The sequence below is a fragment of the Pipistrellus hanaki genome (assembly GCF_964339955.1).
Source record: "Pipistrellus hanaki genome assembly, chromosome: 7".
NCBI lineage: Eukaryota > Metazoa > Chordata > Mammalia > Chiroptera > Vespertilionidae > Pipistrellus > Pipistrellus hanaki.
Window position 1 is genome coordinate 41185610 of NC_140509.1, and position 72089 is coordinate 41257698.

The following is a 72089-nucleotide window of genomic DNA, read 5'->3' on the forward strand; positions in this document are numbered from 1 at the left end:
TCTGAAAATCTCTTCATTCCATCCCTTCCTTTGGTTGGTTGGCATTTTGGCTGAGTATAGAATTCTAGGTTGAAAATAATTTGTTCCCTGACTTTGAAAGTATTGCTTTAGTATTTTTTAGAATTGCTGTGGAATAATATGCAGCTATGCTAATTTCTGATCCTTCGCAATCCTCCATTGGCTGAAAGCAAGAACAAATAAATGAAGTTGTATTCACAGCCATGCTCACTCTTCCTCTTTTCCTCCCATCACAAGGCAAGATACTCATGTTTGCTCTTATGATGGACATGGCTGATGATCTGTGAGGTTTCTCCTGAACGTAGGGTTCAATTATAAAGATATAGACGAGAACATCCTAAAACCCCTGTGGGTATGAGAAGTGGTTCTTATCACCACTGGTTAATGATCATGGAAATCATGCTTTTACCCTGCCTTTCTCCAAAGCTCTTCTTGACTCTATCATCTGACTTGGGAAAAACTCATTAATTTGGGCTAATTGACCTGTCAGGATTAATGAAAAGTCTGTCTAAATTACAGAACATATTAAAAGTGTTACAAGCATCTGTGTTCCAGTGAAGTGAGCTTTGGGTAATGCATCATAAGTCTTGCATTTAATTAAGTCCCAGCTTTGCCAATTACTAGTCATGTGTCCTTGAGCTAATCTATTAACTCCTTTGAGCTACTGTTTTTTAATCTGTAAAATGGGTATAATACTTAGCTCACAGAATTGCTGTGTTAATTAAATGTATTGTTTAGTAAGTCATACAACGCTATACACATATAAGGCATTCTTAAAGTAATTTAAATTAGATAAATTATGTTGCCTAGTGGAGTTCTTTGGGAAACTGTTTTAATATATGAAAGGACTGTATTATTTGCATGTTAATTTGTGTTAATGCTTTTCCAGGTTGCTTAGTAACTGCTTTCCATAATTAAAAAATTTGCCATAGTACATGGCTTAACAAATCCTTTCTTCCAAGGTATGATAAAAATAAACTTTATCCCAGTTCCTTGTCCAAATTATTAGAAATTACAAATAGAAAAGTTTTATTGCAGTTTTACTTTTTTATTTAGAAAAACATAAAATTGTCACTCTGAAGCAGTAAGGCCTTTCTGAGAATAACATTGCTGAAATAACATTGGGGTTTGGGTGATTTGAAATAAATGGAATCCTGTTATTATTATTATTTGAAGGAGAATTGGATTTTTTCATAGAAAATAAAGTGGGACAGAAATGACTTTAAAGCATAAGTGGCAATTTTATTTTATTATTTTTAGATAGAATTGTACAGACATTTCTTACAAAAAGCCCTAACTGGGAAACAATGACTAAAGATCGGATTGAGACAGGTTTCACACACCAGCTACCTCTGACATTGTACCTCGAGGACTCTTGCCCTTTCTATGTCCTGCTGTTTAGGTAAAAGAAGCAAACAAGTAGCAGTGAGAGCTCTGTCATTCAGGAAGAAATACTGCTAAACACACAAAGAGGGCTTCCTCCAAAAGTAAAACTACATGAGAAGGGTATAGGAGTTTTCGTTATCCTATCATACATTTCTTCTGCGAAATGTCCTCATTTCTAATACTACCATACACTTTTTAAAGGAATTTGGCATACTTCAGTCTTTGATCAAATAATGGCATTCATTCATTCATTCCACAAATGTTTGCTGAGCACCTTCTATGTACCAAGTATAGCTCTAGATGCTGTGGATGCAGCCGTGAATGAAATAGACATTTCCTGCCCTCAAAGGTGAGTCAGGCGAAGAAAGCATGGGTGGTGGGCACTGCAAAACGTGAGAGGCAATGATCCTGCATTTCTTGAAAGTGCGGTCTTTTTCTTGGTGTGTGAGGGAACGGAAAGCCTTGGGAATCCTTCGGCTCCAGGTTCCAAAACGTATCCTGCATACATCAAAAGGCAAGGAAGAGACTCAAAGTCTGGCTGTCTAAAAAACTGAGTCAATACTTAAAGAAGTCAGGTCGTTTAATGTAAGAGCCATGGTCCTCTCACCAGACAAAGAATGGCAAGCTGCCAGATTGCTCTGGTGTACCAGGGGTATTCGGGGACAGCCATAACTTCTAATATTCCGTCCTACTCTCCCCATGAATACATTCATACTTGTCTCATCATATTTTCCTAAATGTTAGTTGAAAAAAAAATGTGGCTTCTGTCATCATAAAGCAAATGCTGGAGTAGCCACTGAGATACTGTAATTCTGCTCTGCCAACGCCATGCAGCAAGGGCAACGAGGGGAGGCTGACTGATTAACAGAGGCAGTAAAAGCCTGAGATCATGAGGAAAATATCTATAACTCTTAATATGTCAGGAAGCACAGTGGCATCTGGGGAGAAAGAATGACTCTGCTTTTGAAGGGAGAAGGATTTCAAAACATCCAAAGCCATTTAGAGAGTCATTAGAAACACAGGAGCACTACCTAAAAGGTAACCTTTTCTTCCTGCTTCCCGTAGTTTCCCAGATTGGATGAGAGAGAACTCTGACCTTCACACAGGGACTCTCCGGTGGAATGTCTGGCCCCATCCAGCCCTTTCTGCCCTGCTGTTTTCCTATTGCAAACTCACCACACGTGTTCTCCACCGGAGACCAAGGCCACGGAGGCAGGACCACCATCCACATCCATCCAGCCCAAGTCCCTGACATAAAGCAAAAGCTCGTAGCGTTGTCTCATTTGACTAACGGTTCCATTTTCCTTTAATAACAACAACAAATAACAAGTTATATGTAGATACATTTGTATATTTTGAAGTTTACTTTTGGTTTTGCAAAAATTGAGGTAGTTTTTTTTTTTTTTTTTTTTCCTTCTCCTTCCTATTCACACCTGGAGAGGTAAAGTCTCACTTGTTTAAGTCACCTGCTTCCATGAAACACAATGTCACAGGAGATTTAAGCAAATCAGACTGGACGGGTCAGCTAGCCCAAATCCTCATTTTACAGATAAAGAAACCGAGACCCAGGGAGGTTAAGTAACTCCCGCTGGTCACAAAGCACAATCAATAGCCACACCAGGGATCACTGGCAAGCCCCTGGCTATTCCACTAAATACAGGAGTGCCCTCCACATCTCCAGACTTCTTGCTCCCTGACATTGTATACTGCTTTGGAGGAAAAGTGGAATCTCTCTATGGAACACAGGGAGGCAGGAAAGGTACTCGGGCACACAAAAGAGCAAGGTTACCTGAGGGTCCCCCACTCCTCCCCATGGCACTGGAGGTGCTTCTGGCCACACCCAGACTGTTTCTCCAGCCTGCAGATGGCAGTCAGGCACACAGTGATGTAAGGTGACTGTGTCTGTCACCCTCTGTGTTTGAGGACTGTGGTTCATGGAAGATGCAATATTGATTACTCAAACCATAAAAATCGCCATGAAACTTGACCCAATATAGCTCCAGCCAATAGCAAGGGTATGCTATCGCATGTGGCTTAGGAAGCTTAATTTGACAAGTGCGAACAGATATCCCTTTTCATCACAGTGGATTTCTAAAACTGATTTTGTGTAAAGATGACTGCAGTAAAATGGGCTGTCGTTTCCATAGGAACACGATCCCTGGTGTTCGGTTGCAGTGTTATAAGTGTGTGTGCGTGGATGGGTGTGTGTGTGTGTGTGTTGGGGGTGGGGTTTATTCTTGACCAAAAAGGAGCCCCAGTAGATGGGCAGCATTTAAAATGGTCAAAACCGACTTGCTTGCACAACAGTCTTAGATCATCCATATGCCTTAGAGATAATTTATGAACTCCAATATGAATTAATTAAATACTTAATTTGCCATCATTTGATTTGCCTCCTTAAAATTTTAGGAGGATTTTGAGATGTTAATTTGAATAGTCCAGTTGTCTTTAATTAGGTACCCGCTAACTTTAAATCACTACCTTGTTTCCCCTTAGAAAATGTCTCCATAGCAAACAATTATTAAAAGTAATTCTGTTGCCCAGAGTTTCTTTTAAAGTGGTGGTTACTCCATAAATTTTTGCTGGCGATACTAGCTGAAAAGATTTCGGAAAAAAAAATTAAATAAAAAAATTACTTAATCCTGTGATTCTCCCCCATCTTCTCTTGCCTCCTCAATTTATTTAAAACTATGAGTAACTGTTTCCCCATCAGTCAAAAAGCACCGTGACCTGGGGACAGTGAAAACAGCTGCACATCCTTCATTGTCAGAGGACTAACCTGACACTTTGTGGTTGAACTTTTTGAGCACTTCACACTCCACTAAAAAGCCTCCAGCCGACTGTTAGAATAGATATTTTTTTTAAAGAGTTCACAGAATTATTAAGCAGGCATAAGTAACAGCCTGGCTGCAGTAGTACTTTCTTTCTTCTAAGAGTGGGTACATTGTCACCAGAAATGCTGAATAAAGGGAGCAAACACGAAAAATTTAATTATGGGTGTTGATTAGGCAGCTGGATAATTGCTACTGACTACAGGGTCTGTATAGTACAACAAGATAGAAATGAGCCTGGTTCTGTAAAATTGGTAACATTTGCTGGGATTTTATGTCTGCGAAGATCTAAATTTTGACTGAAATAGTCAAATGTGCCCCATTATTGTGTATTTTATCTGTAACGTATTTGGAAGGATTCTTTATTCAAGGACATAGGGATATCTCAAAATATAAATAGGTAGTAAACTTGAAAAGGGGTTACGGTGGCACTTAATAAAGAATACAGGCAAAAAAAAAATGATAATGCTCTAGATTTTTATCTATTATCCATCCTACTGTTGCCAAGGATGAGGTTAGCAGGCATGTTTATATGCTGAAAGTACAGTGTAAAAAATACTCCTTCACTGCAAAGGAGGAAGAAATGTATTACTTTTTAGCCAGTACTCACCCAAGTAAGAAACTTAATTATTAGTACTCAGTAATCTATATATCCATTATCCTGGGTTAAGAATTACCCTCCCCTCACTAGAGACTCAGAAGAACATACTATTCTAAAGCAAAGATTTTCCAGGTAAGTTCAACCTGTTGTTTGAACTAGCCATTGAGTCAAAAAGCATTCTTAGCTCTAATGAGTCCCGGGTGGCCCCTATGGACACTCACAGTGCATTTTTGACAGATTAAAACTCTTAAAACAGAACAAAACAAAAACACATGCCTAACATTATTAAACGTTTTCCAAAATTTACTTGGTCATGGAGTCCATTTGTCAGATTACAGCTATCAACTTCCTCAGGAACTTCATACAACCCTGTCTTAGAGCAGACAGTCGTGGAATCTTGTCATGGAGAACTTAGTCATCTGGTCAACACTGTCTCCAAGCTCAGAGAGCTTTGCTATTTTATCCTCAAGATGTAGTCACACAAGTCTAGTAAGTCTGATCTCTATTTCACATGGAAGCCATTACATTGCTACTAGAAACTTCTTCCTTACCTTTAGCCTAAACTTGTGTCCCAAGATTTTTTACCCAGTGCTACTAATTCTAGTCCCTGGAGCAACAGGAGGTGAAATTTTCTTCCATTAGGCAGCTTTACAAAAATCCAAAGATAATGATCATGTTTCTTTAAGTTAGTACTACTGGCTAATTAGCTCTATTTCTTAACAATGTGTCCTATGCCATGATTTTGGGTTCTTCTATATCCTATTTGTCCTCTTTGGTCATGCTTCACTTTGTCAATGTCCTTCTTGAAATGGAACCTCAAAACTGAACATAACACTGTGGGTCTGACATATTTTGAATAAAGTATAGAAGACAGTGGGATTCTTAACTCTCTTGATTTCAACATTTAATTCACAGTTTGAGTTTACAGGAAAGAGGCTCTTTGAGGAAAATTAATGAGTGGGAGGTTTATTAAAGAGTGCTCTTAGGGTCAGCACTCATTAAAGGATGCATAATAAGGCAGAAGTGGAGCTGCGAGACAGTATCAATAGAGATATATGCTTTGTCTGTGGTTCCTTTAGCGTTAGCCAAGTTGGAGTGGACCAGGTTGGGGTGAGAAGGTTGGGATTTTATATTATCCTCTCCCATTATCCATCAGTTATTGGATGAAGGCTGCTCCAGAAAGGGGGACTATCTCCTTGGAAAAGGTGTCTCCTTTCAGTTGAGGTAATCCCCAAAGGGAGTTGACAGCTGAAGGTTGGCAGCTGACCACACTGCCAGCCTGAGGGGGAAAAGCCCTTCATTCCTAAAGGGTATTCTGGACAGCACCCGATAGCATCTACTACAGTTCCTTCATGACTTCACAGACTTTGATTAGAATTTTATGTTAAATGCTACTGAAAACCATTGAAGAGTTTAAAATAGGAAAGTGACATGATTGGTTTTGCATTTTTAGCAGCTCACACTAGCTGGTATATAAAAAAAATGAAATGGAGCAAGGGGAGGACAGGCGAGGCAGTTAGGAGGCTACTGCAGAAGCCCAGATGAGAGATGGTTATGGCTTGGATGAGAATGATGACAATGACTATGAAGAGAAGTAAACACATTTGAGATCTACTTCAGAGACAGAAGCGTTAGGGCCTGGAAATAAATTGAAATTAATTGAGAGGAGAGGGATGGAGTTAGACATGACTTCACGGTTTCTACAATAGAAATCAAGATTCCAGCAGGGCCATGCTCCCTCTGGAGGTTCTCAGGGAGAATCCATTCCTTTCCTCTTCCAGCTTCTGCTGGCTGCCAACATTCCAAGTTTGTGTCTGCATCACGCCGCTGTCTGTCTCTGTGGTCACATTACCTCCTCATCTTCTGTGGGTGAGTCAAATCTCCCCAAACCACTCTTTTATTAGAACACTTAGGATGGCATTTAGGTCCTGCCTTGTTTTGAAATCTCCTTAGCTAAATAGTCAAGTTCATTATTTACAGGATCTGCTTTTTATACAACTGTAGGACACAATTTAGCCAAGTTTCTGCCTCTGCATAACAAAATTGTCTTTCTTCCAGTTTCCAATAAAATGTTGAGCCCTCACCAATGTTGAGGGCTCAACATTTTAATATTAATGTTAATATTAATATTTTATCAATATTTTGTTCAGGGCAATCTAGGTGTTTTGCTACCACGCACTTTAAAATTCTCCCAGCCTCTGCCTAATATTCAGTTCCAAAGCCAATTACAACATTTTTAATATTTGATTCTGCAGCATCTACTTCCTAGTGCCAAAATGTCTACTCTTTTCCAGTCTCAGGACCAGTTTGAGGTGAAGGCATATGACTCAGGATAGACTCACTAGAAGTCTTCTCTGAGATATTAAAAACTTTACCTCCAGAGAAAAAATCCTTATTACTTCTCTAGTTTAAGTCTATTAGACTATGTGTCTAGGGTTGTAAGTACCCAGGCTTCCTGTAATGTAGAGACTCCATCCTCACTAGAAAAGGATAAAGCCAACACACTAAAAACACAGATAAAGAACAGACATGGCGAGTGAAGGTCCATTCTGAACTCTAGTTTCTGCATCTTTTTGCTCTTAAGGGCAGGTCTAAGCCTGAGGAGCTCATTTTGAGTAGGATAAAGGATGGGAGGAGGGGGGCAACTTAGGGAATTGAAAATGAGTGGCTGTAAGGGCAGAAAGACACCTGGAGTGTGTGATCTTCCAGAAGCCGAGAGAGAAAGTGGCTCAAGAAGAAGGAGATGGTGGGTGAGTCGGGTATTGCAGAGAGATCTCTAGATGGGAGGATTGAAAAGCCTCCTCTAGGTTCAGCAATGAAAAGTAATCAGTTAGTGCTCAGGCAGTCCATTCTAGGGAACAATGGGGGTTGAAACAGGACTAGAAGTGGCTGAAGAGTGAGTGAGAGGTGACAAAGCACAGGAGGAATTGAGAGCAAGTGTGGAGAGATAAACTTTTGGTAAGAGAATGAAGAGCATGGAGCAGAGGTAAGATTGGCGATTCTTTAGTAGGATGATAAGGACTTCTATTTTCTCTCTAATGTATGATGCCAAGTAGACTGTGGGTAGAAAAGAGGAACACAGTAGTGTTTGATGGACAGGAAATGTTGGTGATACAGTGAGAAGTTCCTGGGGGTGGGGATTTTGAAGACAGTGGAGATGTTAAAGTTTTTGAGGATGATGGAAAGTATCTTATAATGATCCCAAGAAGTGGCATCATCAGCATAAAGGGCTTTGACATATCCCAAAGAAGACTTTTTAACTAGAGTTCAACTGGATAACTTGGAAGAGTAAAACAAAGAAGAAGGGCAATCAATCTAGGATATAGTATTGAGCTTTAATTTGTGAGTATTTTTATACTTTCTATTAAGCATAAGCATATATTAATTTCATAACTGAAATGTGATTTTTTGGCCTCATATACATAACCTCACTGAGGATTGTTCAGAAATCATATTGAGCATGTCTCAGGATTGTCACCCCAGAAATGGGAGAAGGGAATGTTTACCCATGAGGCCTACCCAATGGTCCAGGTATTGCCCTTAAGTGTTAACCTTCTTGAGAATGTACTGAATGACTGAATTGGGTTCCTGCTGGCTCTGGAGTGATGTGGCAGAAAAGCCCCAGAGCACAAAGTCGAAGGTATGCAGTGCAGATGAGGCAAGCAGCTGGCCAAAGAGGTGGGCCGAGAAGACGTGAAACACAGCACAGCCACCCTGCATTCACAGCAAGGAGCACACTGGAGTTTGTAAATCGAGTGCAGAATGTTTTCCAGAGCCCAGAATCAGAAAATAAAATAACAGCTCCTTAATAAATTTAGCTGAGAGTTAGTGAACATTGCCCTGGACTTGGTCAAGAGACTTCGTTTCTAGCACAACACATGCCTTCTTACCAGTTTGTGGTGTGTCCCAAGTGTCAGATTCCTTACTGAAAATGGAGAACAATGCTTGCTTCACCAGGCAGTATAAAAATTAAATTAGGTGATAGAGGCTTTTACATACATATATGCATACATACTCTGAGACATATAAAGAGAGGAAATGTTAATACGTAGAATTTTATAAACCATGACTCCTTATGTGCAACGCTCCTTTTCCTCCCCATTGCAGTGCTGAGCAGAGCTCAGGCAGGGTAAGATCCTGGGTGAGGCTTGGACAGGCTTGGACCTCTCACATCCAGCTTTCCACTTGCTGAAGAGCAGCAGAGTTGGAATTCGGGGCATTAGCTCTTCCCACTCCCTTGGTTCTCTTTCCTTCTTCCCAGCATGTACCCTTTCTGTTCCTGATTAGTCAATGTGTCCACCAGAGGACCCCAGAGTGGCCACTAAGATGCATCTTTCAACAAATGCAGTTTGGATTCTGCCTAGGATCTACTGACCTACACTTATTTTATCAGAGAGAATCAGTGACAATGCCCAGCCTCTTTAAGGTACAGGATTTTCTCTCTGTTCAATGAAATCCATAATCCACACCAACTGAGAATGCCAATTGTTAATAGTCCCTTAAAAATTTTACTTCTTTCCTTTAATGATCTCATTGCACTTGAGAAGAGCCAAAAGATTATAATCTCTGTTGTAAGTCTATTTTCTTAATTTGATTTTTATATATTTCAAGCTTATATATTGTGTTTGAAAGGAAAAGGGTTATAAAAGTATGTTTATACTTTTTTTAAAAAAGAACTGAGAAAAGCATCAAAAGGCAATGACCACTAATCTGTTCATATATTTTTTTCCAATTTGGTCATTTTTTTAATCTTTAGGATTTTCTTTTTTAAAAGGACAGTTTTGTACCCTATTTTTCTATATAACTTATAGTGATGTCATTTCCATATGTTAGAGCTGAAAATCAGAAGTTAGAGACAGGGAAACTTGGTCTGTTGAACTCAGCACCTTTGTCAGTACGTATAAGATGAATCCTGTAAGGCATGGCTACAGAATAGGGATTGTTTTGACTAAAGATGGGACACAGTAAATAAGAACTATAAGCTTCTAAAGTGGGCAGAAGGGATGCAAATACTTCCCCAGTTATCAATCGCACACAGCTCATTCCTAGCCAACCTCAGAGCAAAATCTCACATGCCCACTTGGGTAGTCTGCTGCTGTTTTTAAATAAAGCTGCTGTCCAACCTTTTTCACTTGGCTATCCAGATGAGGTTTTATTGTTTATTGCTATACAACCCTTCAGAAGTCAGATTTATGCTTTTGGCTTCACATAGTCCCTTATGGTGAAACTCAAAAAGAAAATGAAATGCTAGAGGTCGAACAGGGAAAGTGATAAGCTTGGAGATTTTCTATTCAAGGAACAATACCCTCATTTTCATTGACTTCAAGGTCATATTCACTTTTACAGATCAGGATGCTAGTCTTCACACTGGAATTTCAAGGAAGGCTGCACTTATAAATTAGTAAAATGTATGAGTCATTGCAAAGTTGTGTTTGATCCAAGATTCAGCTACCAGCCTAGCATAATACTGGCATCTGTCCTAAATTCAGTGGGCCCTTTCATTAAAGCCCCACTCCTGGAATCCAATCATTCTTGGGGTTACACTACAGATTTTTTTTATTGCTGTCCACATTAGCATTCAATTACTTAAAATCCAAGGCATTTGTTAGAGGTCAATTGCTATTTGAGAATGTGTGTTTATGTGAATGCATGGTTGGGTTCTAAGGCAGAGCTTCCTGAAGGGCCAGAGCAAGTGTAATTTTTAAAAATGAACTTTGGATAATAACCTTGACCCCCTGTGTCCCAAGGACGTTAGCAAGATGTGAACCACACCAATGTGTGGTTATGGCTTTTGAAACAGAGTCCATCTATTTGGGAAATATAAGGCTCGTGAGGGAAAATCAAGAAGAACCCGATGGTTCAGTGAAAAGCATTCAAAGATAGGCCCCATTAAACCAGTAGAATTTCTTTTGGTGACAAGTACCCTCAAAGATCATAGAAGTTATTAAGTTGACTTATTTCTTCAAAGGATAAAACTCTCAAAGAAAAAGAAAAAGATCATTAAATGGCACCGCCTTGCACAGATTTTAGGCAATGAACCAAGTTCCCAAATAATTTTAGTTATTAATGGTCTAAACTGTATTACATTATCAAATCAAGTAGAAGGCAGCACATTCCATGTCTGGGGCCCAGAAATATATGTGCATTATTGCATTCATGCGTGTCTCTGCTGGGTTAAAAAGTGCATGTTTCACAGGTAGAATAATTTTCCAGTTTTTAGTCTCAAACTGACACAATGCTGACACCAAGAAAATTGGTAGGCTATCACTGAAGCTTAGATCTTGTCATTGGGAATCCAAACAGTGTGTCCCTTTTACATCCTGTGCAAAACGAAGAGCTTCCCCTCAGAGAGTAGGGTCTGCAGCAGGGAAGAGCGACATTCGAGACTGGCAGTTTTGTGCTTTTGTGCAGTCAATATTGCTTATGGATTGCTCTGACATGGCTGCATCTATTTGGAGGAGGGGGGAAAAAAAGAAACTACAAAATACATACACTTGAGAATTTCAGGAAATTACCCACATGCTCCAATCCTTCTCAGGGGGCAATAGTTTTCAATAGGAGTTTACATGATAAATCCATGCGGTGAATACATTTAAAAAATAATAATCTGGCAGCCGCCTGGAACAATAGCGCACCCATATCGGCTGCCTGTTTGAAAAGAGGCCTCGGTCAGAAGGCGCGGGGAAATTAGACCATCAGAGGAGAAAGAAGACAAAGGAGGCCCAGAGTGACTGAAACAGGCGAGGCAGCTTATCCACTCGTCGCTGACAATGCCACGCACGCCGCGGAAACCACTCAGCGAGGCCTCACAGAGAGGTGCACAAAGCCGGCGTGGAAGTGGGTGATAAGCAGAAACCTGCAGCCATCAAGAGCAGGGGGAGAGGAGGCAGCTGCAAAGACTGGGGGCGGGAAGCCATAATCAGGTTGTAAATAAAGCACCTACATGGTAATGACCCTGTGAGGGCTTTGCTGGCCGGGCCTCCCTGCCATCGCTCTGCTTTTTGCCATCTCAACCCATTGACGAACAAGGTCAACTCCCCCATGGCCGCAGGTATGTTAGAGTTCGGATAAGGAAGAGAAGAGATACTGCAGATGCCAAGTGCGGTTTTTAAATTACCATGTCTAAAACTAGAGTAAACAGCACAGGCTAAATTTTCCCAAAAAAAAGAAAGAAAAAAACGAGGGCCAGCATTTGTGAGAAAGCCCATTCGCGCCCACCCTCTGGCTGGCGCAGGAGACGTGGGCACACCGTTCAGGGAAGTGGCTTCCCAAGTGCCAGCCCACTGACAGCCCTCATCACTCTCCCAGCATCATCCCGAGGCTCTGGCTTGGTCTCCCTGTGAGGGCAAGATCGCCACGTCTTTGAGGACATTTTCAACCCCTGAGTCACTTCTTTATCACACGTGTTCCTACAAGACAAGTGACATTTGAGGTACAAACCAAGAAGAGCTGTTAAAAAAAGAAAAATTAGGAATGTGCAGAAATCCCATGTCCAAAATATCCTCTCTGTATTGAAACTCCATTTTCTAAGAGTGGCTTGAATGCTCCCTTTAAAGAAATTTGCCAGCTAATCAGGTTTGGGGTTTTCTCCCTGATGAGGATGAACCAAAAAAAAAAAAAAGCAGGTATAAACCATCACCAAAGAATCCAAGGCACAAAGTCAGGACTTGTACAAACGAAATCATTCCTCTAGATTCTCAAATGGACATGCGAATTTCAAAAGTTGCTTTGTGTTTTTCGGCAGTGGAGGAATAACTTAACAAAATCACCGTGAGTAGCCCAGTTCATCAGCTGGTGAAAACGTCACGGCCAAGGTGGGAAGAACTTGCCCTTCAGAAAAGAGAAGTCGCCCTGATTCCAGCTTTATAAATCACTCCTCAGTCCCAGCACAATGGAGTGATGGGGGGGGGGGGAGAACCGGCAAAGAATAACATTGTTTGCTGCCCATTGTGTCTCACTCCTGGCTCCCTATTTCCTTGGGGGAAATTCCGTGTGTGGGTAGCTCTACTCCAGGTTAACGTCTGCAGAATCATGACTGTGCGACTGTGCTGAGCTTTCCCAGCTCAGAGGGTGCCCTGGGCATTTAGAAGGAGGCCAGCGTGCTAATTCAGCAAGGTGGCAGGGGTGTCTGGGGTGGGGTAGGGGGCTGGCGATCGTTGCTGCACCTGCACTGCCCTCTGAGGCTCAGACCTCCTTTCCAAGTGGAAGGCCGTCTCTGAGAAAAGCATTTGGGTAGGAGCCTCCTAATAACAGTAGGAAATTATTTCCACAGCATCAGGGGTTCTGCTCATTCCTGTGACCTCCCCTCCCAGTTCAGCAGCTCCATCCCTTGTTTGGATGACAAAAAAGGTGATTGCGGGTCCAGGCCTCATTATAACAGGACTCCAGGGGGTGGGCAGGAGCGCCTCTTCAGTCCACACTAATTGTGCCGGCAGTGAAAAAACGGCACCGACCCCCTTCTGCCCAAGCTCATATTGTGATGAAGAGGCACCTTTCTTTCCTCATTGTGGGTTTATTCCTGGTGCCGGAAGCAAAGGTTTCCTGGTGCTGTTACCTGGAGGGGTCCGCTGCTACTAATGACGAGGCAGTCCAGCCTGGATGCTAAGTGCTGATGGCCCGGTGAGGGCCTGGGCGGGGGGGAGTCGTTCGGGGTGGGGAAGCGGCTGGCAGAGGTCCATCTTGCCACAGTGACTCATGCCTGAATCACAGCCAGGCTGCCAGGATGTTGTTTTGGGGAAGTTCGCAGGCCTGTCAAAAACCTGCTGTTGCCATTGGCTGATATTATGCAAGATTCCAAATGATATTTATTTATATTCTCCTTTTGGGTTGGCGGTGGGGTGGTTTTTTTTCTCTTCCCTCCCCCAACCGCATAAGCAGTAGAGCTTCAAGTGACCACGTAAGAACATGTAAGGTAGTGCCCATTAAAAAGAAAGGGCACTTTGCCCCCGAGCTCCCATCGGCTCTCAGGTCAGAGCGATGCCAAGCAATTTGCTTAATTCGTTAAACCCCTCTCTGCACTCCCCGGATGGATGCAGTTGGGAAAAAGGCCTGGGGAACGAAGCAGGACCCCATTTAGAATTCCAGGGATGACAAAGGGCAGCGTGCGGTTAGGTCCAAGCATATTCCTTCCCACACTTGTAGCATCTCTTCCCCACTTGCTGGCCTGACAGTTTCTCGCATTAAACATGAAGCTTCCCTAATGAATTTGGCCTAGGACTAGAAGGATTTCCTTTGTTTCGTGTCTGACTAATGATGGGGGTAGGGGTGGGGGGACTGCGTAGCTCTTGGAAGATTCAAGGAGACGTAAGCTGTTCCATCTGAGCTTCTCCCACCCCCGGAGTCTGTAGGAGTTGGACTGTAGAGCTGAGGAAATTCTCCCAACTGTATCATGGAGCACTGATCAGTTCCTCTGCAGAAACTCGGTAGGCAGAGTGAGTGTGAGAGCATTCATTTGCGTGCCTAATTTAAGACACAATTGAGAGGCACACTGTTCTAATAGATGGAGTTCTGCCTGAGAAGTTAAGCAGCCTGAGTTCCCTTCTCAGCTCAGATGACGGCTCAGTGCAGTGAAATGATGATTGACACTTTTCAGAAGAATCAGAACTCTAGAGATAGTCAATTCGGGACAAAATTATATATAAATACTGCCATGATCCCCATAATCTTGAGCTTTTATTGTTCTGACAAAACCCAAATTTTGCTCTCTCTAAATTCTTTAAAAAAAAAAAGTAGTCCTAATAAAAAATGTTCTTTGAATTGAACCTCAAGGGGAAAGAGAATTGTTTATTATTCACTGTGCTAGGGGAGCTTTCTTTGGAACATTGTTCAAAGCAGACCTGTGGTGCTCCCTCTACCCTCCCGCCCCACCCCCACCCCCCACACACAGTGGCAATGGAGAGACAAAGTTCTTTCAAGTCCTGCCTAGGGCACTGGACACAGCTGCATCGCTGCCTTGCTGGAAAATGACCTTGGCCATTAGCTTGAGTGCTTGGTGGCTGTCTCCATCTGAATAGCACACTCTGGGAAGATTTTAGGTTTAGAAGACAAAACAATCAATGCCAATAGTTTCACTAATCTTACATCCTCTGCAATCTACTCACCAGCTCAAGTTTACTTTTTTCAGACCACCATAATTACATAAAAATAGATCTTAAGTACGGGCTTAACCAAATTACGTTTCCAACTCCCACACCCCCCATGATCATTTAATGAATTAACATAGGGCCCTGCTAGATATACTACAATAAAATGTGCCACTCAAAGTACCAGTAGTTATTGCCCCTTGACCCCTGGCAATAAGAACATTCTTTTACTTCTTTTTCTCAATGCATTTTAATTTGTCAACTATCAATAAATCTACATTTGTATGTTTGACTTTGTTAATGATAAACATTTTGTTTTTATTATATTTTATTAACTAAAACATTCAATACATATGTAATGGTACCAACCATGAGACATACACCTTTGTAGGTATTTGGGATACACAGATAAATGTCTGTCTGATCTTACAGAGCTGACAGTTTAGAGGGGAAGACAGAGCAGCCAGGACAGGCCTGGTGACAGGTGCAGGTTCCGTGGGGATGCAAAGGCAGGATGGGAAAGGGGTTAGCAAAGGGGAGTTAATAAATAGGTTTATTGTAGGTTGAGAAATGGGGTGTGTTTTCTGAGCAAATTTAAAGCACATAAAACTGTAAGGTGTTTAGAGAATCTCAGTGACAGGAGCCAAGACAGATTGGGGAGCCAGGTGAGGGGAGAAGCAGAAGATGAGAAGTAGGCAGAGGTCAGAATTTACAGCGCCACTCATGTTATTCTAATCTGTATCATGTAGGCAATGGGAAATGGTGGCAAGATTTTATCTGAGGAAGGATGTGATTCAATAGGCAGAAAAGGATCCCTCTGGTACCTGAGTAGAGCTTGGGTTAGAGAGAGTTTTAATGGATATTTACTACCAAGAACACCTTCTTTCTTTTGTTCTAGAAAACACTGCTCCGTGTGCCCATTTGATAGGGCTTGTGTAGGATGAGTTGACTCCCTTCCAAGCTCAGTTGAGCATATGACATGGGGAAGGCCAAGAGGAACTGAGTCTGGAGCGATGCTGCAGTCACTAAGAAAGAGGCTGTCTCTTTCAACTGAAATTGTTGGAAGAACAGACCTGAAACGAGTTTTCAGCATGATCCACATTGGAAGAGCCTACCTAGGATGAAACCACACAGAGAAAAGTAGAGTATAAGGATTGAGTATAAGGAGAGCATGGATTGAGCTGTTCCTGGACCTTCTGACTTCTAAGTTATAAGTGCATATTTAGTTGAGTTCTCTGTCACTTGCAACCAAAAGATTCAGTGAGACAAAAAGAACAGTTGGAAGATTAATCCAGTAGTCCTGGTGAAAGATGCAAAGAGGTTGAACTAAGGCAGTAGCAGCAGGAATAAAAAATTGGAAAAAGTTGGATTTAGTGAGGGGACACCGGGGACTTAGGGATGGTGAGGAGAGTAAGGCATAGAGGATGATCTCCAGGTCTTTAACTTGACCACCAGGGCCACACCATTCACCAATGCAGGGGATGTTTGAAATGAAAAGAAGTTTTGAGGGAGAAAAGGAAGAGTTTGGTTTGGATGTGATGCATTAGATCCTCTGGGATATCCAGATGGAGATGTATAATAATACACAGTTGGATAATGATTCTGGAAGTCAGAAGAGAAGTTTGAATGAGCTTGAGATCTTAAACATGAAATGTGGCATATAGATTCCTACAATTCATGACAACTATTAGAAACCCAAAGATCATGACATGGAAACAATCAATGCATCTGAACAACAACAAAAACAAACCCACTCAACTTTTCCTCAAAGACAAGATGAAACAATTTACAGTAGTCTTCCCTTCTCTGTGGGGGTTATGTTCCAAGACCCCCAATGGATGCCCAAACCATGAATAATACCAAACTCTATGCATACTATGTTTTTCCCTATACACACATACACTTTATGGCTTCTCTTTGGCGCATCCAAATTGCCAGCATCACTGCCCTTGTGCTTGGGGCCATTATTAAGAAAACAAACGTTACTTGGACACAAGTACTGTGATACTTTGGCAGTCGATCTGATAACTAAGTGACTAGTGGCAGGAAGCGTATACAATGTGGATCTGCTGGACAAATAAATGATTCACTTCCTGGGAGGACAGAGCAGGACCGTGTGAGATTTCATCATGCTACTCAGAGCAGCGTGCAATTTAAAACTTATGAATTGTTTATTTCTGGGATTTTTCATTTAACATTTTTGGACTGTGGTTAGCTGTGAGTAACTGAAACTTGGGAAAACAAAACTTCGGATAAGGGGGGGACTGCTGTTCATTTTTGGCATGACAATTTTTGTTTGTGCAGAACTGTTCGAGAAGTTGCTGAATTTTTAATGTCTCCTGAAGGCACACACTAGATGTGAGAGCAGCTCTCATCCTTCTGTCAGTGCACCCACTGGAGATGTCCCTGTGTAGTTCCAAACAACCCCCTGAAGAGGCAGTGTCATCCTCCAGACCCCAGGTGAGCCCCTCTGACTAGTGTGTGTGCCTGAATGCTAGCATGTGGGTAGTCCTCTACTGCTGAAGCCATTCACACAAATAAAAATGAAACAGTAAGGACAGTGGAAAAGCCATCAATGAATCTAATCCCAAAGAAAGTGGACGGCTTCCCCATCCTACCTGTCTGTTTTGCTCTTCCCAGGGCTTTAATCTTCTCAGACAACTTAGGAATTCTATCTCTAGCCACTCTCATTCCATATGCCACCTGGACTGCATCATTTTTAAATGTAAAAAATGACATGCATATAAATGTGCATGACACTATTACAGCATGCATCTGACTGTTTGCAGGTGAGCATCCATATATGACCAACTTGACACCATTTCTAAGTTTGGGGAAATGTTTAATATCATTCAAAGCAACCAATGTGCCAGCATGCTTTAAAAGTGAAATTCTAGTGGCCCTGGCTGGGTAGCTCAGTTGGACTCAGTTGGTTAGAGTGCTGCCCTAATGCGCCAAGGTTACGAGTTCTATCCCTGGTCAGGACACGTACAAGAAGCAATCAATAAATGCATAAATAAGTAGAACAACAAATTGATCTCTCTCTCTCATTAACCAACCAATAAAAATGAAATTCTAGTAATATAAGTCACTTTTGAACATTTATTTATCTGCAAATGAGCACATCCATGTATGAGTGGCAATGTACTCATGTGTAGAGAATGACTTGTAATGTGGAGTTTGTAAAAAACTTCGATGATGAAGAATATGTGAAAGTCTTTAATGAATGCTATTATTGGCTCCTTGATTCAAAGAATAATAGGTATCTCTCAGACAACTATAAAAGCCTTCATTTTTTTAACCAGCACTTTGTCTGAATAATGTCATGAACTAACTTGTATGCAAACATAGCAATTTGAGGAATTAAATGCATTGAATGCATGCCACTATATACACTTGCTCTTGGAGTAAAATTCTCAAGGAATCTTAAATCATCATCATTGTTGTCTTTTAAAGCAAAAGCTGCAAGAGGCTCGATTTTCCTCCAATTTCTATTGGGATAAGAAAGAGCCGAAGTCTGAGGTGGGCGTGGGGGGTGGGGGGAGATAGGAGAGGAAAAGAAAGAGAACAAGGAGCAGGGTGATAGAATCCTGCTAGTGTAGACTGCAGCTCTGGGCTGAGAGTCAGGGAAGTGTCATTTCTGTCAGGGCCCTGTCTACACAGGCTAAAGGACAGTTTTCAGGCCCAGAGCCTGAGCAAAACAAAGAATGTGAAGTAACAAGCCCTGACCCAATATGCTTGAAAACAACCTAACACCTGGCCAGTTCATAGCATCTTCACATAATCATCAAACTGAGTCACCGGTGTAAATGATTTCCCAAATTATAGCCACTAAAACAAAGACAATGGGAGGAAACAGAATGAACTAGAAAATGTTTCCCTCCCCCGTATTTGGTAGGGTGTGTTCAGACGATGTGCCGGAGAGGCTGGGACAAACACATTTCAAGGCAGAAAAAGGAATCAAGAAAGTCAGGGCATTTCTTCTGGTCAGAGATCGCACTGCACTTCGAGAACTGCTGGGCTGTTTTCTGTGTATAATTTTGTCATCCTTTGGTTCTTTGAAAGTGGGGTGCTCTTGTATCCAGAAAACAAAAGTACTGATTATACCTCGCATTACTTTCTCCAATGGAATGGAAGGAAATGGCCTTAATTTCATTTTTTAAAATCTGTAGTAAACATCACATATTGTAATGAAATACTCACAGCTTTCTTCTAAGTTCTGACATGAGTTAAGGATGCCTGTTATCATTACTTCTATTCAGTACTGTAATAGGAATCCTATCCAAGTGCAAAAAATCAAGGGAAAAGTGAGAATTGAATATGAAGAAATAAAATTTTTTAAATATTTAAAAAATTTGATTAAGAATATGTAGAAATTCTAAAGTAGTCTCTAGACCAACTATTAGAATTCATAAATAACTTTATTAACATTGTCAGATACAAGATCAATGTACATAAATCAATTCTATATTGAAGCATATTAAAATGTATAAAATGAAAATTAAGTAATAATACCATTTATCATTGTTTTAAAAAACAATGAATTCTTACAAATAAATTGACCAAAAGATGTGCAAAAATAATTGTGAAGTTTCTATAAAGAAGATCACAGACCATTATTAAGAGACATTAAAGAAAACCAAATTAAACTTGTTTTGTAATCTATAATAATAAAAGCATAATATGCTAATTAGACCAGATGACCTTCCAGACGAAGCCAAGGCTTGAGGGAAGTAGTGTTGGCAGCTGGGGGAAGGAAGGCCCACTATTGCATGAATTTCATGAATCAGGCCTCTAGTGTTAATATCATCTTGATACCAAAACCTAAGTTTATGAAAAAAATTGACCAAGTTTTACTAGGTTCTGGTATCAAGATGATATTAATACTAGAGGCCCATTGCACGAAGAGATTCATGCAATAGGCCTTCATTCCCTTGGCTTCCAGCACCAGTTTACTCTGGCACCTGGGACTCAGGCCTTCACTCCAGCCAGAGTCTGCCTTCTTCATCTTTGCTGCAGTCTCCAGAGTCTGCAGTCTTGTCTTTGCTGCAGCACTCCACTCTTATAGATCCCTTTGCAGAGGCCCCTCGCCCCCACATCTTCCCTCTCTCTCATAACAGGCATCTTGCCCTGCCTGGCCACTCAGCACCTGGAGCAACTGGGCAGCCACAATCTTTGGCCTTCTAATTTACATACTCACTCTGATTGGCTGTGGGTGTAGCAGAGGTACTGTCAATTTACATGTTTGTCTATTATTAGGTAAGATTTTAAAATACAGTAAGTATGAAATGTTTTCTCTTTCTGTTTTTTGAAAGAGTTATGTAAGATTAAAGTTGTTTCTTCCTTAAACATTTGGAAGAATCCACAAATGAAACATTTGTGGACTGAAGTTTTCTTTGTTAGTAAGTTGTTTTTTTGTTGTTGTTGTTGTTGTTTTGTTTTGTTTTTTTGTTAGTAAGTTTTTAAGTCCAGATTAACTAATATAATAAGCATAGGACTATTCAGATGTTTTGGTAAGATGTATGATTTTAGGAATTTGGCAATTTCATATGAATTTTCTAATTTTGTTTACATGAAGTTGCCTACAACATATTTTTATTCATGTAATATATGCAAGATTTATAATAGTATCTCATTTTTATTTTCATATTTGTTGGTTGTCCCTATTCTCTTTTTTATTGGAAGTTATCAATTATATCTGTCTTTTCAATGCTTCAACTTTTACCTTTCTCCAAAAAAATTGCTTTTATAAACTACCAGAAGCCCAGAGTGCGAAATTGCAGGGCCCCACCCACCCGCTCAGCTTCGCAGTGCTCGAAGCCCTGCCCACCCACATACTCCCTGCCCGCCCGTGCACTAAGCCTGGTGACCTGTCTTTGGTCATTCTGCCATAACATCGGGCGTCACGACCAGGGGATTTTATAATGGAGATTATATTATTAAATTAAAAATTCTGTAATCACGCCGAAACCAGTTTGGCTCAGTGGATAGAATGTCGGCCTGTGGATTGAAAGGTCCCAGGTTAGATTCTAGTCAAGGGCATGTACCTTGGTTGCGGGCACATCCCCAGTAGGGGGGTGCAAGAGGCAGCTGGTCGATGTTTCTCTCTCATCGACGTTTCTAACTCTCTACCCCTCTCAATTCCTTTCTGTGTAAAATCAATAATATATATATATATATATATATATTTTTTTAAATACTGTAATCACAGAGAAAAATGCAGAACAAGAGAACCCTCAAACTACAGGATTAAACAGCAAAGTTTACAGGACACCATGAAGTGTGTTACAGACAAGGTTCTAAAACATCATTACATTCCCGTTTAAGTAACTTTACTGTAAAATGGTGGTAATTCATTTATTTAAAATATCCAAGATTCACATTTATCATCACATTCAATTAGGCTTTCTGTTCATACTGATGTTAAATATCTCATAGATGCCAAATTTTAGTAATAGTTTTATGTCAATTCATCCAGAAAAAAAGAATTCTATGCAAGAGTTAGATGACTGTTATGCATTTGTTTTCCACTTCAGTAATTTCCAATCTTTCCTTTGGCACTTACTTCCTTTTATTTTCTTTGGGTTTAATTTGCAATTACTTTTCTAATTTTCTGAATTAGATACTTAATATTATTGATTTTAAGAAATACCTTTTTTTTTTTAAATTTGTATATGGGGCCATAAGTTTATCTTCAAAGCTTTAGCTTTAGACTGCAAGTTTTGATATGTGATATTTTACTATCATTAACTTCCAAATATTTTTCATCTCCATCTAATTTATTTTATTGATATATGGATTGTGTAGAAGTATACTGCTTAATTTCAAAACTTTGGGGGATTTTCTATTTGTTTTATTTTGTTATTGGTATTTATTTCTAGCTTAATTCCATGGTGGTCAGTGAGCATTTTTCAATCTTTTAAAATTATTACATCTTTCTTTATGCCATAGAGAATAACCAATTTTTGTTAAAAAAAAAAAAAAAAGAGTACTTTAAAAGAATGCAGATTCTGTTATACGACTGTATTTCATATATTTCATTTACATCAAGTTTGTAATCACATACTTCAGGTGTTTATATTCTTGCAATTTCTTTCTGTATTTTTTCATTAGTTATAAAGAAATTGTGCTAGTATGCTCTTTTCAGCATTTTCCATCCTTTTTTCCTCCCTCTGCTTTAATCTATGTGTTTTTTACTGTCCTCTCTTCCAATTTATTTATCCTCTCAACTGTATCCACCTGAAACTGATTGCTACATTATATCGTAGTTATTATACTTTTCCTTTCTTAAAATTCTACTTTATCCTCCTTTTTAAATAGATTCCAAATATCTATTGATAGTAAAATTTTCCATCGTATAACCTGTTTTATTTGACATATCAAATAATCTGTTTTATTTGACAATAAAGCAATCTGTTTTTAAATAATCTGTTTTATTTGACAATAATTAAGAGAAAAATGTAAGGCTGATCGATTGAATAGCTTGGATGCCTATAAGTGTATATCCATTGTTTATTTCTCTCGGTGTCCTGTTTCTTTATATGAGTGGTATTTCTTATTGAATGGAATTAAAGTATTGTCACGGTGCAATGTTATCTTGCTCCACAGTGCATTTCTACTACCCTTTGCCAGGGAGTGAGCACATCGCTTTTGCACTCTTTGGAGACTTAATCTACCTTAGCCCTATGGTGCAGTCAACCGAGAGCCTCGGGCATTGACCAGTGCCCACATTTTAGCAGGTCTTGGGCTCCAATTTTTATTTCCTTTGCACCATGAAACTGCTAAAAAAAAAAAAATTCTCTCTGCTTTCTGTTCAGCTTCATAGCCTCTAAGCATACCAGGACTATGAATCAGAAAATGCCTCCAGAAAAGGACTGTTACCAAATGTGAACTTACTTCTCTGCACCTCCTTTCTCTCCGGCCTCTTGGCCCTTCAAGACCTGGCTACTTTGGTGGATCCAAACTCCATGTGCCACCCAGCTCTGAGACTGCCTGTGGCTCTGCTTAGCAACTCAGTTTCTTCTGTGGTTCAAGATTTTAAAAATGCCTCAGGAGAGAAGCAGCATGCAGAATATGCGGCTCTCCACAGGAAACTCACCTTCTCTCTGGGATCTTGGTCCTTATATTCTTGGCTGTCTCAGCAGCCCTTGGTCCTTTCAAAGACCTGTTTGGGCTTTTTTTTCTCAGACTTTCCCAGTTTTTGTCAATGGAGTTATCCGTCTTTTATAAACCACGCCATTATAATTGGAAATGAAAGTCTTTAGTTTCATTAACTATTTTTCTTATACAACACCTGCTCTCGTCCCCATACCAACTCCTGGAGATGCCTGTAGTACAGAATCATGCTTTATATCATTCTTCTGACAACAGTGTTACTGCAGATTTATTATGAAATAATTCTTACAAAATAAATATAGTAAAGTTTAAGAGTGCAACTTGCTTAAGGAGCTGAGATTTCCTCTGGGGCAGCCACATAAGTGTATCTTCAGCATCCACTCTGCTAGTAGTGTTTGAATCAAGGACACATGCAATCCTTGTCAACAACTGAGCATGGCAGGGTACTGGATCCTGGCCATTTCTACCCAACATGGGATTCTTCTACTATCCTAGACCCTTAGAATAGCGCCTGCATTTTAGGCTTTTCCTATGCAAACTTCTTTTCCCTCCCATTTCACAGGTGTCAAGCCTGCCTTGCCATCTGCTAGCTTTCTTTGTCTACCCCTGATCCCTCTTCCTTCTTCTTTACAGGGGTTTCTCCAAAAAAGCTTCTGTACTCTAACTTCATCTTGGTGTCTGCTTCCCTGACACACACTCACGTAGATCCCCTTCTTCCAGATATGTCTCCTAAACTTACTCATGATTGCTGAAAAAGTAGAAGTCTTCTTGATTGGACTTTCCCAACCAGTTTTTATTGCAGGTAATATGGTGAGATGTATTTCACTTCCCTGGGGACTCAATAGTGAACACTTCTACACAATGGAATACTATGCTGCTATAAAAAAGAAGGAATTCTCATCATTTGCAGCAACCTGGATGGAATTGGAGAACATCATGCTGAGTGAAATAAGCCAGTCAATGAAAAGAAACACCACATGACCTCACTCATTTATGGATAATAAAGAACATTATAAACTGATGAACCAAAAGATAGATATAGAGACAGTAAAGCAACAAGAAGACTGTCAAATTATAGCTGGTAGGGTAGGGAGATCTGGGGGAGATAATAGATCAACCGAAGGACTTGTATACATGCATATAAGTACAACCAATGGACACAAAACTCTAGGAAGGGGGGGGTATGTATGGGAGGGGGGGCAATGTTAAATTATGTACACAGATAATAATTGAATTAAAAAATGGGGGGAAAAATACAAACAAAAAAAAAATAGTGAACACTTCTCAAACATTAACCTCTCTAGATAGTTTACTGTGTTTTTGTTGCTGCTGGTGCTGTTGTTGAAAATAAACAAATTTATTAATTTGTTTTTTTATTTTATTCTTTCATTAAAAAAGAAAACCTTATTGAGCATGTAATAACTGCTAGACACATTGTTAGATTTTTCTTCTTAGGAAAAAATTAAATTCTTAAGAGCACAAAACGAAGCTTAGATCCAGCAGATAGGATTCAGCCTCTGTATGGTGTCTCTCTTACCCATCAGACATGGGCTCCTTCCAGCTCTATTATAGCCTTTGTCATCCTGAGGTTTCAATCTGTGAGTAGGCTGTTTACTATTTACAGCACAATCGTAGTCATGTTTTGCAGCAAACACCTAATGCACTTTTGGTGAAGTTAGGTGAGTGACTCTCAAAGTTTGAATGTCACTTCTTCCTGCTCTCAACAAAATGTAGCCAGTTCCGTGTTTCTCTGCTCTTAAGATTCTGATGTGCACTGGATAGTCAGGGCAGTAGGGGGACATGGCTAACATGGAGATTACAGGACAACGGCACTAACAGAAAATCTGAGAAAGGAAAGAAGCCAAGAAGCAGGACTAACATAGAAGAAGGCATCTGCCAGCTACCACAAGGCTGATCCTTTCCCAAGAAGATCAGCGTTTTCCCTAGAGGTATGGCCAGAGAGATGGCTCTTGCTGGCCTGTGGGGAACTCATAATGACATCCTGGTTTCCTTCCATTACCCCTGCTAAAATGACTCTCATTCCAGAAAACACTTTTCTCGGTCGTTCCCTTAAAATCCACGGAAATCAGGCTGCACAGTTTCATTATCATTATGTGGTGAGAGGAAAAGTAGGTCTCTGACTAAAATGCCTGCTCTAAGGTAGTCATGAGCACAAATGGGTCAGTGGCAGAATGGGGAAAAAAGTGATATGATTCTAACACATCATACATCTCTAGGCTTGCCAAACCCTCCTGTGATCTCATAGCCAATTCCTCACTGCCGAACAAGTTTAAAGAAAAAGCAGGATGAGCTTTCACTCTAACACAGAGTCCAACACCAGGGTTCCAATTTTGATTGGCTTACGTGGATCACTAATTTCCTCCCTTCTTGAAAGGGAGCCATCACTAGAGTCTACTAAATTGTACGAGAAAGTGTGTCATACAATACAAGTACTACTACAATAAGCTCTGATAAGAAGATTAAGAATCTAGGCCGGCCGGTGTAGCTCAGTGGTTGGTCGTTGACCTATACACCAGGAGGCCACAATTTGATTACTGGTCAGGGCACATGCCTGGGTTGTGGGCTCATCCTTCAGTAGGGGACATACAGGAAGCAGCTGATTAATGATTTTCTCTCATCATTGATGTTTCTATCTCTCCCTCTCCCTTTCTCTCTGAAATTAATTAATAAATATATATATTAAAAGCATATAACTGATAAGCTGAAGGATCTCAAGGTTAGGAACCGAAATACCACAAAGAAAGGAGGATCACAGAAGGGCTATGTGTTGAGAAGACAAGCACAGTTGAAAGCTCCCCGATTCATTTTCCCACTCCTAAAAGGACAGCAAATCAGAAATACTCGAGCCACCAAACAGGAGATGATACCGAAGCAATTTTGCAATCTTAATTACAGCGAATTCTTTCCTTTTTTGCCTTACATCCCTCTGTGGATGAGTCAATGCTTCGTTTTCCTTTTAAATTCAGTAGGAAATTTATGGTTGAGCTAGATAAGAAAAATGTGCAGTTTTTGTCTGCACTGGTGCTTGCAGTGCTGGGGAGAGTGCGTATATGTCAGGAACTATTCCTGAGCAAATTGTGAGGTAACCCTTCGCAATGGCCTCTTTACTATCCCTTTTGAAGCTCCTCCTAATGGAATGCTCAGATGTCCCACCTCCCCCACCCTCATCCCCAGCTAGGGAACCAATTCTGAATCCTCACCTGCTGAGGTGTTAATTCTACCAAGCTGTCAGAGTGGAGCATGGCATTTTGGCCTCCAAACCTTGGCTCAACTCTCTCTCTATCTAGAATTCCCTCCCACCCTTCTCCATCTGTTTAATTTCACCTTTTGTTAAAACCACACATATTGGCCAGGGCTCTTGATTATAACTAACTAAATTCATTCTCAAGCCAGCTTAGGCCAAAAGGACATTTAAAAAAAAACAAAACAAAAAAAAAAAAACTTTATTTCTATTGTTGACACCTCCATCCAGCCCTCACCCTCCTCACCAGCCTCTGATCATCACTACAACAAAATGCTAATTCACACCCAGCATGATGGTTAAAATTACCAAGAGTTCATAAACATAAGGAGTGACTGAAAATCTCATACACTACTTCTGGGAATATAAGTTGGTGTCAACATTTGAGAACATTCCCAAGGCTGAACATATGAATATCCTATGACCCAGCAATTGCACACGTTAGAATACAGCCGGCCAAAATGCATACATATTTAATCCAAAAGACATGCGCAGAAATGTACCTGGCTACTCTATTTGTAATAGCCCCAGCTGGACATAAACCTAGTGTCCATTAATAATGGTGGTAGCCAGGCTGGTGTAGCTCAGTGGTTGAGCATTGATCTATGAACCAGGAAGCCATGATTTGATTTCTGATCTGGGCACATGTCAGGGCTACTGGCTCAATTCCCAGTAGGGGCCATGCAGAGGCAGCCTATCCATGATTCTCTCTCATCATTTCTATCTCTCCCTCTCCTTGAAATCAATAAAAATATATTTTAAAAATAATGGTGGTATAGTCATATAATGAGATATTGTATAATAATTAAAGCAAACAAACTGCTAAGAGTAACATGGATGAACTTCACGAACACAATACTGCATCTAAGAAGCGGAGAGGGAAGGGGTGGGGAATGGTGAGTGGGAAGAGATTTACCAAAGAATTCATATGCATTGTCCATGGACATAGACAGGGTGATGAAGGAAGGCCTGGGGCAGGGCAGGAATGGGTGGAGGCTGCAATAGGAGGAAAAAAAGGAAGACATCTGTGATACTTTTAACAATAAAGATTTATTTAAAAGAATCCTAAACAAAAGAATGCATGGTATGTGATTTATTCACATCAAGTTCAAATGTAGTCAAAGCTAATGGGTAGTCACCCCAATGAATTTGATTAATTTAAAAAAAATAAACTATTTAAAAAACACACTCAGACACAACTTAAGGGATCTTATAGAAGTCATGACAGTGATTATCCAGGGGAGGAAACTGGTAGTTCGGGGAGAGGGTACATGGGCTGCTGATATTTCTCCTTTCTGTCCTGCTTTGTGGTTACTCAAATGGGTCACTTCATGAAAAGTTAATTAAATTATACACTTATAATTGGTGTGCTTTGTTATATACAGCAATAAAAAATTACTTCAAATCAGCTCATGGAACATTATAATTATTGATTTTAAAGAGAAAATGGTGATGTATATGTAAAAAACGTCAAATCTTCCTGTGTATTAGAAATACTTAAGAATTACTTTAGAAATAATTGCTATAGAGTTAATTTAAATATTACTTTTTTTGTGTGTTGTTTTCTATTCTCGATGATCAAGAGTCCATTTCTTATTTTAAAAGGAAATTTAAAAGATTTTAAATACAAGAATGCCTCTTCAGGCTTGACCCATCAGGTGGTTGGGCCAGGAAGGCCGGAGGAACAGACGGATCCGGAAAAGAAGGTGCTTCTAAAAAAGTTACTGAAGTGAGCAGGAGTGCTTCATGGGCAAATAAAAAAATGAATCAGACTAGACAAGATTAAAACATTGTACCTCATGTTAAACTCAGTGAAAAATAGTAACATTTCATATTTCAGGGGCCCTTTATACCTTCAATGTACTTTCATGTCTATTTTCTGGCTTTAGCCTCACAAAATTCTATAAAATAACTGGAGCAATGGCTATTATCATCATTTTATGAATAAGGAGTGAGTGCTATAGAGAAAATAACATACTAAAACCCGGAACTTGGTAAGTGACTATTTGAGGGAAAATTCAGTGACCCAGAAATTCTCATCCCAGTTAGGTTGTCTTTTATGAAGAATGGCAATAGATACTTTTATATATGCAAAGACACCCAAAATATATCCATCCTTCAAGTAACCATTCCCCCAAATTACTCAAACACCAATTCTATACAAAAAAAGCAGTAAGTAATAATTAGAAAGCAATAAATAGTAACTGAGACTTTAGGAGTTAAAAAGTAAGCATGTGAAAAGATATGCATCAGCATTAAAACCAAATGAATGTGGAGTTAAATATAAGTAACTATCATAAATATTATCAAACTGACTCTAGAAAATAAAAAAATTCTGAAGTATTGTAGTTCTAAGTATATAATAGTCTGAGTCCATAGCCATTAATGTAGTTAATACTGGCCTTTGTTTGACATATCAAGAAATCAAAATGTATTCCTTAACTTTTTTAAAAATTTATGTTTATTGTTGAAAATATTACAGATGTCTCCCTTTCCCCTCACTTATTCTCTCCACCCCACTACCACGCCCCTTCCTCCCCACACCAGCCCCAGTCTGCACCACACTGTGGTCAGCATCCATGAGTTATGGATTAATAGGTTTTATCAGGCAAAGATAAAGGAATCATAGGGGCAAAATATAAATATCAAACAATAGATATCAAACCAAGAATATTAGATATGGTAAGATATTTATTCTATAACAAAATAACTCCATCATGAATATGCTGTAATTAAGAAATATATAAAATAAAGCCTTTAAAAAAAAAAAGATGGAGAGGCAATTCTAATGAAAGGTTTAATATAGCATTCTCAGTCTCTGACAGGATAAAGCAGAAAATTAAAAAGGACATAAAGCTTTAAATAATTTATGTGCACATATAAGTTCTTTGGTTAATCTCTTCCCCCACCCCCTTCCCTCTGAAATTTGTCAGTCTGTTCCATCCTTCCATGTCTATGAATCTATTTTGTTCATTAGTTTATTTTGTTCATTAGATTCCACATGTAAGTGAGATAATGTGATACTTGTCTTTCTCTGACTGGCTGATTTCACTTAGCATGATACTTTCCAGGTCCCTCCATGCTGTCTTAAAGGGTAAGAGATCTTTCTTTTTTAGAGCTGCATAGTATTCTATTGTTCTGTGTAGATGCACCACAGCTTGTTTATCCACTCATCTACTGATGGGCACTTTGAAAATTAAAGATATGCTTGAAGTGTTTTTTAAACATTTAAAAATGACCAACAGAATTTGAAGCAAGATGTTCTCTTTATTGTATTCTTTACAGAGTAAAGATAGAAAAGACAAATGCAAAAGCAAAAGACACAAGTAAACATAAAGCAAGATGACACGAATCAGAACTAGTGGGTCACATAGATAAATGTAAATGACAAACTTTAAATTAAAAAGAAAAGTTCTAAGATTGGATTAGAAAATAATTTCTAGCCAGATGGTTCTTACAACAACAACAACACTCAGAAATGATGCCGAAACTTAGAAAAAATTAATAGGTTTTATCGGGCAAAGATAAAGGAAACATAGGGGCAAAATATAAATATCAAACAGTAGATATCAAGCCAAGAACATTAGATATGATAAAAGAAAGTTATTCTATAACAAAGTAACTCCATCATGAATATGCTGTAATTAAGAAAATGTATAAAATGAATCAAAAAAATATATAACCGAAACCGGTTTGGCTCAATGGATAGAGCATTGGCCTGCGGACTGAAAGATCCTGGGTTCAATTCCGGTCAAGGGCATGTACCTTGGTTGCGGGCACATCCCCAGTAGGGGGTGTGCAAGAGGCAGCTGATCGGTGATTCTCTCTCATCGATGTTTCTAACTCTCTATCCCTCTCTCTTCCTCTCTGTAAAAATCAGTAAAATATATTTTAAAAATAAATTAAATTAAATTAAAATTAAAATAAGAAATATATAAAATAAAGCCTTAAAAAAAAAAAGATGGAGAGGCAATTCTAATGAAAGGTTTAATATAGCCTTCTCAGTCTCTGACAGGCTAAAGCAGAAAATTAAAAAGGACATGAAGCTTTAAATACTTTATACTAACCCTGAATGAATAGATATATAACACTTGTTCCCCTTCAGTGAATATACTTGTTTTAAATTGTGGCTGGATCATTTAGAAAAATTGAGTAGGACAACAACTTTTGAATTCAAAAAGTAGACATTCGGTGACCCACATACACAGGAAGTCAGGGCAGCACGTCACCAGCCGGTAACAAATGCTTAAGCCCCAAATCTCAAACAACTTGAACATTTAAAAAAAACAAAAACAAAAACAAAACTCTGACCTAAATAAGTATTGGGTCAATGAGGACATCAAATTAAAATCACAGACTCTTCTTAAAATAATGCAATTGAAAACATTACCTTTTAGAATTTAGGAGATAGGGACCAAAGCTCAATTTATTATTTTTAAAAATTAAATTAAAAGCAATTTTTGCTATATTCTTTATCTCTTAAAAAATCTGGGTCTCTCTGATTATGTTCTTCTAACTGATGAGTTTAAACTTAATCATCTAATTGTCGTTAATGAAAGATGAAAAAGGGAGACTACATGCTCTCCGTGTCTCTGGCCCAGAAACTGACCTGAGGAACCAACTGGAAGTCGGCAGTTGGGCTGTAAAATAGGGGTCCCTCCTGTAAAATTTCGGAGTGGCACCTACCTATCCAGAAATGATGCTCCTGAGAGCCATTGTCAGGGTGATGGCAGGTAGGATAGGAGAAGGAGAATATTGTCCAGCTGAGGTCTGTTTAATGCCATTGGTACCAGATTAACCTGAGAAGCAGGGCTGCCTGGGCAGCGATAGTGTACATGGGGAAGAGAGGAAAGATAGAGCGTCCAGCTGGATGGCTCTGATAACTGGGGGAATCAACTGTGGTGTGTGGCCACCCGTTGACAGACATAACAGTCCTGTAATGAAATTCACTAAGTACAATGATAAGCAAGTTTCATCCGCTCCATTTCAAAAGAAGAGTTAAGAAATCTGAATCCAAGGGGCTCTTTTACACTCCAGTGAAGGCAATAATGTCAGTATCAGGGCCAATTTTTCTCCGTACAATTTAGAATGTGAAAATGCTTCTGCTTCCAGAATAGCTAATATCTCCGGGCTAGCTTAAAGTCCACAAGCACAAGTCACTGGGTCCTATTTTCACAGTGATCACAGCAAGTGGGCCTCTCACTCCAAAAGTCTCCCAGCATCTCTCCAAGGGACAGCTCAGCATTATTTCCTGGTGTTACTGAAAAATATGCAGAGTAGAAAAGAGTCTGATGTTACCATTGGTAAATAGTGTGACATTATCCCTTTTTATCCTTGATTTTTATGGTTAATATAGGTTGTGAATTGTACCGTTTCATTATCTACCTTTAAGATAAGTGTTCTAAGACATTTATACTATTTTGCTAAGGCCACTGAGACTAAAAACCCACATTTTTTAAGTGATCAACTGGAATCAGGGGTTTGAGTTTGACCTTGGAGTAGTGTTTCTTCCAAGCAAAGTCAACTGGCTAGTGTAGAAACTAAATGACAACTTTGAGCCCATGGATTTCTACACTTGTCTACTGACTTGTAATTTTTTTCATTGCTTTTTCCATTACACTTGGAATCCTATAGAAAAATGATTTATGGCTCATTAAACTGGAAATTGTAAAATTATATTATAGCTAAGGTAGCTATGGCCCAGTCTAAGTTTTAAAATATCTTCATATAGTGCATGGCATTGTGAGAAAATATAATTGTCATGAAAAAGGAAGGAGTTCTTAAAGACAGCCACACTATCTAGTGAGAGCCATGTAGACCTCTGTAACTTACATGTATGAACTGTGCTAGACTCCTGGGATGTATTTGCAAAAGTGACTTTATTTTTATCTTCTGTTGTCACTTTAAACTTGCTCTCTAGAGAATTTTCCTTTCCATTTCCCTTGGTGATCATTGGGACTGGCCCCGTTATTTTTCTGTTCACATTTTTAGCAGTTTCATTAAAGTATAATAAAGTGTAAAAGGCCCATTGTGAGAGCACAATTCAGTGATACTGTCAGTAAATTTTAGTGAGCTGTACATCCATCAGCACAGCGCAGTTTTAGGATATTTCCATGACTCCCACTGAATCTCTTAAAGCCCATTTGGACTGAATTCCTGATCCTTCTTCATCCCAGGAACCATTGATCTACTTTCTGTCTCTATAGATGTTCCTTTTCTGGACACTTCCTATAAATGGAATCATACAATTTTGTTGTCTTTTGTGCCTGGTTTGTTTTACTTGCCACAAATGCTTGTGAAGTTCATTCATGTTGTACGTGTATACTTATTTCATTGCTTTTTATTACTAAACAGTATCCGATTCCATGGGTGGCCACAGTTTTGTTTATTCATTCACCAATCAATGGATATTTAGGTTGTTTCCACTTGGGACTATTGCAAATAATGATGTTATGAATATTCATGTATAAGTCTTTGTGCATCATTAATTGACCATAAATATAAAGGTTAGTTTTTGGATTCTCAATTTTATCTCTTTCATTTATATACCTATCCTTATACCCACACCAAACTTTCATGATTACTGTAGCTTTATATTAAGTTTAAAATTGGATAACATAAGTCCTATAACTTTATTCTGTTCTAAAATGGTTTTGTCTAATCTAATCCTTTATATTTCCATATAAACTATTGGATCAATATGTCAGTCAGAGTTCAACCAAGGAAGCAAAACTGGTAGGGGATATTTAAAGAGATTTATTACAATAAATTGGCTTATGGGATTGTAAGGGCTGACTAAGCAAATCTGAAAGCCATAGGTGGGCAGGCAGGAAGATCAGCCTAGAATAACTCATGGGCATGAGCTGAAGTTGCTGTTTGCAGATAGAACTTTTTTATTTTTCTCAGGGAAACCTCTGCCCTGATATTAAGACCTTCCAATCAATTAAATCAAAAGTATCCACCATGGCCTCTATTACTTACAGTCAAATGATTAAGACTTTCATTACATCTGCAAATTTCCTTCACAACAATATCTAAATTAGTGCTTTATGAAATAGCTGACAACTAAAGACTAGTCAAGTTGACACAGCAAAAAATGTTGCAATCAAGTTTTCAATTTCTACAATAAAAGCCTGATAGGATTTTGAAAGTGACTGTTTCCCGATAGATCGCCTTGGAAAGAACATCCATCTTAACAATATTGAGTCTTCCAAACACAAACCTGAAATATTTCTCCATGTATTTCTGTCTTTATACATTTATCTTAGCCATGTTTTGCAGTTTTCCATATGGGAAGATTTTTAATTACTAATTAACTTTCTATACTTGTCATAGAGCTATTCAGATTATCCACTTCTTGCATAAATTTAGATTATTTGTTTCTTTCTAGGAGCTTGTCTATTTCACCTAAGTTATCTAGTTTACTGACATTAAATATTTCATAATAATTATTTTAATTTAGGTAGCACCAGTCCTTTCTTTCATTCCTGATTTTGGTGATCTGTGACACTTTCTCTCTTATTTTCTCTGGCACTCTAGCTAAGGGTTTGTCAATAGTGTTCATTTTTAAAAAAAACAACTTTTCATTAAATGTCCTTATTTTTTTTGGTTTCATTTCTGTTTAAGTAATTTCCACTATTCTCTTTGTTATTTGTTTTCTTTTGTTTAGTTTAGCGTACTGTTTTTTTTTTCTTTCTAGTTTTTAAGGTGGATATTTAAAGTTATAAATTTTCTGCTCAGCATTACTTTAGATTATTTTTATACATTTTGTATGTTGTATTTTTGTTTCATTCAGTTAAAAGTATTTTTGCTTTCCTTTTGATTCATTCTTTGGCCCATAGATTATTCAGAAATCTGTTATTTAATTTCCAAAGAGATTGGCTTTTACCAGATATCTTTCTGTTGTGAATCTCAAATTCAATTCTGTTCTGGATCAGCATTTGATCTAATCTAGAGAATGTTGCCTGTGCACTTGAAAAGCATTTGTATTCTGAAGTCCTTGGAATGTTTTATAAATGTCAGGTGAAGTTTCCTGATAGTATTGTTAAAGACATATATTTTTGTTGATTTTCTACCCAGTTGTTCTATCATTTGTTAAGGCTGAGCCATTGAAAACTCCAACTGTTATTGTTAAATTGCCTATTTTTCCTTCCTTAAAATTGTCATTTTTACTTCATGTATTTAAGGCTCCATTGTGAGGTGTGTATATACATTTTTAACTTTTATATATTCTTGATATTATAAACCTCTTATTATTTTGGAATATAACCTTTTTCTTTAATGGTATTTCTTGTCTTAAAGTCAAGTGCTATTTATTATAGCACCTCCAGCTCTCTTATTGTTTTACTATGTATCTTTTTCATCCATTTACCTACAAACTATTTATGTCTTTAAGTCTAAGGTGTGTCTCTTGTAAATAACATGTAGTTAGATCTTGCATTTTGGTCTAGCCTGATAATGTTTGTCTTTTGAGAATGCTGTTCAGTGCATCCACGCTTACCTAATTATTGATATCATTGCATTTTGTAGATAACTTTTGCCATTTGAGTTCTGTTTGTCTCATGTTGTTTTGTTCCTATCCTCTTGGCTAAACTCTTTTGTATTAAATAAAATAAATATTTAAGAGTTCTAATTTAAGAGGAAGATCTTCTGAACATGAAGTTAAGAGTATTAGACATGAATCCAAAAACATAATTTCTAAGAGAAAAAGAATGATAAATTGGATTTCTTCAAAACTTAAATCTTTTGGTCTATAAAATATATTTTAAGAGGATGAAACGATAGGTTACAGACCTGGAGAAAATATTTTCAAACTACATATTTGACAAAGAACTTGTATCTGGAATACATAAAGATATCTCAAAATTCAACAGTGGAAAAAAAACAATCTGGAAAATGGGCAAAAGACATAAACAGATATTTCACACAAAAAAAGATATATAGAGTATAGAAGCACACAAAAATATTTTCTACATCATAAGCTAATAGGGAAATGCAAAGTAAAACCACATACGTGTGTGTGTGTGTGTGTGTGTGTGTGTGTGTACATAACTCAGCAACTCTTAGGCATTTATTTCAGAGAAATGAAAACTTATGTTTATTCAATAACTTGTATTAATGTGTACAGCATCCATGAATATTTATTTGTAATAGCACAATACTGGAAACAACCCAAATGTCTTTCAATGAGTGAATGGTAAAACAAATTCTGGAACAATCATACAATGGAAAATTATTCAGTAATAAAAAGGAACAAACTATTGATATATCCAACAACCTGGATGAATCTTAAGGGCTTAGTGAAAAAAAAGCAATTTCAAAAAGTAATATACTATATAATTCCATTTATATGATATTTCAAAATAGCAAAACTATAGAAATGGAAAACAGATGAATTATTTTTAGGGAGCAAAGGCAGGTGAGGATTGGGTATGACCAAAAAGGAGTGACCAGGCTAGCAGGGGAGGGCAGTTGGGAGCAACCAGGCCTTCAGTGGAGGACAGTTGGGGAGGCCCTGGGCCTTCAGGGGAGGGCAGTTGGGGAGGACTAGACCTATAGGGGTGGGCAATTGTGGGGGGAGATCAGGCCAGGAGGGGAGAGCAGTTAGGGGTGACCAGGCCTGCAGGGAAAGATAGGGGGTGAGCAGGCCTACAGGAGAGGGCAGTTATGGGCAACCAGGCCAGCTGGGGAGGGCAGTTAGAGGTGACCAAGCTGGCAGGGGAGGGCAGTTAGGGGCAATCAGGCTGGCAGGGGAGCAATTAGGCATTGATCAGGCTTGCAGAGGAGTGGTTAGATGGTGATTAGACTGGCAGGCAGAAGCAATTAGGAGCAATCAGGCAGGCAGGTAAGCGGTTGGGAGCCAACCATCCTGGATTGTGAGAGGGATGTCCAACTGCCTGTTTAGGCCCGATCTTACCAGGGCAGTCAGATATCCCTTGAGGGTGTCCTAGATTGGAGAGGGTGCAGGCTGGGCTGAGGGACACCCCCACACACACACTGTGCATGAATTTCATGCACCAGCCCTCTAGTTAAATATATTACTTCTGATATCATTGCATTTGGCCTTAGAAACAAAACCTATGGAGGGTTGAATTGATCTTAGTTGTAACTTTTCTGATTTCAGTTTTCATACCCAATAGAGAAACAAAGCAATATGTTGAATTAACTTTAGTGGACCATATTTTTTTGTTAATCCTTGCCTGAGAATATTTTTTCCATTGATTTTTTTTTTTTTTTTTTTTTTTTTTTAGAGAGAGAGATAGTGAAAGGAAGGGAGGACAGGGGAAGGGGAGAGGGAGAGAAACTTCCATGAGAGAGAGGCATATTGATTGATTGTCTCCCACATGCAGAATCGAACCGCAACCCAGGTACATGCACTTCTTTGGAAATCAAAATCCTGACCCTTCGATGTGTGGGCTGGCACTCTAACCATTGTGCAACACCAGTTGGTGCCAGTGGACCTTTTTTTTTTTTTTTTCACACTCTAAAACATGCTGCCAATCCTAAAATGCATTTCTGGATCATTATAACATCACAGTTTAGCAACCAATTAAATATGCACATACACACGCAAACAAATCAACTTTAACCAGACACACTGGTTACATAAGCATACTAGTAGATTTCTGCAGAGTCTCAAGACTGCATGGAAGCCTGCAGCCTGAGCAACGCTCTAAAATAACGCACTAATAAGCAAGAAAGAAAAGGAGTTACAGTAAATGTTCCCACAGAACTTGAGGAAACTGACAGACAGAATCCTAAATTGGATATGTCACATTTTGGCAATAGCAGCCACTTGTGATTAGTGTGAAACAAGGCGCTAACAGGCTAAAGGGCCCACGAGAAGCCAAAATAAGTGGAAAACAAATGAACCTCTAACAAAGGATGTTACTGAAGACAACTCAATCATTGCAGGCTTCCTTGTACTGTCAGCAATTCCACCACTCCCGGTTCACAGATACGATCTCGTTTTTCAGTCTTTTCCTCACCTTCCCACTGAGCAGTCATTGGGCCCTGCATTTACCCACTCAAGCCCGCCTTCTGCCCCCATCTTGAGGCTCATCTTCTCAAGCCTGGTGTCTCTATGTTCCATCTACTACATCTGATCTCTCCTGTGCAAATCACCAAACCTTCCTCAAATGCCATTTTTACCTCACCACACCTGGGGTCAAGAACTTGCTGCTTTCTCATTGGTTACTTAACTCTTACTCTCAATGTTAGGAGTAAACGCTTTAGCTCAGTTTTAGGAGCAAAAGCAGGAGTGGACCTTTACAATAAGACTTGTGTCAGCTGTGTGGCCACAGGCCACTTCAGCTTTCTCAGAAGGGACAAGCTCACCTCTGTGCGCTCCCCAACTCTGATAATTCCAGCACATTGGAATGTGTTCTGGTATTTCTGGAGACCCAATCAGGGAGAGAAGCAAGATCTCTAGCCAGAGAGAGGGTTCAGGGTCTCAGATTCTCACCACTCGAGGCAAGGTGCAGCTCATGGTGATAGCATAGAAAGGCACAGGCATGGCTCTGACCATCTGAATGAAGAGGGTTTCTCCCACCTCACCCTTGTACTTTAGCTCCAGCATTTAACATAGCAGCAACACAAGTAGTGGGTGTATGTTTTACTGTCTTGGGATGTCTTCAAAAGTGGGCCATCGTATCCTTCTCTATGGCTAGAGAAGCTCTGCATGCAGAAATGAATCCAGTACTGAATGTCTAAGTGTTAACCTTTATATACGACCAAAGCTCCTGTCACAGGTTGAATGGTGCCCAAGTCCTACTCCTCTGTACCTGTACCTATGATTTTATTTGAATATTAGAGGCCCGGTGCACAAATCCGTGCATGGGTGGAGTCTGGCTTGCCCTCCCTGATAAGGGCTGAAAGCTGGCTGGCCCTGCCCCTCGTCAAACTCCTGATGGAGAGGGAAATTTGCATATTAGGCTTTTATTATACAGAATAAGGTCTTTGAAGATGTAATTAAGTTAAGGATCTCCAGGAAGATCAACCTTGATTTAGGATAAATTCCAAATACAATAACTGGTATCTTTATGAGAAAAAATGAGAGGAATATTTGAAGCAACAGATAGAGAATTTGAAGAGAGATGGATTTTATTAGGACTCTCAACAAATCTTGATCTACAGAAGGGTGAACACAGTGTGTGTGGGAAGGGGGAAGGTTATTTCTATCTTTTTGTTTTTATTAAAACTTTTCATTTTACAAGTTACATTATTAGTATAATATCTAGAAGAAATAAAAATACTAATAAGCATAAAAAATGAAAGTAAAAAACACTGATAATCCTACAACCCAAACAACTATTGTCAATATTTTGATGTATAGTATTATTTTAGAAAGAGCTGGACCAATACTCCATATGTTATGTTACTTTATTTTTATAATTTTTAAAAATTCAGATATAATTTGTATACAAAGCACATTAATTATCTACTGCTACATTAAAAAGCACCCCCAAAACCTAAAAGCATAAAAAGCAAAAAGCACTTATTATCTCACACAGTCCCTAGGAGCCAGGAATCTGGGAGTGCTGAGCTCGGAGGGTCTGGCTCAGGGCTTCCCATGAGGCTGCAGTGAAGATGCCAGCCAAGCCACAATCATCTGAAGGCAGGAGCAGCCATTTCGAAGCTCCCTCTCGGGTCGTCAGCAGGCTCCAGCTACTCACTGGTTGTTGATTAGGGGGTTAGTTCCTCTTTACAGGGCTGCCTGAGTATCCTCAAGACTTGGCAGCTGGCTTCCCCAGAGCAAGAGATCCAAGACAGGAAAAACACGAAAGCAAGACTGAAATGGAAGCCACAGTGTTTCTACAACCCAGCCTTAGAAGTTACATATATATCACTTCCACTGTAGTCTAAGGGTCACAGCAACCAACCCAGGTACCACATGATATGTCAAGAAGCAGGAATTATTGGGGGTTTTCTTAGAAACTGACTTCTATAATAAATTGCATGGATTTTGTGTGTGTGTGTGTGTGTGTGTGTTTCATTGGAATTGGTTTCTTTTTTTGTTTGTTTGTTCTTATTTTTTATTTTTATTTTTTTATAAAAAAATTGCATGAACATTCTTATGCAAGTCTTTTTGTGGACATATGTTCTCATTTCAGGTAAAAACTAGAAAATTTAATTGCAGGGTCACAATTTGTTTGGTTTAATTTTATTTTAAAAATTGCCAAACAGTTTTCCAAAATTAGAGTATCATTTTCCACCAGCAACTTATGAGGGTTCGAATTATGCCTGTATTCACCAACATTTAACTTTTTGGTTTTAAACTTTAGCAATCTGATGGGGATGTAGTGATATCTCATTATGGTTTTAATTGGTCATTTTTCTATTGCTGATACTTCGTAATTAATTAATGATCAGAGCTAATGTAATCAGGATGTAGAAGTCCTTTCAAGACAAATACAGGATAATTAAATATATAATTTTCCTAGAAATAGTATAAATAAAATTAATTTACAGAAGAAATTCTTTAAATGTAGCTATTAAAATAATTTTACTCATTATAATTATATTGTGACCTTGTCCCAACTATAAGCTCATTTCTTTTTAATCTTTTGCATAAAACTCAGGTCCTGCTACTTCAGGGTTTGGCACCACATTCAATCTGTCCAGATGGCTTCCTCTTTTACCCTTGCTTTGCCCTGAAAACTTGTCGTTTCTGTACTCTTTTTTTTCTTCTTCATTTTTTATTGTTTGAAGGATTAAAAATAGTAGTACATATGTCTCCTTTTTTTCCCCCTTGACCTTCCCCCAACCTCCCTTACCCATATGCTTTCACCTCCCCCCCTCCCCCCCTCCACGTCTTATATCCATTGGTTATGTTTATATGCATGCATACAAGTCCTTCAGTTGATCTCTTACAGCCCCCCCCCTACCCCCCAACCTCCCTGTTCTTTTAAGTGTGTTTCTTTGCCACTCTCCAGTTGTTCCTTTCAAATTCCCCCTAAAAAATATTTTAACCCACCTAAGTTTGTGATCAGTATAGCTTTACTGGGAACTTTTTGTTATTGAAAAACATAATGGAGAAATAAATATTAAAAAGAAACCCTAAAAAATTTATAAAGAAGAATGTTGTGTCTCTTCTGTTCTTCCTGTTTCTCTTAATCAGTTGAGCATCATTATTTAGAACAGGAAATTTTCCTTTGATCTTAGTACCAGGAATAGTTTGCTTTTGAGCAGTTGGTTTGTTTTTACGTATGGACTTCATGAATCATTTAACCGATCATACTCTCCTATCTGAGCTGGCTGCTAGAAATCTCAGAGTCAGATTTTCAGTCCATCTGTACCAACTGGATTGCGCCTCAAGACATACTTTCTGTCATTAATCCCACTCTTATTTTTCATCGTCTTATTTTTCATGCTCTTCTCTTATTTTCCTACTATTTATTGTCCATTTACCTTGACTTCTTTTTACTTAAAACATTAAAGTTTCTTTAAAAAAAAAAATTAAAGTCCCTGCCCAGCCAGCATTCCTCAGTGGTTGAGCAACGACCTATGAACCAGGAGGTCATGATTTGATTCCCTGCCAGGGCACATGCCCTGGGTTATGGACTCGATCCCCAGTAAGGGGCATGCAGGAGGCAGCCAATCAATAATTCTCTCGCCAAAAGTGGGTTGGCTCAGTGGATAGAGCATCGGCTTGCAGACTGAAAGGTCCCAGGTTCGATTCCGATCAAGGGCAGGTACGGTGGTCGCAGGTACATCCCCAGTGGGGAGTGTGCAATAGGTGGCTGATCGATGTTTCTCTCTCATCAATGTTTCTAACTCTCTATCCCTCTCCCTTCCTCTCTGTAAAAAATCAATAAAATATATTTTTTAATAAAATAAAAATAATTATCTCTCATCATTGATGCTTCTATCTCTTTCCTCTCCGAAATTAATAAAAATACATTTAAAAGTACGTAAATATATATTACATTAAAGTCTTATAGTATATATTTTGAACACTGACTTAACACTTTTTTTCAGAATAAGATGGATTATCTATAAATAAACAGGCAATCTCCTATTTTCTAAGAGGAAAAAATAAAGGAATATTTGCTTAGCCTAATGTCATAATTCGTGTCTCACCCATCTCTTGCATCCCATTTGCAAATAGAGAGGTGAATATCAACAAGTTAATTGAACTGCCCAGATCACAGATTGCATCAGTGACAAGGGTCCGTAAGGAATCTTTGCTCTTCACCCAACACATTGTTTATGAATCTAGCATTCTATCATACTTGCACTTGGGTCATGACTATTTAGGGTAATTACTTTGAAAACTCATTCAAAAACACCAGTCCCTGCCTTTGAGGTCTATGGGTTTTTAAATCTATGGAGAACTGGCCTAAGGTTATTACGAAGTTAATTGTTTTGGATTTTTTTCAAAAGCAGCTATGGTGTAGCAAAAATATAATTGTCTTAACTTTTCCAAAATCTATAACTCTTAGAATAGGAAAAATTACTTTGATTTTCTTGATCCCCACTGCTCAAGAAAAATACAAAGTACTAATGGAAACTACTATCCTATTAATAAAAGTATTAATAAGGTGTATTAAAATATAAAGAGATGCTTAGAAAATTCAGTTAGGCCAAAGATTATTTTGGTTAGTTGTCAAGGGAGATTGAAGAGCATACTGGAGTTAGGATTTAAGAGAAAGGTAGGGCTTAAGTTATTTAAATCAGGTGACAATAAAGGTACAGAACCAGGATTGAAGAGGATATTTTGGCGACAAGAGACAGTAACATTTGGCCAAAGTAGAGGGACCATTTTAGGGATTGTGAGTTTAAATTGTATTATTCACCTTCATATGACAAAAATGAACACCAAGGAAATTTTTCAGTTTCATTCTCAGAGGTGTCTAGACCTAACCATAAGTTTCTCAATAAGACAATAATGGGCTGACATTTTTGTTGTTCAAAACACAGCTGAGAGAAGACTGGGAGACAATAGGAGGGGCTATGTCAGTTAAAAGTGCCCCACAGTTGCTCTTATGAATGGAAAAGAAATATTGAGTTTAAGACACATTGTCTAGAAGAAATAGAACTTAATGATTGCTTAGATAAGAATAAAGTGGAAGTAAAATTATTTTAAGGCCTCAAATGTTGGCAATGAGACAGTTTTAGGATGGTCAGAAAGCATTTGGAGATATGGGCCTAAGCACCCAATAAGAAGTCAAAACTGGAAGAGACAATGTGATAGTTTTAAGTCATTCAATTCAGTAACTCAACTACTGAGTTTCCTGTTAATACATAATCCTATGCCAGTCCTATAGAAGGTAAAGAAGTAAGGTAAGATATGGTACAGAGAGGTGTATCAACAAGACTGAGGAACAGATATAAATCAGGTGCCAAATGAGTATAAAATGGTCTTAAATAGAAGAAATCTCTAGGAAGAAAAAAAAAAAAAAACCAGAGTGAAAGGTAACTTTAGGATGGAACAAATATTAAAATATTTACAAATCATATATTTGATAAGGGGTTTATCCAGTGTATAAAAAGAACTATAGTTCAGCAATAACAACAAAACAAATAACTCGATTTAAAACCAGCAAAGAATTTGAACAAATATTTCTCTAAAGAAGAGATATGAAAGACCAAGAAGCATAAGAAAAGTTGCTCAACATCACTGATCTTCAGGGAAATGCAAGTCAAAACCACAATGAGATATTACTTTACACTCATTAGGATGGCCACTATTTAAAATAATAATAATAATAATAATAATAATAATAATAATAAGTGTTTGGTGAGAATGCAGATAAATTGGTACCCTTGTGTATTGTTGGTGCAAATACAAAATGGTACAGCTGCATGGAAAACTGTAGTCAGATTTCTCAAAAAAATTAGCATATAATCTAGCAATCCCACTTCTGTGTATATATCCAAAAGAACTGAAAATAGGATTTCAAAGAGAAATTTGCACACCCGTATTTATTACAGCGTTATCCACAATAATCAAGAGATGGAAGCAATGTAAATGTCCATTAGCAGATGAATGAATAAAGAAAATGTGATACATACACACACCTACACACAATGGAATAATATTCAGCCTTAGTAAAGATGGAAACCTTGTCACATGCTGCAACACGGATGAAATTTGAAGACATTATGCTAAGTGAAATAAGCTCGTTACAAAAAGACAAATACTGCGTGAATTCCACTTACATGAGGCATATAAAGTAGTCCAACTCACAGAAACAGAAAGTACAATCATGGTTGTCAGGGGCTGGGTACGGGGGTGGGAAGAGAACTTAGTTGTTCAATATGTATAGAGTTTCAGCTTTGCAAGATGAAAAAAGCTCTAGAGATCAGTTTCACAAGAAGTTCATATAGTTAACATACTAAAGTGTGCACTTAAAAAATGGTTAAAATTAGGTTATCTGTTTTGATTACAATAAAAAAAGAATATAAGGAATCTCTGAGAATGTGAGCACTGAAAAGGAAGTTTCTCGAAGAAGACAGAATAAGAGTAGTAAGAGACTGAATACAGAAGCTGAAAGAAAGAATGTGCTATAGAAAGAACCAGATGCAACAGAGAGATTAACAAGACATCAAGGAAACAGAGAAATCATTATACACCTTAAATGGGGCATTTTCAACATTCGTTAATTGATTCAATCACAGAGATTTATTGAGCTCCAACTGTTCTAATAGGAAAAAGGGGGGACAAAGTCTTTTTCACTGTGTTTGCAGAAAAAACAATAAATATACATCAGAGAGTGATAACTGCTATGAAGAAAAATAAGAAATCTAAAGAGCCTGGTTTGGGGCGCGGGGTGGGGTGGGGGGACAGGACTCTATTTTGCTATTTTGTTGTGTGTGTTTTTTTAAATAGAGTGACCAAGGGGTCATCTAATCAGACACCTGAAGGAAGTCTTATGAATATGTGGGGGGAGAACATCAGGGCAGAAGGGAGGGCAAATGCCAGTGTCTGAAACAGGAATACATTGGGCTTGAGAAGCAGTAAGAAGGCCAGTGTGGCTGAAGCAGTTTGGGAAAGAAATATCAATATGAGATGAGCTCTCAGACGTGGCCGGGTAGCGGTGGCACTGAGGATTAGAAGCAGGGAGGGTATGAAGTTTACAACAATTGACAGAGTTTGCTAGTGAAAAAGGAGAGATAAAATGAACTGAATTGAATGACTCATTGGCATCACGGGAGGTTTTCATTGTTTTAAGAAGAGTGATATGGGGGGAGGGAGAGAGGAAGAGATAGAGGAAGTTATGACATGGGAGGGAATTATTATAGATGCAAAATACCTTCAAGAAAAAGAAAAGAAATTAAATCCAAAATAGAGTTCAAGATATTATATTATGGTAAAGGAAGAAATCCTCTGTCCAGAGATCCTGGGGAAAGATGCAAGAATAAACCTGTAGCCACTGAAACCTGCTCTCAGCACCTACTTCTGTACAGCCAACCCAACAAATATAAATATGGACTCAGACAGTATAAATTTGACTCAACAGGAGACAGATGGTCCTTGAAGTCTGTAGGCATAGAAAGATATTTGAGGTGATTCATTAGAACCAAGTAAAGGAAGCTTTTGGTTGTTGACTTAATAAATAACTAGGTATCTTTTTTAAAAAAATATGTTTTTTCAATGATTTCAGAGAGAAAGAGAGAGGGAGAGAGAGATAGAAACATCAATAATAAGTCCCACACTGGGGATCAAGCCCAAAACCCAGGCATATGCCCTGACTGTGATTTCCTGGTTCATAGGCTGACGCTCAACCACTGAGCCACACCAGCCAAGCTTAAGTTTTCTTTTGACGTATGTGGTCTATTGTAAACAGTGTATGGCTGAACTGTTTTTTAATACAGCCTGGTCATCCTTATATTTTACCTTTAGAGTTTAGCTCATTTACCTTTATTGTGACTAATAATACAAAATCTATACATATAAAGAGGTAATATGCTAATTGTCCATTATGGTGTCCCAGTAATGACCAATTTGCATATTGATAGACCAGCAGGAGGCTGCCTGCGCAGCAGGGGGCAGGCGCCAGAACCAAGTTCCTGGGGGTCTGAGGAGAGCGCCTGACAGGAGCCTGGACTGCAAAGAAGGAAGAGGAAGGGCCACCGGGAGCTCTTCCAACCCCCCTGCATGGACACCCTGCCCCTACCCCACATCCCTGAGGAGACAGGGAGGCTGACCAGATGGAGAGAAGACCCAGCCTCGGGGGTAGCTACAGCCCGCACCTCTGACTCTTGATCTCTTCCCCTACCTCCCCCACCAGTATGCCCACAACAATAGCACGCAGTCAGCACCCCAGATGCACCTGGGGCCCAGGGCCCTCAGCTGCCGCCCTCCTCCCCTAATCAGCATCTGCTACCTGCGAGGGTACCTATGAGCTTAAAAATAACAATCCCTTCCCATTTGGACATCACTTCACTTACTTCATGAAACATTTTTAGGTTTATTAGCTCAGAACCTCCTCATGACAACCCAGTGAGGCAGGCAGAGAAGAGATTGCAATTTCCATGGTATATGCCTATGTATTCAGAAATGAAGCTCAGAGAGGGAAAAGTGTCAAGCCCAGTGGTTCCCAAGGTGGTGGTGGGGGAAGGCAATTTGATTTTAATTGGGAGCAACTTGAGAATGAGATAACAGTGAATTATTTGCGTTTGTTAATAGTTCTAGGGGGCCTCATCTACAGCATATCCTATATAATAAAAGGCTAAGATGCAAATGACCAAATGGTCACTATGATACACACTGATCCCCAGGGGGTAGACACTCAATGTAGGAGCTTCCCCTGGTAGTCAGTGTGCTCCCACAGGAGGAGCACCGCTCTGCCAGAAGCTGGGCTCATGGTTAGCGAGCACAGCGGCAGTGGTGGGAGCCTCTCCCACCTCCGTGACAATGTTAAGGATGTCCGACTGATGGCTTAGGCCTACTAAGCTATCAGTTGGACATCCCCCCAGGGCTCCCGGGCTATGAGAGGATGCAGGCCAGGGTCCCTCAAGTGCACAAATTTTGTGCACCGGGCATCTAGTATATTAGGTATTATGCTCTTATATTATTAATCAATATATATAAAGATATTTATTATGAGAAATAGGCTCACTTGATTATGGAGGCTATAAAGTCTCACAACATGTCATCTGTAAGATGGATACTCAGTATAGTAGATGGTGTAATTTACTCCAGGTTCGAAGGCCTTAGAACCAGGGTAAGTCTCAGTCAATGGCAGAAGACCAATGTCCCAGCTCAGTCAGACAGAAGAGTCAATTCTACCTTCCTCTGACTTTTTATTCCATTCAGACATTTACTTGATTAGATAATAGTCACCCACATAGAAGAAAGCAATCTGCTTTACCAATTCAAATGTTAATCTCATCCAGAAACAGTATCACAGATACATTTGGAAATAATGTTTAGCCAAAATCTGGGCACGCCATGGCCCAGGCAAGTTGCTAAGAAGAAAAACAAAAGTTTATCATCACACCTGCTCATGTCAATAATCCATTCCTAAAACATCAGGTATTTTGCTTGAAAACATTGAGTCTATTTTCTGTTATTTTAAATGAGAAAAATGTATAATGCATTATATGTTAACCTTATCTCTCAACCAATTTTCTTAAGTAAAATAATTAAATAAAAAAAACTATCATATTGGGGTATACAATACTTGAAACATTATTTTATGGTTACGAAACATGAAAGTCTGAATGCATACCATGAACATGATGTTTGGAATATGGCAAAGCAAATAACAGCCAAAAAAAAAAAAAAAGAAAGAAAGAAAGAAAGAAAGAAAGAAAAAAAGAAAGAAAGAAAAAAAGAAAGAAAGAAAGAAAAAAAGAAAGAAAGAAAGAAAGAAAGAAAGAAAGAAAGAAAGAAAGAAAGAAAGAAAGAAAGAAAAATACATTTGTTAGAAAAAAAATTCAGTGAAATATTTCCAATAAAAACAAGACTATTACCTGCAATAAGCTGTAACTCATCGAGTGAGGAGAAAACTTGATGCTTGAAGAAAACTGAGGAAGGAGCAGGACTGTGGCATAATTCTTTATCACTGGTTGTAGAAAGAACTAATGTAGACGAGTGAGCAGAAAACAGTAATTTGAAGCCAACTATCCACATCAGAAGCTGATGGAAATTCTTTATCCATTGGCCCTTCTGAAGAAGCTCCTGAACAAGAAAGCCAGGACACAGTGTCAAAGGAGGTGACCAACAGTGAGGATGAGAAACTTGTAAAATGGAGCTTTGTTTAAATTTCCGATTGTTTTCTCCTTTCAACACAAGTTTCTTCAGTGCATTTTTAGAGTGTGTGTGCGTGTGCGTGTGCACGTGTGCGTGTGTGTGTGTGTGTGTGTGTGTGTGCAACTCATTCATCACTCGTCAAAAATGAGGGCTAAGTAATAGAAGGGCCTTTCAGAAATGTGTTTCAGGACAAGCACACAATGGCAAAGTGTGGTTCCCACTGAGGGTAATGCTAAAATGTTCCGCTCAGGGCCAGCATCCCTTTTGTGGAACTCTGCACGCTTTTCCAAAAATCTTCCTGTGATTTTGATGACTTATCCACTGTATGTGAAATGTGACTTGAGAGCCCTCCGGCACATCATTCTGTTAAAAATGCATTGAGTATTTATAATGTAATTAGACACTGTTCCTATATAATCACTAGCTGATACAAAATATAGAGAGAGATACATGAATTCTATAATACTTGGTTATTAAAAGCAAGTATTTTAATGGAAAGATATTAGCTATAAAAAAATCTACAATGTATGCCTGCATTTTAATTTACTTTTACAATTTTATTCGTTTTCCAATTGTACCTCTAGTTTCTGTTTTCCTCCCTCTTTGCTTCTTTCTTGCCTTTAAGCCCAGATGTGGGCTTCTTTTGTGGTTATAAATGATTAGGGCAGGTATTAGACAATCTCTTTCTCATTCCCAACACGGTAATCAAGTCAGGCAAGTCATCTTGCTACCTTCTTCTCTATGGTGGGCTTCGTTTCTCATTTCCATTGCATGAAGAGTGTAGACTTTCAAAGTCCTGGTTTATTTGAAGATCATCTCTTGTCTTCCCTAGCGTTAGGTCTCATTCCCTGAATCCACGCCTCTGCCAAATCCAAAGCACGAGCTCTCAGCACAGAAGTCAGCCTGGGTGCTCCTGCTTGCCCAGAGTTTCACATTTTCTTCAGTTTTCCCCTCTGAAAAGCTCTTGCTTTCATGCCAGCTTAACAATGCATTTTAAAATACATATTTTAAATTATTTAATATCTAGCTTGTTTCTGTCAAGAGGGCTGTTCAGGGCATCTCCTCTGCCTGTACTGCTGGAAACAGAAGCCTCTCCTCCTTTTCTAACATCTTTTTTATTGTCCAAACCCAGGGAGTCAGAAGGCTGTCAAGTAACTTCTCAGTTCAGGCTAAATAAGTCCAGAAAATAAACCAAGCAGGTCAAGAGTGCCATCATGTTTTAATGTGGCACAACGTAACAAATCTTAAGACCAAAATTAAGGTGAATCATGTAGGCAATTGTCAGGGAAGGCTTGTCTGCTTACAGGGGCGTGATCATTCTGCTCACTCAGGCAGGTTTACTGGGAGTTTGACTATGACTGTTAGTATTGGGGGATAGCTGTAAAGAAATGCCTTAATTTTGTTTAAAATAACAACCATATGGGCTTAGAAAAAAAAGGCATATGAATATAACAATGATCTCTGAGTTATGGAAACTATGACTTATTGGTTATTATTCTTATCTTTTAAACATGTTTTATTCTCAAGAGAAAATGGCAATAAGTTTTTTTTTAAGGCAAAGATATATGAAATGTAGCATTTTAGCACTTGGGGGGCAGGGACCACACAGGATCTTTAGAAGGTCAGTGCTGTACTATAAGCATCACAGCGCAGAAGGTAATTTTGCTCAGAGGTGGCAGAAATAAATGATAAAATTACCTATGGGAGTAAATGGTACAGAAAGGTTTAAGTAGTCAAACGTGGCAGAGAATGGTTTCTAAATGTCTTAAACGCTTAAGAAGAAGTATTCCTTTAACGCATAATAAAATGCTATAACTAGATGTAAAATGAAAGCAGTTATTTTGAAGGCTAACAATGAAAGAAACGCTTCCTAAAATTGCCTAAGATTAGAAAATACATTTAAATTTTAATTAGGATGATTAACCAGCTCAATAGTCTACACACACCGGAAGGCACAAAAAACAAAGCAGGCTTCATGAGGATGCTCTTGCTGACGTCAGCAAAGAGGTCTCCTGACACCGCCATCCATTTCAGTATCTGCCAGGTGCCAGATATTATCATAGATCCTGGAATCCACAGACCATGGTGCATCATTCATGCCCTCGAGGATCTCAGGCTCTTTTGGGGAAGAAGCATTTGCACCTGAGCTCCAGAGTAGCTTAGGATTTGCCATAGCGTAGTGACCTCTCATAAGGAACCAACATAGTCTCAGTGTTTGACCTATATTCTTCCATCTGGACCCACCAGTTATATTTTACTTGATATGTGTTTGCCAAAAGCAATGGAAACAACCCCAGATGCCTATCATTTGAACAGGAGGCTTCACCTAACTTTACATTAGGCGAGTCAGAGCCCCGGTTCATGGTGGATTTGGCCTTTCCAAGCCCTGCCCTCCTCGCTCTACAGCACAGCCTTGACAGTTAAAATATTTGGCCCCCAAAGGCAGCCAAGAAAAACAACTAAGATGTTGGTGTTTTAAAGTAAAGAACATTCAGATTGATAGCCTCTGACCTAGAAACTTCCAGGAACTTCTTCCATGTTATAATTTCTACAGGGCTAAAAAGCTATAACTCAAGTGGAAACTGAGTGTTTATTCCAGCATCCAGGCATATGATATAATCACTCCTAAGACAATAGGATGGAGTCAGAGCATGGTGGGAAGCTCATGACTGGTCATGTCTCATGGCCTGTGCTTCTTCAGGCCCTTTTTAGAGAATCTGCGCTATCCTGGGCCTTGAAAACCGCATCCCAAAGGTGACATCCCGTGCAGAAGGTAGGCCAATCGGATTCTCAGGAGAGGAGTTTGAACTTTGCAATTGAGAGTGAAGTAAGACAGAGGTCATGAAAGAGAGTTGGAGCTGTGGGCCCCCTGGGTTGTGGGTACGATGACTAAGAGAAGAAGCTGACCAAAAGAGCAAGAACAGACAGACAAGAGAGAGGTAGATACAGCCCGTATGAGAGAGATTGTATGGCCCTGAGATATTGGGGAAGCCAGGTTCTTCACTTCTGTCCTGGAAACCATATGTAATCATGAAAATGACCTGACATTTCTGTGGAAGAGCTCCCTCCCTCTTTACTTGGGCTGGCTTGGGTGGGTTTGTTTTCTTTGTCCTGACTAAGATAAATCAGAACAAAGCTGAGCAGAAGCATTTTATGACTTGTTACAGGTAACATTCAAATGCATCAGTGGGTAATCTATTAGTGAAAATCATAAGAACACTGCACAGCAAGTGGTGAAAAATGCACCGCTAGCTACCGTAATACCTACAGTGGAGAGGACAAAATAGATTGCATGTTCAACTTGAGATTCAATGGGAAACAAAGACACATGCCACAGGGGACATTTTAAGCCCTCATGCCTGATAGAAATAATGGCTTGAGTGCCTTGATCGACTACTGGCCTCAAAAATGTCATGAAATCAGGTGCTCCCAGAAGCAGCAGTAGTGATATTAATTTGAGGGTAATTCATAACCCAAGACAATAAACTGAAGTTTCATGACAGGCCTCTGCTTTTCCAACTCACAGTGCATTTTGATGGACTAGATACATCCTCTTTTGTTTTGTATACGGCAATATCCCAACAGTGTTTATGTGTCTGCTTCACAAATACATTTATACAACGTTTTTTGATACTTACAACTCATTTATTAAATGGCAATGGTCTAGTCCTCCAATGAAGATAAACCTATAAACTGGTTTCTTATCTACAGCATTTATCCATTATAGATCTTGTGCCTCCTGAAAGATGAGTAATTACAGTCCCTGAGGAGATTTGCTATATATATATATTGCTGTGGTAGTCATCAGATTGGAGGGAGGCTTGATAGGTGTGGGCAACAATGATAAAATGAACAGCTCGCCTGTCTGTCAGGCAGCAAAGTAAATTGGGGAGAACAGCCCTCATTACTGCAAGTTGAGTGGGCATGTGTGGCATCCAATTTCTGGGCATGTACTCTTTCTCTCTGTGATAAAGTAAATACTATGCCATAAAGACTTTTCATAAATAAACTCATCTAAAGAGTAAGCAAAAGAAAGATAATATATGACTTATAGACTAGTTCATTTAGGGCCCCTATTTTATATAAATAGCCTGCCCTTTAAAGTAAAATAGCCATACATATATTTGCCACATTGGAAGTCTATATTCCTTGGGGGAAAATGGCAGATCAGAAATCAGAATCTCACAAGCTGTGCATAATAAATATGTAGCATATGTTACGGCTGAATTCATTTCTACGGTTTGCAGCACATATATTCTACCTAGAACTGCAGAAGTGCTTGTTATCTTGATGACACTGAGGCAAGAAGAGAAGTTGACAAGAAAAGTGTCATATTTAGCTCAAGATATTGCCTCCTGGGATCATGTCAGAATTCCTAATAATAAATCCACAGGAATAAATGCAAGAATCATAGAGTTTAAAATGGCCATCTCCTAATTATAGGCTGGTCTTAGTTGCCCCATAGGTCCTGTGGATTAATTTTATAAATTATGGTGATTTCACTATGACATATATCTTTTACAAAATGTAGATTATAAATTACCTGAGCCTTCTATTAATTCAATATATTCTTTGGATGATTTTATCCTACCAGTTCTTACTGGTAAATCAAATCCTTCTCTCTCTAGCTTCAAATTTCCTAGTTTCTTCTCTTTAAGATGTCTACATGATTTATTATCTTACCCTTCATTCAGCAAATACTTATTGACCGCCAACTATGTGTATAACATTGTGCTACACACTAGGAAAGATGTGAAAATGTATAATGTACACTCCTAGCACTCTAGAAAATTCCTCTTTTTCCAGAGAATAAGACAAGCACACATAAAAAGTGAAATCTCAATGCAGAAGTTAGAATACTTCAAGACAATAAAAGAGATATCTCAGAACGGTATATTTTGAAAGGTTAAATAACTGATATAGACCAAAAAATAAAAATAAATGAAAAGGGTAAAAGAAACAACACTCTTTCAGTGCTCAGTGGTCAGAGAAGGCTTCCTGGAAAAAAAAAAAAGAAAAGAAAAGAGAAGATTTGAACCATTTTAAAAGAGTAGTCTGAGCATGGAGGAGGACATGGGTTAATGTGCATGGCATGTTGGGAGAACACGGACCACTCCTCAGACTGGGGGAGCTTCGCCTGGAGTGCAGGACGTGCAAGAGAGCAGTGTGAGGACAGTCTGCAGAGCATCTTGACTGCCAGCCCATTCTTCATCTTAGAATAATGGGTATCTATAAACATTTTTATTATTAAATCAACTTCATTGGGAGTAATTTATGTATGATCAGCTGCACACATTTAGAATTTACTGTTAGATGATCTTTAACAAAAGGATGCTGATATGTAATCACTACTGCAAAGAAGATATAGGACAATCTCCATCACTCCAGAAAGTTCTCCTTGACCTTTTCCCACCAATTCCTCCCAAACCCCTTCTTTTTCAGTAGCACATCACAGTCCACCACTGATCACTGGATATTTTTAATAGTTCCAATTTTAAGCTATAAAACTTCCAAGCAGCTTTAGTATACTTTATACAGCTGTTAACACTTGCAAAGAGAAGGGATTTTTATTTTGGAGGAGGGGGGTTCCCCTACTCCCTCCCCTAAATTAAGTCTGGGCCTCCCGGTGGTATTACATGGGTTAAACCATATGTATTCCACTCACCCACTGGATGTTTAGTGTGGTGTGGCATCTGGTGTCATACTTCCACTTGCTCTGACTCCCAGATTCCCAAGATACATGTTGGTTTCCTCCATTGGTTTCATTATCAGCATCAACATGTCCATTTAAGACTTAACCATGGCAGATTGATTACACACATGTGCCTCCTCTCACTCTCAAGACCCTGATAAAATGAAAACAAAGGGACAAAACATACTATACGTATCTATATATTCACAAGGATATAGAAAATGGGAGATAAGATATCATCAGACAAGGTACTTCAACATATTTGGGAAGACAGACACCAAATTGAGATGTAGTAACAGATTCAGAAGACGCAGCCATATTTAAAAGAGCCTTACAGAGGAGAATCCATTTTATCCAAAAACTATCTCTGAGATTCTCAGACTCTTGGTCAGATCCTGCAGAAACAAGGGGTGAGTCATGAGGGTGAAAAGTCTGAACGTATGGAGGATCTCTCTCCCACATTATCCATTAGGCAATTATGCCCACCTCTACATCCAACCACCAGCCAAGCAGGAAAGGAAGATTTAATTTCTTGAGAATTCAAGGGAGAAGCATTAAACTCGGAGATCTCAGACCTAGTGGAGGACATTAAGTGAAGAAATGCACTGTAGGAGAGAATATTGAGTGGTGGGTGGTTCTCTCTTTGCTCATTCCCATGACATTGGTAGTTAGTCATATGGTGCATAGCCAGTAAACTGAAAATTTTATCCCACAGAAACAAAGCCCACAAATTCCAGAGAGTGTCTTTTAGGCGCCACTGCAAAACCAAATGGCCCCTTCATGCCTGATCACCCTATAAATAAGTCTCTCAGTTGATAGCACTCATCTTTGCATATAGAGATTCCAAGGCATTCTTCACTTCTTTTATTATTATTAGAAATAGACAATCAAGGTTTATTGTCATTTCAGGAAAACTTACAATATGAAAGGGAGAGATGAAAACAAAGAGTGAAAAGGAACACAGAGAAAAGAAAGTACAGAAAAAGGGAAGAAATTTTCCTCCAAAAGAGTAAAATACCCTTAGAGAGTTAGAGAATATGTTGCATTCATAAAATAAGAATAGAAAGTTTTCAAAGAGAAATAGATAAGAATCAGAAAGTGCTCTTGAAAATTAAAAATTAGAATCAAGGAATTTCCCCAGAAAATAAAGCAAATTGACAAGAAGGTGGAAAAATAGGATAAAAAAGTACATTAAAGTTTCATCTTAGGAATATCACCTGAGTTTTGAAAGAGAAAACAGGCAAGATGGGAGGAAGAAAATTAGCAAAGAACTAATTTAAGAAAAGTATATGAATATCTAGATGGAGTAATTTGCAAACAGATGCATGTGAAAACATATTTTTGTAAAATGTCATAATACCAGAGCTAAAGAGAAGATTAATAATAATTTTTAAACATTTTTCAGAGAGAAAAATAATGCCACAGACAAAATGAACATAGATCAAAATGGCACTGGATTTTTCAGCACTTACATTGGATAACAGAAAACAATACGGCAATAGCTTTAAAATTGTGAAGGAAAATTATTTAGGACATTGAAGTATAAACCCAGCCAAACTATCAATCCAATATCAGAGTAGAAGAAAGCATTTCAGAAAGGCAAAGTCTCAAAAACTGACCTTCCCTACACTTTCTTAAAAGGACAAATGAAAGATGTTTTCTATAAAAATAAGGAAAAGTATCAAGAGGGTGAAAGACCCTGAAAGTGTGGGAATTCAACAAGAAAGCAGTGAATGAAATCTCCATTATGCTGAAGAGAAGTGCCTGTGGACAGCTGTGTAAGAAGCCTAATGGCCAGCCTTCTGGAGTGAGGCAGGAGTACTGGTGGCTCTGGGGTGGGGAGTCCTCAGGAAAAAGTCATGGGATTGATAGACGCCCTGAAATGTTGAGATGTCTCAAAGAAAATTATAGGAGGGAGGGGGGAGCAACTGATAAATTCAATGAGGGCATACCACGAGCACATTCAAAATGAAAGAGAACTAACCAGGTGAGGGAGGCTCTAAATCATAGGTGTGAAATGAGAGCTGCGTGGAGAATAAGTGTGTTACTGTATGTGTGCGCATTACTCGTGTAGATGTATAAATGTGCAGGTTCACATGAGCAGGCGAGTGTGTGTGTGTGTGTGTGTGTGTGTGTGTGTGTCACTGGAGAAAAAAGTAAGGACAGGGGAAGAAGGAAGATCATACTGTCATACTGTACTCAGAGGTCCTGTTGCTAACATAAATCTCAGTCTCCTTTATGGAAATGTCCTTCAGGTGACTTGTTTTGTTTTTGTTTTGCTTTCTATCTACTGTAAGACTAGAGGTCACTGATCATCCTTTGGTGTGTGACTGAGGGCAGGAAGAGTCTGCTGGCTCTCTGAAGCCTACTGCTCCGCAGGGTTTTCTGGGGGTCCATAGTGTAACCCTTGTGTGGAAGGCTGTTGTCACATGCTGGAGCTGAGTTGTATAGACTAAGTCAAATCCATCTCAGATGCTGCCTTTCAAAGCCTCCACCACAGGTTAGAGGGGTTTCAGCAAAGAGAACATGAAATAGGGCAGTTTCCTGCTGATCTTGAGAAAACAGATGACTCTGTCAGTCTTGGGGGGAAACTACAGTGGGAATGCTATTCTGCAAACATTGTGCTCCTTGTTCACTCCCTTGGCCATCATTACCAGTTATTACTGATGATTATTCTTTGTCATTAAGACCTGGGATGCCTATCCATATTAAAAAGTACTCTTTATTTCGCACAGCGTATTCTTATGGGAAAGACAGAGATGACACCAGAATGGAGCTAGAGTAATAGCCGAGATCAAAAGAACAACAGGTATGTCAAGGGCATTGGCCTAAGGATGACCTCAGTACTTTAAGGAGGGTCCCAAAAGGTATGGCTAGTGGGCAGAGGACCTTGGAGCCAGGGATCAGAGGTCTGGGTCAGGGCAGGTCCTTGGCTGGGAACGCAGGCCAATGACTTCACCAAACGGTGCTTTCGTTTTCTCACCTGTCAAGTAGAAATAGTTACTCTTATCATGGGATTACTTCGAAGTTAGCATATGCAACAGATTTTTACATGTAAAGATTAAAGAAGTGCAATTTATTAATATCACAGTACATTTGTTAATGTATTTTATAATGTATAATTAGTATATGTGATAGATAATTATTATGATTTATTTTCTTGTATAATATGTGTTTAACAGATACCAAATTCTTTCCATTTTTCATAGTTATTTTGATGCATTGTTGCTAACATGTAGGCAATTAAACTGTGGCTGATATATAACTGCAATCACTAAGGTGACAGTTCTTGAATTATGCATTGAGCCCGAAGACCAATTTCTCAGCGGAGGCAGCTGCCAAGTGGCGAGCAGAGCACTGGGTGTTCTCAGGATCTGGGACCGCTCCTCGCTGTGCACCCTGTCAGGTCCTATTCCCTCTCTGAGCCTGAGTCTTCGCATCTGTGCAGGGATGGAATTCGATGACAGTCTCCAAGGTTCTCTAACCAGAGATTTTCTCTCAATGTTCTCTCTCAGAAATTATTTCTCATCAGAGACATTGGGTCAAGCATGGGGCAATCAGCAGTGGTGTTAGCTACCTGTCACTACAGAACAAATCATCCCGGAACTTAGCAGTTCCAGCAGCACTGATGATCTCACAGTTCCTCTGACTCAGGGATCTCACAGCCTTCAGTCAAGCTCTTGGCCAGGGCTCACTATGGAAGGTAATCACTTCCAAGCTTGCTCATGGAAGAATCCACTTCCTCCAGGTTTGTGGGACTGAGGGCTTCTGGTCCTGGCAGGCTGCTGGCCAGAGACACCCATTCCTTGCTACTGGGGCTTCACAGAGCTACTCACAACAGTGCTAAGCTTTCAAGTCCTCCTGTACCCGAGGGGAGTTGTTTTTTGCTTTGGGAAGATTGCACAAGACAGGAAAAGGAGCAAAGAAAGAGGAATTCTTTACATGTCATGGTTTTCTGGTGGAGGTGTGCCTGACTAAATAAATATACAGTTCCATTGCTGCTCAGAAGGCCTCCCTCCGAAAATGTGCATGGACCTTTAGAGGGTTCTAAAGGTTAGACAGCATAGTGAGGTCATGGGGCCAGTGAGTTCTCCCAGTTAGACCTAGTGTGGTGTAGGAGGTGAGAGAATTATTCCTTCACAGAAATTAAAAAATTAGCAAATTCTTCAAGGCACTAGCTAAGTCGGTGATCACAGGGTTTGGAGAAGGAGGCTCACTGGGGAAGAATTTAGGATGTCGCCAGATGGGGAGTCAGGGGAGTGAGGAGAAGCAGACAGAGAGAGTGCTGTTAGGCACATGGACCTTGGAGCTAGATCAGTCCAGCTTGGAAGCCGTTTGTTTTTCTTATTCCCCATGTAATCTTAGGTGACACTAAAGCTTTCTAATCTCCAAGTTTGGGAGAGTAGCAGTATCTATCTTGTGCTGTTATTTTAAGAGTTGATTCAATAATGTTCAAAGAATATAGAATTATGTGCTTAATACATAGCTTAATAAGTGGTCATTATCATCATTGTTATGATAAGCTGGGTCATAGTAATGGCAGATTGGAGCTACCAACTGCATACCTGGGCAAGGAGGGCATTTGTTTGACTAGATTGGAGGGGTCTGCAGTGAGCAAGGCTCTTTTAGGATCATTAATGAGACTTCCTTTCTTTGGACTTAAATTGTTCCCCTGAATTTCAATCAGCTCAAGTACAAATGTATACTATAGTACTTATTTTTGTAAGACTGAAATTCTGCAATAATTGATGATTTGGAAAATTACTCATTTTATATAAAACGTAATTATTAAGAACTTTCAAATTAGAAAATAGAGATAGTCATTTAAATGAGAAAATGAGTTAGCTATCTTATTTTATAAGTAATATAATTTTACTTTGGAGCCAACATGTTGCAAAAAATTAAAATATACATACAGTAGATTGTATTGCTGCACTGCCCAGTACAGTAGCCACTAGCCACATGGGGCACTTAAAAAACTTGAACTGTGGCTAGTTTGAACTGACATGTGATGTGATTATAAAATTCACTCTGGAATTTAAAAACTTAGTATTAAAAAAATATCTAAAATATCTCAACAATGTTTATATTGATTATAGGTTGAAATGATATTTTGAATATATGGGGTTAATAAATATACTACTAAAATTAATTTCACTTCTTTTTTGACATTTTTAACGTGGCTACTAGAAAATTTAAAGTCATATTCATGTCTTGCATTTGCATTTCCCATTATACCTCTATTAGATATCCCTGCTCTAGACCAGTGGTTCTCAACCTTTCTGATGCCTCGACCCTTTAATACAGTTCCTCATGTTGTGGTGACCCCCAATCATAATGGTCTTAGGCAACCCTGCTAGCAGTTGACCCTGCTAGTGGTTCTCAACCTGTGGTCTGCTGCTGCAGAGCCTAAGACCATCGGAAAACACAGATATTTACATTATGATTCATAACAGTAGTAAAATTACAGTTATGAAGTAGCAACGAGAATAATTTTATGGTTGGGGGTCATCACAACAAGAGGAACTGATTAAAGGGTTGCGGCATTAGGAAGGTTGAGAATCACTGCTCTAGACAATGAGGGGCAGAAGCTCCTTGCATGTATTCATTTATACATTTATCCTTCCATCATCAGTCCTTTGTACTAAGGGGATGCTAAGACTAAGGGAATGCTAAGACAAACATGCACTATTTGTCCACATTACAGGGTGTAGCGTTCGCTGAGTTAGGGTAGGGTGCATGGAGCCAGCAGGCCCCGACACCTGTGTCCCAGGCTGGGCGGTGAGTCACTCATAATATCCACGGGCTATGCTCCAGCAGCTGCAGGCCTCACCCTGCTCTTTGCTTTTCATTGTGCTCTTTATCTTCATCACAGCCATTCCTTCCTTTGCACCCACTCCTGCACCGCTCCCACTCCCAGCTCCCGTGGGTATTGGCACTCAGAGCTGCACGCACAGGATCATGCCCAGGAGCTTACCTTCTTCCTTCTCTAAACCACTCCCAGAGACAGTCCTGCCTGTCTGGATTCCTTAATAAAATGTAGCCGAGTTCTTTGTTTGAGAGACACATTCAGCCATGAATAATTCTCTGCCTCCCTCTCTCTTCCTCCCATCCCCTTTTCTCTCCTCTCTCCCAACCCTTTAAAAGACCCCATAGCCTTCCTCTGATAACCACATCACTGATTAATAACACATCATTCAAGGAAGTGGCTTTTTACACCCGGTTTTTCCCTGCTGCAGTCTTGTCCCTATCTTGTTCTTCTCCCAACAGAGAAAACAGTCTCCCTGTCAAACTATAGGCATTCCCCTGCGTTGGCAAGTAGTTAATGATTTAACCTTTCTACTTTTCATATCAAATAAATACAATTTTAATAATATTTCTATAGTGTTTTGGTTGTTTGATTATTTCTTTCTTATACCTTGACCTTATTCTGCTTAGGTTCTGAGGCAGTAAATTATTTCATGTACTTTCAAGGTTGTTATTTCCCAAAACTTGTTTATATTAATCTTTCCAGAGCACCCATGCTTCCCCTACAAAGGTCTAGTATTCTATTAAATAAATAAAAGCAGTGCTTTAAAGTATGGCACACAGAGTAAAAAAAAAATCACCCTGACTTCCACTTTTATATTTTTCTCTATCCTTATCCCGTATTTCCCAGCATAGAAACAGGGCTGCATTACTGATTCATGTTCAACTTCCAGACCACCCCACCCCCTCCACCCCTGCCTGTCATTCTTGTATTATTTGCAATTCCCAACAGAGTATTTGTGTCACTGTCTTTCCTGTTATCCTGCCGTTTTTCATCTTGGATTTCATTCTATTTACTTTAAAATTGGCAAAGAAATATTATTAAGAATGGTTGTTTTAGGTTGTAAGTGAAATTGTATAAAATGGGTGCTTTAGTCTTTTTTTTTTTTTTTTTAAGCTAATCTTATGGCCAAAGTGAAAAATGCACCTACTACTTAAACCATAATTCTTTTGGCAGTGGTTTCTTGGTCAGAATCAAATTCCTTCCTTTGCCTTCAAAAATAGCAAATACATCAAGGTTGTTACTTCATTCTATATATTGAATTATGGAATACCCATAATATTTTCTGTCCCTGAAGATTTCTTAATGTTTGCAGGATATAGTTTTAGAAGGCTATTGTTTCCAGACAACTCAGCTGAAGATACTTAAAAGGGGTAATAAAAAAAAAAAGAAAAGAAAAGAAAAGCCATTGCTATATACTATTTTTATTTTTAGGATGTTGAAACATAAGGCCAATTTTTTGGATTATGGCTCATTATGTTTTACTATGACTAAAAGTAAAATGGATAATTAAAATAACTTTGGCTAGTTGACAAGAGTTTCTCAAGCAGATACAAAATTACAGAGATATTAAAATTATATATAAAATAAAAATAAATTTAAAAAAATAAAATGTAAAAGAAATGAAGATTTAAATTTCTGAATAACCTTTATTGGAATGCCTTCACTTCAAAAAATAATGCACTTCCATTATAGAAAACATAAATATTCAGGTAAAGGGACAAAGAAGGAATAAAATTATCTAGAGTTTTCATTTTTTTATCTTCTTAATTCCCCAAATCTTATTGACTGAGAACCCTCCTTGTTTGTATTTCTCCTTTTGTGTAGTAACCTGCTGTGTTGTTTCATTTTTTTTTTTTTATGGGAGCCTTATATTCTCAATACTCAATGCAGATGCTACTCGGATTGCTATTCTCCAAATGTCCACCAAGAAGTCTCTTTCCCTGGAGCAATTGCACTGATCATCCGGTTAGATCTCCTATACTAGTTCCTGATTCTCCTCAAATGCCTACTGATTTTTTTAATGATGGTTCATATTCATAGGTTTCAATACTAGCAGCTGGATCCCTCTGGTAACTGTGAAAGTCATACCAGTTAATGTGTCCTGGCTGGCCTTTGCCAGATGTTTTTTTCTCAGGGATATAAATTCTCCCTCACCTCTCTCACTGCCTCCCAAAAGCAGACAAGATCTGGGATCAGATCCCATATCCCACACTACATCATGGCTCTGCTCCTGCTGACTTCCACAGAATCCTGACATGAAGTCAGGGAACCCTTAGCTTGCTACACAAGGTGGGAGCAGACTCATCCAATCCAAAGAGCTATTAAATTTACCATCACCACCCTCCCCCACACTGTGAACTTGTGAGAGTCCCAGAAAAAAAAAAACCCACAGATCTGCCAGGGTGTCATAAATACAAATATATCATCTTTTAAAGAGAAACTAGAAACTCAACTGCTTGCTAGGTAGAGATACAAAGTACTTGACTCAACCTCACACTTTCCAGTCATGATACTCTTCTGTGAAGCAAGCTCAAAAAGAAAATGTGTACTTGTCAGGAAGTCCTTACACCTTGACCTCCAGTGAGGTTCTATCAAGAACACAGATAAAAACAGTTACTGCCCAAGATAAATGTAAGATGATGTCTACATGAAACTCTATCACAGGAGAGAAGAAAAAATAGAAATTTTAGTTAGATGGACAAATAACTTTATCAAAATGACAGCAAACACCCAGGAGACTACACCATTCACTTTGTAACTGTATTTTGTCAAATGTGCAAAGACCTTATGCCCCAAATCTTTGCTTCCCACACCCCTATCTGTGTTCTCTTTGAAGGTGTCCCGCATGTACTTTTATCCTATTGTTAGCCTCACTCTACTTCCCCTGGATCTCTGTTCTCACTCTAATCCTAGTTTTTGAAGAAACTTAAAGCAAAGCTTGCTTTGACGTGGCAAACACAGAGCCTAGGTTAAAAGTTGACAACTTGGGTTTCCACAGCTGTTCCATCCCTTATGAACTGCATTACCTTAGAACATACATTACCTGACCTCTCTTATCTTCATTTCCCTCACCTATAAAGTGCTAATGGCAATGCCTACAATAAGGACAAAACATTGCCAAAGTACCAAGAATAGGGGCCCAATTAGGGATGAGATCAGTATGAATCCTCTAGTTTTGCACTGGAGCCTTTAGAAATTTGAGAATTCCAGAAGCTCCTTTCATGTACAGTACCCTGCATGGGTGCCGGGAGGAACACAAAACGTTCAGCGTAATCACATACCTGCTCTCAAGGTGGGCATGTAAGCCCAGCCTGATCAAAATGGAGCCCTGAATGGAGGTAGAATAGAAGTTCTTTTTGCAGAGGTAGCTCTCCTGGAGACCCTGAGGAAGCTTCATCCCAAATCTTTTCTGTATTCCTCTGCCTGTGGCGAGGGCAGGTGGCAATTTCACTGAGCTCTGAAAGCCATTTAATTCCCATCTGGAAATTAAATATCCAAGGTCGCTTCACTCCATAGCCCAGCTTCCTCTCGGGTACATGAACATCGAAAGATATCTTCTTCTAGTTCTGAAAACTCCTGGCTCTGGAATGTACCAATGCCTTTCTTGTCATGAGGAGAGATGGGGGGGGGGGGGGGGGATCCCAGTAATGTTTTCTTAAAATTAGAATCCAACTCACCAAGCTTGGATTTCTTACCATTACTAATAAAGTTCCCATGTGACTCCAAAAAAGATTTTCTTCAGTACAATTTGCTATAAAATCAGGACCTTCCCACCAGGTTACAGTCTGAACCTAAATAATAGGTTCCAATTCTCCCAGTGCCAATATGTGGGAGAGTTTTGCCTGGACCCATGCTTTGTGGGAAGACTGATGATTTCGGGAAAGTGGATGTCTGCTCCTGCGTGGTCGACCTGATCGAGTTATCAGAGAAAGCATGAGAGAGATCGTGAGACAACCACTGTCTCTCCAGCTGCCTCAAGTTCTGGTGGCTCTTTGTGTCCATTCAAGTCCAGTCCACACATACTTCATCCTCTGTGGCAAAGTCAGTAATGCCTGTTCTAATAGAGTCTAATGTTCTTTGTACTCCTCTACACTTCCCAGCCATTTCCAGTTAGGTGGGACCATGTGACCAGTTGTGCCAATGGGCCCTGAGGAGATAAAGAGGGGGTGTCACTTTTAGGAAGAGATGGTGAAGAAAGAGCTTATGAGTGGGCCTCCTCCTCCTCTTTCCCTGCATTCCACCTTCCCAGAGAGCAGCCCTCCTCAGCCAGAGACTCTGACAACAAGCCGCAGTGTGCTTGTTTCCCTTTGTCCAGTCGGTTGTTTAATAAAGTCAGTAGCTCGCTGAGCAAATCCACATGGGGTCTTCGGCCCTTTCTCTCAAGGCTGATGGGAGGATTAATCTCCATTGGTGACACTTCTTTCTTTTGCAGTCCAGTCAGCGGGAGCTCTCGGTCCAGAGTGGATCTCACCAGATGGAAGGCTGGAGGTCCAGGCACTGCCTAACATAGAAGCAACATTGTGATTATCAGTCACATTAAAGAATAGGAGTTGCTGAGAAGACTGTAATGGAAGTCAATATAAGGGTAACTAAAAGGGGGAAGAATGTATCTCTTAGTTAGCGTTAAACTGGTCTTCTCCTCTTCGGTAAATCAGAGATAACTCAGTCTAGTGACACCTTTTCTTCTTCAGGGAACTTGCAGCCCCTCAAGACTGTCCAAGATCTGCATTTCTGGTCCATTTGATATCCTGCATAACGTTAATGTTATTAACTCAAACCACGGGTTGGTTTAAAGACATAGCTCTCCTTGCAGCAAATCTCAAATTCTATATTAGTGTGGATGCTCATCATCTTTGAAACATAAAAGGTCATGAATTATGAAGGAATGCCTTTGCCAGTGCACAGAATTCAGAACCCACTCCTCCCCTGCAACTTCCAGTGGAGAATAGAATTGCCGAATTTAGACTGCTGACATTTGACAATCTTACCTGCACCCTCCTTGACATGACACAAATACACATTGGCTGTTGACACAAGTATTCCCGTGTTCCCGGAGGAGTCTCCCTGTTTAGAGATCAAAGTGAAGGTCAGCACTCCTACTGCCTGGGGAGCCAGGACCACTGAGAGGAAAACAGGAGCAAAATGACCTTTTAGCGATGAGGCAGCTAGAAAGAGCTGCGGTGCTCCTCGTGTGATGTGACAGCCGGGGCTGTGCAGAGATCCAGGGGGCACAGCACAGAGAGGAAGGGGCTGGCAGGAGCAGAGGGGTGCTCCCCAGAAAATGAGCCTGGCCCTGATGACTGCGGGCTGGCCCTGGACGCTGCCCTTTGCTGAGGGCATCCACACCATTAAGTGCAAGCCTGGCCCACATTGCCCTGCACCTCTTTCATTTCCATCGGTTACTTTAGCTTTGCTCTCCTGCGCACACTCACCCTTTCAAAAGCCCTCAAAGCTTCTGTTTGGCTTCCTGCCTCTTGCTCACTCATCATAACACCAAAGCCTTGAGCTACCAGGAGGAAGGAGAGTAATCTCCACGAATCCATTCTGTCAAAACTACTGGACAACCATGTTAGTTTGTCAACTGACTTTTTAAAGATTAAAATACATACTCATTTGCATATAAAAATGGGGGTGGGGGTGTAAAAGAATATACACACAAACCTGTGAAGAGTTTTACTTCTAAGTAGGGGTATGGGAGGAAGGAGAATGAAAACAAACTTTCACCACAACGAATTTTTACTTGAATTTTTGCAATAATTCTATAATACTTTTGTAGCTAGGAAAAATCAATAAAGATAGTTTCTGTTTTTTGTTTTTTAAAAAAAAAAAAGCTGAAAAGGCTGAGCAGCTTCGTTTTTGCTTCTTACTTTGCCAACAGAAAATGAGATCATTCTAAAATTGCAGATTGTGACAAGGCAGGCATGCTTGGGGGTGGGAGGGGGGTGTGTACGCAGTGGGCCCCTCATAATGATCAAGTTTGCATGCACAGGAAGAGCTCGGGGACAGCGGTGCCACTGAGGGCTTGTGCCTTCCGTCTGGAAGGCCCTGAAGTGTAAATGCTTCATCTGCACTCGCTGGTTGTGCGGGAGAAACCGTCAACACCTCCTCTCCCTCTCACAGCTGTGCATCAGGGACCTGAGAGCCTCCAGGGAGTGGGGCTCCTTGGTGTATGCAGAAGGCAGTGCATGGCGCCTGACTACCAGCAGCACATAACTAGCAAAAATAAAGATACAACACACATATGTTCAACTACCCAAACCAACAAAAATATACATGCGAATAAACATCAAAACAAGGAAATGAGAAAGTGAAAGAGATTGTGGGGATTACTGAAGTGGCTGGAAATAAATGGAGCTGGTGTAAGGATGCTCTTGTGTTAAGGAGGATGAGAAAAGCAGGGACAGAATTTCCTCCTCCTTATTTCTTGCCCTACAATCATGGCTTGGGAAGACAACAACTCTCAAAATGCAGTTGATATGTCTAGTTTCACCTTGGAAATGCAGAGAGCTGGAAAAAGCATTGCAGTTACACGTGTAATGAGGAAAACTGGGGCAAAAAAACAAATTGACCACTTTTCCTGAACCCATGAGAGAACTGAGGTCACAGGGCAAACGTCCAACCTAAAATCCGGGGAAAGACGGGCACCTGCAGGGAGCAACAAAGCCAAGTATTTGTTTATCTGGGGCAAAGACAGTCAACTACCAAATAAGCTGATAGGAAGATGCAGTGAGAGTTTAAAGAATTAGCAAAGGCTCAGTGTGAGATAGTGGGAGGGTGTAAAGTCCCTGGGAGCCATAGACCTAGGGGAGTTCAAAATCTCTTGTGGGCTTTACTCCACAAACCCCAGCAGACACTTTCACATCCTGCGAAAGCTTTGTCTGTAGTGCTGGCCAGCATTGGTAGGCAATCCCAGTGCTGAAACTCCACCAGCCCTATTTTTCCCATCTTCCCCATGTAACAAACTCTTTAATCTGCAGGGGTTCAAGCAACAGAATTTTACACCTTAGATTCCTGGTGAAGCCTATCGCAGCTGTGAGAAGAGATCAGGTTTGTAATGAGCTCTTCCCCTGGGGAATAGCAGGGTGCTGTGTTGGGATGAGCATGACTGCTGGAAAGACAGGTCCTCTTACTTATGAGGACCACTCTCCTCAGATCCAGGCTCACAGTGCCTGCCTAAGACTGAGGTTAAATCAGAACGTCAGAGAACAGCCACCCCACTAACTCTTTCCCCCATTCCACAGTAACAAGCACTGAGAAAATAACAGTAGAAGATAGCTGATAGAAGGGCAAGTGACAGATTCTCCCTAGGAAATTGACACAGAAAAATCCTCTGGCAAAGTACTCCACATCCTAAAAACAAGGTATCACTAGACAAATGTGAAGCCAGTAGTACACTAAGGATAACTCAGCGTAAGAAGAAACTTCAAACTCAGACAACTACTGACTAGATTAACACAAACTTTCACACTAAAGGCATAGAAGAAAAAAGGTTGTTGTTTATATGCAAGCATAAAAAAGAATTACTGCAATATTGCCCTGACTGCTTTGGTTCAGTGGATAGAGCATCAGCCCACAGGCTGAAGAATCCCAGGTTTGATTCCAGTCAAGGTCACATGCCCAATGCCCAAGTTGTGGGCTCGATCCCCAATGGGGGGCATGCAGGAGGTAGCCAATCAATGCTTCTCCCTCATCATTGATGTTTCTATCTCTCTCTTTCTCTCCCTTCCTCTCTGAAATCAATAAAAATATTTTTAAATAATTACTGCAGTATCTTTTATCCTATAAAGTATGTACAGTTTTCTTAAAAATGAGGCATACAAAAGGATAAGAAAACACCAATCTGAAGATAAATATTTAACAGAAATAAACTAATTTGTGACACTGATGTTAAAAATCAGGCAGGAAATTAAAATAACATGTTAAAGGCTCTAAAGAAAAAGGTAGATAACATGTAAGATCAGATAGATAATTTCAGCAGAAATACAGAAGAATCAAATGAAAATAAAATCAAACCAGAGTAAAAGAGATTTTTTTTCATTTAAATTTTTATTGTTGAGAGTATTACAGATGTCCCTCTTTATCCCCTCATAGTCCCCTTCTACTCAGTTCCTGCCCCACCCGAAGCCTCCATGACCCTATTGTCTGTGTCTATAGATAATGCATACCACCTTTATATATAAAAGGCTAATATGCTAAGTGTCCATTCAGGTAATAACATCAAGTAGCAATGCCTGGTTTCCTCTCCCTAGCAAATAGCCTCCTTGCAGTTTCTTCAGCCCAGGAACACAACTTGCTTTATAGCCAGGTGAAAACATTTTACACTTTAATCAAATGTCTGTGAAGCATTTTTCCATGCCTCATCTCATTTTATCCCCACAGAAGTCCTGGAGTAGGTAGATAGGAGCCTTGATAGAATTCTATTTTCTTTTCATTAGCCGGAAAATAAAAATTTAGAAAGCTTAGAAGCTTGACCCGACTGAAAAGAAGTAAGAAATGGTGGACCTTGAAAATGACTTCAGGTTTTCTCACTGGACAGAATATAATTAAACACTATTGAAGTTAAACATTTTACCCTTTGTTCTCCCTACATAATCTACAATAATAATCTGCTTTGTGTTGATATTTACTGCTGTGTTGCTGACAATTACTTGAAAAAGAAGTTGGGGTGCTGGAAAAAGTTTAGCTAAATCAGAAAGCAGATCTAATTTTAAAAGTTTATTCTATATATACTAGAGGCCCGGTGCTCAAAATTCGTGCATGGGGTGTGTGTGCACTCTTTTTGGGACCCCTCGAGGGATGTCCAACTGCCCTGTAGGATCAAGCCTATTTTGGCAGTCAGACATCCCTCTCACAATCCAGGACTGCTGGCTCCCAACTGCTCACCTGCCTGCCTTCCTGATTGCCCCTAACCACTTCTGCCTGCCAGCCTGATCACCCCCTAACCACTCCTCTGCCAACCTGATTGATGCCTAACTGCCAGCCTATTTGCCCCTAACTGCCCTGCCCTGCAGGCCTGGGTCCCCCCCAAATGCCCTTCCCTGCAAGCCCAGTCACCCCCAACTTCCCTCCTCTGCTGGCCTGGTCAACCCTAACTGCCCTCCCCTGCAGGCTTGATTGCCCCGAACTGCCCGCCCTTGCAGGCCTGTTCCTCCCAACTGCCCTTCCCTGCTGGCCTGATCACATACAACTACCCTCCCTTGCAGGCCTGGTTCCTCCCAAATGCCCTCTCCTGCTGGCCATCTTGTGGTGACCATCTTGTGTCCACATGGGAGCAGCCATCTTTGATCACATTGGGGCAGCCATCTTGTGTGCTGGAGTGATGGTCAATTTGCATATTATTCTTTTATTAGATATGATAAAAGACTATGTTGATTCATGCATGCACAATACATAAAAAGCTCTCACTGGCACCAATTACACACATGTGTTTTGAACTGTCATTGTCTATTGTGAATTTGGTTGACACTTCTATTATAGTGAAAGGGCAAATAGCAATATTAAAATATTTCTTCTAATTAATTTTCTTTCAATGTGCATGAATTTGTGCACCAGGCCACTAGTATGCATATAAGATAATTGGTTAATTTCTTCCCTCTCCTCCACTCTCATACCCTCTGAGATTTGTCAATCTGTTTCATGTTTCAGTAACAGGTTTTTTTAAAGTGCCTTCAACAGAGCATCCAGGAGCTATGAGACAATATCAAATAGTCAACATATATAATCCCAGAAGTAGAAAGCTGGAAGAACAGGACAGAAGTAATACTTGAAGAAAAATGGCTGAGAAATTTCTAAAAGTGATAACATACTCTAACTATAGATAAAAAAAAAAACACTTATCATAATAAACACACATGCACAAACAAAAAGAGCAAGGCTTATCATATCAAAACTTCTTGAAACCAAAGGCAAAAAGAAAATTGTATAGGCAGCCAGAGGAACAAATTAAATACACATGAGATACCAGATATGCCTATTAGACTTACTAAAAAATGAACCGATACTATCTAGTGCTGACAAGGATGAGAAAACACTGTCACTTAAATTGCTGGTGAAATATAAAATGGTCTAGGCTACTCTGGAAAATAGTTTTCCAGTTGCTTATAAAAATAAGTATGTACTTATCAGATAACCCAGCAATTCTATACCTAGATATTTATCCTAGAGAAATGAAAATGTATGTTCACATGAATGTTTGTACATGATTGCTTATAGTAGCTCTATTTATAATCATACACACACACACACACACACACACACAAAAAAAAAACAAAACAAAAAAAAAAAAACCTGGAAACAATTCAAATGTCTTCAATGGGTAAATGAATATAAACAAAATGAAAAGGAATGAACTATTTTTTAAATATTTTTTATTGATTTTTTACAGATAGGAAGAGAGAGGGATAGACAGTTAGAAACACTGATGAGAGAGAATCATAGATCAGCTGCTTCTTGCACACCCCCTACTGGGGATGTGCCTGCAACCAAGGTATATTCCCTTGACCGGAATTGAACCCGGGACCTTTCAGTCCGTAGGCTGACGCTATATCCACTGAGCCAAACCGGTTTCGGCAAAAGGAATAAACTATTGATACACCATAACAACACAGATGAATCTCAAAGGTATTACACTGGACGAAAGAAATAAATTTCAAAAGTTTACATACTATATGATTACATTTATATTAGAATTCTGGAAAACACAAAGCTAGTGATAAAAAAAAAAAAAAAAAAAAAAAAACCAACTGGTTACTCTTGCAGATCTTCAGCTGGTCCTTGGCTTTCTTCATGTCCTCTACTCATTGTCAATCAGTTTTGATGCACCCAGTATGGTTTGCAATCTGAAGGAGGAAAAAAAATCCTCCTCCCACAGCTATTGCAGCAAACTTTCCAACCTTCTTGAATAGGAAACCTGTGCACCATCCAGTGACACCTCCAATTAACGGCTGGGTTGCAATGCTATACTTTCAGCCAAGGGCCCAGTTTTTCCTGTCTGAACAGTTTGCACCACCATGGCTGCATCTTAGCATATTCTGCAAGGTCCAGTGATTCAAAATGCCCTTGAATGGATGCGGTCATTTCCGTGAGCTGGTTTTGCGATGCCACCTTTGGCAGCTCGGCCCATAGGAAATGGTGGCACATACCTCCCCTGCCCCACCCAGGTGGCAGGAACTGGTCTCTGGCACGTGGTTCAGATGTTTCCATTCCTGAGGCCTCAGTGGAAGAGGGTGGGCTGGGCTCCTGGTGGTATTTCCCATTTTTTAATTGGATTGTTTGTCTTCCTGATGTTGAGTTGTATGAGTTCTTTATATATTTTGGATATTAACCTCTTATCGGATTTATCATCCTATATAATAAAACCCTAATATGCTAAGTGTCTGGTCAGCTGGTTGGCCATTCAATCAATCAAAGCATAATATGCTAATGATATGCTAAGGCCACTCAACTGCTCACTATGACGTGCACTGACCACCAGGGAGCAGATGCTCCAACCAGTAGGTTAGCTTGCTGGCTGGAGCCCAGCCAATTGGGACTGAGTGAGACAGGCCAGACAGGCCCTGGAGCCCTCCCACAGTCCCTCTCCCGCTGACCAACCTCCCACATCCCTCCTGGCCCTGATCAGGCATTCCTCCCTGCACTCTCTTGCAATCCGGGACCCCTTGAAGGATGTTGGAGAGCCGGTTTTGGTATGATCCCATAGGCCAGGCCAAGGGACCCCACTAGTGCAAGAATTCATGCACTGGGCCTCTAGTTGGTGAATACGCTCTCTCATACAGTTAGTTCCCTTTTCATTTTTTTTTTTAAATATATTTTATTGATTTTTCACAGAGAGGAAGAGAGAGGGATAGAGAGTTAGAAACATCGATGAGAGAGAATCATCGATCAGCTGCCTCTTGCACACCCCCCACTGGGGATGTGCCACAACCAAGGTACATGCCCTTGACCGGAATCGAACCTGGGACCTTTCAGTCCGCAGGCCGACGCTCTATCCTAGGGGTGTCGAACTCAATCAGAGAAGGGGCCAAAATCTAAAATCCAGCCTAAATTGTGGGCCGAATGGTTTACTGAACAGTCATAAACTGACAATGTCATAAACTGGCAGCGGAGTGCAGTGATGACAGTGTGGTGCGGGCCACATTGCAAGGCCTGGCAGGCTGGATTTGGCCCGCGGGCCTTGTGTTAGACACATGTGCTCTATCCACTGAGCCAAACCGGTCCTGGCCCCTTTTCATTTTGTTATGGTTTCCTTTGCTGTGCAGAAGTTTTTTGGCTTAATATAGTCTCATTTGCTTATTTTCCCTTTGTTTCACTTGCCCTAGGAGACATATCAGCAAAAATATTGCTATGAAAGATATCTGAGATTTGACTGCCAATATTTTCTTCTAGAGTTTTTATTTAAAAACAAAGTACAAAAATATAACGTGTTCCAAAAATTTTACCTTCCCCAGTGTGCATAGAAGGTTCTTTTGATAGAAGTGTCTGTGACATTCCCCACAGCTAACCTGCACCAGCCATCTGGCCACCAGTCATCTGGAGCTTGCTGCAGTAAGGAGCCAGCAAGCACTGGGCTCCCTGAGCTTCTGGTAGGTGTAGCTGTGCTCACTGCCATAGTGAGAGAAGGGGCACCAACAGTCAGCCTTGCCTTTTTCTTAACTGGGTTGGGAGATGACAGTTCTCCCTCCCTGAGGTGATTTTATTTCCCAACTGAAATTCTGAACTGCAAAGGCTTTGAGATAAAAGCATATAATGCTCATATATATCTGTGCTCCTGTTTTGCCTAAATCCTTTCATATGAGAATTTCAGAGCACTATAAAACCTACAAGGTGTCAGGGTTGATGTAGCCCCATCTTTCATGTGCAGAAACAGAGAGGAGACAGGACTGCTGAAGCCGCTTTGAGCAGGAGGATGACTTGAAGGTAAAGCTGAGAGGGCAACTTACACTTGGACTGTGCACTTGGAATCATCTCAGTCTGCCTGCAGCTTCCTCCCAGCTTGAGTGGCAGTTCAAACGTGTTCAGTTTGGTTCAGAGCTGTGGCTGGGAAGTGGCCTGATGGCAATGGAAAACAATGATTCCTTATGCTAATCCTC

At 39.6% G+C, this 72089-nt stretch overlaps 1 long non-coding RNA gene across 1 annotated transcript; it reads right to left on the minus strand.

The window, feature by feature from the left end:
* Positions 1-1813: 1813 nt before the first annotated feature.
* LOC311625196 lies at positions 1814-31051 on the minus strand. Its single transcript, XR_014795452.1, has 3 exons — positions 30982-31051; positions 2581-2708; positions 1814-1902 (listed from the first exon to the last, which is right to left on the minus strand). It is a non-coding gene; the product is annotated as an uncharacterized lncRNA (long non-coding RNA).
* Between the last annotated feature and the right edge of the window lie 41038 nt (positions 31052-72089).